Below are 72089 nucleotides of genomic sequence, written 5' to 3'. Positions count from 1 at the left end.
CAAGTTAATAAAATGTTGTTTCTATTTCAGGGCTGATGACCTGTCCAGTGATTTATCTCTGAAGATGATCAACTGTCAGTGTATTCATGGAGACAGGTAAGGAAGGTTTTACACTTCATAAAGATGTGCAGCTGTATTTATAGATTAGAAAAGCCAAATTGATGTCCCAAGGCATCAGCAGATCATAGCCAGGTGTTCCATTGGATCTCAATATAAAACAATTTTACATCAGTATAAAACAACTGTTGCCGCCTACAGAAGTGGTGATGTACACAGTATTTACTGAGGCTCATCTCCTAAACTGTGACATGACATGGGTGTGTAATTCCAAGAATCAAAAGCCACTAAATGAATGTTCTTTGATACTATATACCTTATAGCGGGTTATTTTAGCGGGGTGCTAATTTTAGCTTGTTTTGGCATTTTGATCGGAGGCCGCTAAAACTTTAATCGCTAAAATAGTCTGTACTCTTCTTAATGTTCATCTGCAAAGAGCTGAAACTTTGTGTTCGCTAAAATAAATTACGCCAAAATTATTGGCATACCTTTGAGCAGGCAAAACGCTAAATTTTACACCCGCCAAAAAAACCCGCTATACGGTATTATCTAAGGAAATTATAGCGACACAACTGTATCCTTTGCTATGAGCTGCGTTTCACAATCATCTTGTAACATTGTATCATATTTCTGTTACATACACTTACAATACTTCATAGTTAAGACAAAAATTTTAAATATTGAATTTGCAAAAGATATGAAACTACAAGTTCTTTATATAATTGTCTTTCTGTTGAACTAAGTTAAGAAAAATAATATCATTTGTGATTTACCTGATGAATAGAGAACAGTGTGACAGAGAGCAGGCTTTAGAGGATTTTAAGCTGGGACACACTAGGATTCTTGTAGCTACTGATGTCGCTTCCAGGGGGCTGGACGTTAAAGACATTACGTAAGTCAAAATTTATACTTACCTTCACTGTACCAATTTTTACCATTTTGTCACAAAAACATAGGCCTCTTTAGTACAATTAACTTTATTAATCTAAATAATATAATCAAATATTACAGAGATACCCACCAACCTAAATGTTCAACTGTTGTAATGTATATTTGTGTTTATGTTTTGACAGACATGTTTTTAATTACGATTTTCCTCGGAACATGGAGGAGTACGTTCATAGAGTCGGTAGGACTGGCAGGGCAGGGTAAGTGATGTCACTTAACATACATATGTACAATGTAAGTGCTAATTGATCACTGTAAATTCAATACAAATTACATGAAGATGCTTCCAAATAAATGATAATTTTGCAGTAAAATAGATAAATGAAGGGATCTAATATGGAAGCAAATGTATAAAATTTATGATTTTGGAGATGGAGAGGGATACATAAATACATGTATATAACGAATTTCCTGACCATTTCATTTTTTTACATACAATTTTTACATGTAGCTTGTTTAAGATTATATAACGGGGGTACTTTAAGTGTGAATTGTGATAGAAGAAAAACACCGCTTTTTCCTCATGTTTGTGATATTTAGGAGAAATTCAGAGAAATACACTGTGATAAGGAGTTTTTATTTATACACTTAATAGAGTACAGACAATCCTTATAATGTAGGATTGATCTATCATTCACCGTCATTTTTAGTATCTCTTTCAAAGAATTACCTCCTACTTACATGTATATAGTATTTTAGCGTAAATTTCCTCTGCTTCTATTTATATATAAGTAGTTTTAATAAGTGTCAAGAACTACAACAACTAGAATAGCTTTAAAAAAATTCAATTTTTGCCTTAAAAATTGGATACATATAAAGCTTAAAGTTAATTATTTCTTACTAATCTTACCATATATTATACGCCTGTCTTAAGACGGGACGTATTATGTTATAGGCTTCGTGTCCGTCCGTCTGTCTGTTAGCTTTTTCGTTTCCGGCTCATAACTTTAATACTATTAGGTCTAGGATTATCAAACTTTGTCATCTGATGCATCTTGGGTAGAAGGTGTGTCGCGCACAAAAAGTAGGTCGCTCTGACCTTTAATTAAGAAGATATAGCCAAATATGGAAAAATCCTTTCCGGCCCATAACTAGAAAACTGTAAGACTTACAATCATCAAACTTGGCTAGTTTATGCATCTTACGTAGAAGGTGTGTCGCGACCTATTTCAAGGTCACTGTGACCTTTAATTTAAGTGAAATTTTTTATGCGCCCGGATCGATAAATCCCGGGCGTATATTGTTTTTGTCCTGTCTGTTTGTCTGTCTGTCTGTTGTCAACTTTAACCTTCACCATAACTTTTGAACAATAAGAGATAGGGACTTCATATTTGGTATGCATACTCCACTAATAAAGTCCTTTCAAATGACATCAAGGTCAATGACCTTGTGACCTTGACTGACCTATATGCTAAAAATAGCTTTTTTCACTGTTTGTCATAACTTTTTAACCATAGGAGATAGGGACTTCATATTTGGTATGCATACTTCACTAATAAAGTCCTTTCAAACGACGACAAGGTCAATGATCTTGTGACCTTGACTGTGACCTATATGCTAAAAATAGCTTTTTACACTTTTTGCCATAACTTTTGAACCATAGGAGATAGGGACTTTATATTTGGGATGCATACTCCACCGATTAAGTTCTTTCAAACGACACCATGGTCAATGACCTTGTGACCTTGACTGTGACCAATATGCTAAAAATAGATTTTTTGAACTTTGTTGCCGCCGGGCGCATAGTGTTTCACAAACACATCTTGTTTTAAAAATGTGTCTTATTACTTTTCATTTTCACATCCCAAATAATGTAAGAGTATTGCACTGTCCTTATTAAAAAAGTGTTAAATCAAGAAAATACTTATTTTTTTAAGCATATACTTGACAGCAATCTATAACAAATATAATGTATGTTAGAGAAATCCTACCTCTCCCATGAGTGTAATTATCAAGCACTGGTCAAGAAGAATTTTGATAAAAGAAAATTGCATGTCAAATTAGAGAGAGATTAATGAGTTTAGTGTGAGGAGTTAACTGACAGCTAGAGCATCGGTGCTATCTATATCCCTTGAGTATTGGGCAAATGGTTAAGCCTGTTGGATAAAAAAAAACTCTTGCTGGCTAACCTAAGTTTTAAAATGAATTTGATGAAAAGTAATTAAAACTAATTTGATATTGCATAATAGATTAATCTGATATTATATAATATCATTAATTTAAAAACTAATTTTATGGGGTGTGGTGGAATCAGTATGTCCATATGAATTACATAAAAAAAACCTGTCGGACATTAAATCTCAACCAAAAAAAAAATCTTTGAATATTTTATATGTTTAAAAAAAAATTTTATGGTAGATAGTGCAGACCCATTCATCTCTTGGTAGTAATGAGTAGACAAGATTAATGAGTTCAGTGTAGAAAGGCTATCTGATCAAGCAGTCTTATCTGTATCCTTTGGGGATTAGACAGAAGAAATGCTGTTCAGTTTATAGCATATGTCATTTGATGGCCAGCCTTTTCTTTTCAAAATTAATTTGGTTTAGATTAAGGTGTTAAGACTAATTTGATATTGTTTAATATTATGGGCATTTGACAAGGTCTAACACAACCAGCATAGAAATCTATCAATGATGTAATATTTATAATACCCCCCCCCCCGCAAACGAAGTTTGGGGGGGTATATAGGAATCACCTTGTCCGTCTGTCCGTCTAGCTGTCTGTCCGTCCGTCCGTCTGTCTGTGCAATCATGTCTGGTCCATATCTTTCTTACAGAGGGACATTAGAATCTACTACTCCACACTAAGATTGCTCATGACCTAAGGGTGTGTCATGACCTTGACACAAGGTCATTCGGGAAGTTCAAGGTCACGAAGAAAAATTTCATAATTCGTGTCCGGTCCATATCTTTCTTATGGATAAACTTGGTAGGTTCTCATTTCACACAAAGATTGCCCATGACCCAAGGGTGTGTCATGACCTTGACCCAAGGTCATTTGGGAAAGTTCAAGGTCACTGGAAGAAAATTTTCATAAATCATGTTTGATACATATCTTTTATAGATAAACTTGGTAGGTTCTTATTTCACACAAAGATTGCCCATGACCCAAGGGTGTGTCATGACCTTGACCCAAGGTCATTTGGGGAAGTTCAAGGTCACTGGTAGAAAAATTTCATAATTTGTGTCCGGTCCATATCTTTCTTATGGATAACTTTGGTAGGTTTTTATTTCACACAAAGATTGCCCATGACCCAAGGGTGTGTCATGACCTTGACCCAAGGTCATTTGGGGAAGTTCAAGGTCACTGGAAGAAAAATTTCATAATTCGTGTCCGGTCCATATCTTTCTTATGGATAAACTTGGTAGGTTTTTATTTCACACAAAGATTGCCCATGACCCAAGGGTGTGTCATGACCTTGACCCAAGGTCAATTGGGGAAGTTCAAGGTCACTGGAAGAAAAATTTCATAATTCGTGTCCGGTCCATATCTTTCTTATGGATAAACTTGGTAGGTTCTCATTTCACTGAAAGATTGCCCATACCCAAGGGTGTGTCATGACCTTGACCCAAGGTTATTTGGGGAAGTTTAAGGTCACTGGAAGAAAAATTTCATAATTTGTTTTTGATACATATCTTTATTATGGAAAAACTTACTTCTGAAAAACCCAGCGGGGGGTATTTTGTCCCGTTTGGACAGTTCTAGTTATAATTAATGCCTACACAGGGGATGGATAAATATTTTCAGGAATGGAAAAATCATGGAAATCTTAGAATCAAGGTTGACCTGATTTTCTTGCACGCTAAACTGTTCAAGAAAATTGTAATTTTTTGACGGGCGTATCATGCTGTGGCGTGGCAATTTTTTAGCTCACCTGAGCCGAAGGCTCAAGTGAGCTTTTCTGATCACATTTTGTCCGTCGTCCGTCCGTCTGTCTGTCTGTCCGTCCGTCCGTCTGTAAACTTTTCACATTTTCGACTTCTTCTCAAGAACCACTGGGCCAATTTTGACCAAACTTGGTACAAAGCATCCTTGGGTAAAGGGAAATTTAAATTGTTAAAATGAAGGGACATATCCCCTCGCAAGGGGAGATAATCAAGAAAAGACAAAAATAGGGTGGGGTCATTAAAAAATCTTCTTCTCAAGAACCACTGGGCCAGTAAAGCTGAAACTTATGTGGAAGCATCCTGGGGTAGTGTAGATTCTAATTTGTTCAAATCATGACCCCCGGGGGAAGGGCGGGGCCACAATGGGGAATCAAAGTTTTACATAGAAATATATAGGAAAAATCTTTGAAAATCTTCTTCTCAAGAACCACTGGGCCAGAAAAGCTGAAACTTATATGGAAGCATCCTGGTATAGTGTAGATTCTAAATTGTTCAAATCATGACCCCCGGGGGAAGGGCAGGGCCACAATGGGGAATCAAAGTTTTACATAGAAATATATAGGAAAAATCTTTGAAAATCTTCTTCTCAAGAACCACTGGGCCAGAAAAGCTGAAACTTATGTGGAAGCATCCTGGTATAGTGTAGATTCTAAATTGTTCAAATCATGACCCCCAGGGGAAGGGCGGGGCCACAATGAGGGAATCCAAATTTTACATAGAAATATATAGGAAAAATCTTTGAAAATCTTCTTCTCAAGAACCACTGGGCCAGAAAAGCTGAAACTTATGTGAAAGCATCATGGTATAATGTAGATTCTAAATTTGTTCAAATAATGACACTCGGGGGAAGGGCGGGGCCACAATGGGGAATCAAAGTTTTATATAGAAATTAGTGTTGTCACGATGATCGATTTATAATCGATGATCGGTCGGAATGACTGTCGATTTTAGACAATCGATTGGAGATTTTAACAATCGATTAATCAGTATATTTCAGCACATATCTTTTTTACAGTTTTCTCACTTTTATTTCAAGAACAGGCTCTTGTTATCAAAGTATATATCTTTCAACAGTTGTCCTTTACTATTTTAGAATACATGTACTTAAAATCTGTTTAAAATAAATCAAAAGATAATGATTGCGCGATATTTGTATTTCTAAACTGAAGAATCTGATCTACTTGTTCAAATAAAATATATTAATTTTCAGTATTTGGGGGAATTCACCTGTCATTTCATACGGAATCACAAGGAATTTGCAATATTAAATGTCTTCTAACAATTTAAAAAAATTAATTCCATATCCATTTTAGATGATCATGTAAATTAAAACCTGATCTGTCAATGCTTACTTTTCCCAGGCCAAGTAATTCCTAATCATGCAAAAATCTGTATTACTGAAATCGTTAATCAAACTGCATATATACTGTTTTTAGCTCACCTGAGCCAAAGGCTCAAGTGAGCTTTTCTGATCAAAATCTGTCCGTTATCTGTTGTTGTCGTTGTCGTCGTCGTCGTTGTTGTCGTTGTTGTAAACTTTTCACATTTTCATCTTCTTCTCAAAAACCGCTGGGCCAATTTCAACCAAACTTGCTACAAAGTATCCTTGGGTAAAGGGGATTCAAGTTTGTTCAAATGAAGGGCCAAGCCCTTTTCCAAGGGGAGATAATTATGAATTAGAGAAAAATTAATGGCATTTTTAAAAAATCTTCTTCTCAAGAACCACTGGGCCAGGAAAGATGAGACTCGTGTGGAATCATCCTCAGGTAGTGTAGATTCAATTTTGTTCAAATCATGACCCCCAGGGTTAGGGTGGGGCCAAAATGGCCGATCAAAGTTTTACATAGGAATATATGGGGGAAAATCTTTAAAAATCTTCTTCTCAAGAACCACTGGGCCACGAAAGATGAAACTCATGTGGCATCATCCTCAGGTAGTGTAGATTCAAGTTTGTTCAAATCATGACCCCCAGGGGTAGGGTGGGGCCAAAATGGCCGTTCAAAGTTTTACATAGGAATATATAGGAAAAATCTTTAAAAATCTTCTTCTCCAGAACCACTGGGCCAGGAAAAAGTGAAACTCATGTGGCATCATCCTCAGGTAGTGTAGATTCAAATTTGTTCAAATCATGACCCCCGGGGGTAGGGTGGGGCCAAAATGGCCGATCAAAGTTTTACATAGGAATATATAGGAAAAATCTTTAAAAATCTTCTCCTCAAGAAAAACAAAGCCATAAATGATCATATTTATATGGAAGCATCCTCAGGTAGTGTAGATTCAAGTTTGTTCAAATCATGACCCCCAGGAGTAGGGTGGGGCCAAAATGGCCGATCAACATTTTACATGGGAATATATAGGAAAAATCTTTAAAAATCTTTTTCTCAAGAACCACTGGGCCAGGAAAGATGAAACTCATGTGGAATCATCCTCAGGTTGTGTAGATTCAAGTTTGTTCAAATCATGACCCCCAGGGGTAGGGTGGGGCCAAAATGGCTGATCGAAGTTTTACATAGGAATATATAGGAAAAATCTTCTCAAGAACCATTGAGACAGGAAAGATGAAACTCCTGTGGAATCATCCCCAGGTAGTGTAGATTCAAGTTTGTTCAAATCATGACCCCCGGGGGTAGGGTGGGGCCAAATGGCCAATAAAAGTTTTACATAGGAATATAAAGGGAAACCTTTTAAAATCTTCTTTTCAAGTACTTCAAAGCCATGCTTAGTGATATTTATAGGGAATCATCCTCAGGTGGTGTAGATCCTATTTTGTTCAAATCATGACCCCCTGGGGGTTAAAATTCAAGCCCCTCCCCCTCAGTAAACTTTCGTTCTTATCTGATTTGTGCTTTTTCCTAGCCAATTGCTCAGGTGAGCGATGTGGCCCCTGGGCCTCTTGTTAGAATTCCGATCTGTACAATGCACCTTTACTTACATTATTTAACAATAAAATTCTAATTTTTAGCTCTACTGGTCAGAGACCAGAAGAGCTTATGCGATAGTCATGCGTCCGTCGTCCGTCCGTCTGTCTGTCTGTCTGTAAACAATTTTTCAAAATGCTACTCCTCCTACAGTTTTGGTCCAATTTCAATATAACTTGACATACAAGTAGACTATACCAAGATACATAATTCTCTGCATCGGTTTTTAATTTCAATGAACGGTGTTGCCGTGGTAACTAAAAATAGAAATTTCTGTGAAATTCTTTCAAAATGCTACTCCTTCTACAGCTTTGTTCCGATTTAAATATAACTTGACACAAAGGTAAACTACACTTAGATACATAATTCTGTGCATCGGTTTTTGCTTTCGATGAACGGTGTTGCCGTGGTTACTAAAAATAGAAATTTCTTTGAAATCCTTTCAAAATGCTACTCCTCCTACAGTTTTGTTCTGATTTCAGTATAACTTGGCACACAAGTAGACTATACCAAGATACATAAATCTGTGCATTGGTTTTTGATTTCGATGATCGGTGTTGCCGTGGTTACTAAAAATAGAAATTTCTGTGAAATTCTTTCAAAATGCTACTCCTCCTACAGTTTTGTTTAGATTTCAATATAACTTGGCACACAGATAGATTACACCTAGATACATAATTCTGTGCATTGGTTTTTGATTTCGATGAACGGTGTTACCACGGTTACCAAAAATAGAATTTTTTGTGAAATTCCTTTAAAACGCTACTCCTTCTACAGTTTTGGTCTGATTTCAATATAACTTGGCACACAAGTAGACTACACTAAGATACATAGAATAGTGCACTTGTTTTTGATTTCGATGAACTGTGTTGCCGTGGTTACTAAAAATAGAAATTTCTGTGAAATTCTTTCAAAATGCTACTCCTCCTACAGTTTTGGTCCAATTTCAATATAACTTGGCACACAAATAGATAACACCTAGATACATAATTCTATGCATCAGTTTTTGATTTCGATGAACGGTGTTGCCGTTGTTACTAAAAATAGAAATTTCTTTGAAATTCTTTCAAAATGCTACTCCTCCTACAGTTTTGTTTAGATTTCAGTATAACTTGGCACACAAGTAAACTATACTAAGATACATAATTCTGTGCATCGCTTTTTGATTTCTATGAACGGTGTTGCCATGGTTACTAAAAATAGAAATTTCTATGAAATTCTTTCAAAACGGTACTCATCCTTCTGTCATGGTTTGATTTCAATATATCTTGGCACACAAGTAGACTACACAAAGAAACATAATACTGTGCATCGGTTTTTGATTTCGATGAACGGTGTTGCCGTGGTTACTAAAAATAGAAATTTCTGTGAAATTCTTTCAAAATGCTACTCCTCCTACAGTTTTGGTCTGATTTCAATATAACTTGGCACACAAATAGATAACACCTAGATACATAATTCTGTGCATCAGTTTTTGATTTCGATGAACGGTGTTGCTGTTGTTACTAAAAATAGAAATTTCTGTGAAATTCTTTTAAAATGCTACAGTTTTGTTCCGATTTCAATATAACTTGGCACACAAGTAGAGTACACTAAGATACATTATTCTGTGCATCGGTTTTTGATTTTGATGAATGGTGTTGCCATGGTTACTAAAAGTAGAAATTTCTGTGAAATTCTTTCAAAATGCTACTTCTCCTACAGTTTTGGTCCAATTTCAATATAACTTGGCACACAAGTAGACTATACTAAGATACATAAAATAGTGCATCGGTTTTTGATTTTGATGATTGGCAAGGATCATTTTTCTTTTTATTGCTGTTTTAAATTTTCAAGTCCCAACTGCTACATTTCTAATCCTTTGTTTTAAGTATAAACCAGTAGAGCTACAGTCTCGACAGAGACTTCTGGTTATAAATTCTAATGCCTATTTTATGCAAAGGGTTACCGATTCGATTATTGGCCGATGATCAGTCGGTTAGGGTCAACCGATGTTACCGATTAATCGATTCTGAGTTTCAACCGATTTGACAACACTGATAGAAATATATAGGAAAAATCTTTGAAAATTTTCTTCTCAAGAACCACTGGGCCAGAAAAAGTGAAGCTTATGTGGAAGCATTCTGGGGTAGTGTAAATTCTAAATTGTAGGAATCATGACCCCCGGGGGAAGGACGGGGCCATTATAGGGAATCAAAGTTTTACATAGAAATATATAGGAAAAATCTTTGAAAATCTTCTTCTCAGGAACCACTGGGCCAAAAAAGCTGAAACATATGTGCCCATGGAAGGATCATGGGGTAGTGTAGATTTCAAAATGTCTAAATTATGATCAGTGGGGTAGGGTGGGGATGCATTATGTATAATAAGGGTGAAATCTGGTAAAGAACAGAATGGTCAAAGCTTCTCAGGTGAGCGATGTGGCCCATGGGCCTCTTGTTATTTTAATAATGTGTGTAAAATAGTATATTGTAACTTTATTTACACAACATAATCTTCTAATAGCAAATGATCTTTGGTTTAATATTTATAGTGAAGGACCCTATTGATTGTGATTGTGTTACTGACTGGATAAACTTTATATTTTCAGTAAGACGGGTAAATCCATCTCTCTGTTGACGCGCTCAGACTGGAGGTCCGCCACTCACCTGATTGAGATACTGGAGGAGGCAAATCAGGTACAATAGATCACCAATTAATCCTGTCACCTTAGACATTTACTCTTAATTAGCGAGACAAAATTTTAAGAATTGTTGTTACTGGTTTATATAATCTTTAGGAATACTGATACATGAGTGATTTTGTGAGCACACTGTCTCATTTTATTACATGAAATTTAAGTTCTCACAAATAAAACTCATTCACAGTAAACAAGCCCGTACAGTATCGTGATAAGTTATCATGAAGGAAATGTAAGTGATAAACGTGCAAGTGTAGCTTTAACTTGATGATGCTCACGTTTGTTTAAGTCACAGATATTATCATTTAACATTGACAGATTGTGCCAGATGAGCTGGCTAGTATGGCAGAAAGATATGAAGCACACAAACAGAAACTGAATGAGGAGCGTGCCAATGGTATATTTCGTCCACGGGGCGGGGGAAGGGGGCGACGGAGGGAAGAGGGGGTATACCTCTGTATGGATGGTGTACCATGAAGTCACCAACAAACATCTAAGGAACCAGTGTGCAGAAAAGTATAAAAGTAACTGAGTCCATTGGTGCCAAATGATGTCTGTAAAGCCCGGCATCCATTACTTATGCCTAACAAATCTAAGTGCAATATTGTGTACTAATCTGAAATTGAAGTCATCACAAATGGACCATATTTTGTTATTTTTTTTAGTTTTGCTTAAGAAAATTGAGTACATGTGTCTCTTTTTTTATTTTCAGTGAAACATTCAGATAAATGTTTTTTTACCAATTATTAGTAAAAAATTTATACTTTGTTCACAGTTCATCCAGGGTATAAACATTAAATAAACTTAATCAAGAATTTATGACAGCTAGCTTTTTAGGTCACCTGAGTAACTCAGGTGACCTATTAGACCTATTGCTATCCGTTTTTGTCCGTCGTCGTCCGTCGTGTGTTAACATTTGAACATTTTCAGCTTCTTCTCTTAAACCATTGAACCAATTTCAACCAAATTTGGTATACAGCATCTATGGGTGAAGGGGAAAAAAGTTGTGAATTTCATGGTCCCTGCCCCCCTGGGGCCTGAGGGGTGGGGCCAAAACCACTAAAATTATTGCAGTCTTTAAAAATCTTCTTCTTTACTCCTGGACATCAAGCAGGCAAACTGTTGGCATGAATGTAATGAGCATTGAGTCCTCTACCAAAATTGTGAAATTCATAGCCCCAGGGTCAGGGGTTCTAGTGCTAGGGTGGGGCTATATAGATTATATAGTGAAAATGCATTATTTCTCAGAAAATCTTCTTCTCTACTCCTGGGTATTAAATAAACTAACTAAGCAAATAGTTATGATGAGCAAGAGTGCCTCTTCCAGATTTGTGAATTTTATGGCCCCAGGGTCAGGGGTTCTGGTGTTAAGGCGGGGCTCTATTGAATATAATGTAGTGAAAATGCATTTATTCTTTGAAAATCTTCTTCTCTGCTTCTGGGTATTAAACTAACTAAGCACATCGTTATGATGAGCAAGAGTGCTTCTTCTAAAATTGTGAATTTTATGGCCCCAGGGTCAGGAGTTCTGGTATTAGGGTAGGGCTCTGTTGATTATATAGTGAAAATGCATTATTCTTTGAAAATATTTTCATTTGCTTCTGGGTTTTATGCCAATGATCCAAGTATATATATTTATGATGAAGAGAGGTGCATCTAGCAAAGTGGTTTTTTATGCCCCCTGGCTCAATTTTAAATGGGGGGGGGGGGAAATAGTCCTGAATTAATGCTTTGAAATCAGCTCTTTGGTATTAATCAACCATTTTATGATAAAATTTGCAAAATTTTGAAATATGTGGCCCCTGGGTCAGTGGTTCCTTTGGGATGAGGTGCACAACTGGGTATAAAGCGGAAGTGCATTTTCTCTTTGTTACTCTGATCTACCTCTGGGTATTAAGTAAATAGAGTAAGCATGCTAAGTTAATAATTATGATAAGCAATGGTGTCTCTTTCAAAATTGTGAATTGTGAAATTCATGGCCTCTGGCTTAAAACACGAATCAAATTTAATTGTTTGAAAGTTGTTACACAATACTCAGGTGACCTCTAAGGCCCTTGGGCCTCTTGTATTTTATATTCTGTACCATAAAATGCATTTTTTTACTGCATGTGTAAGTAATAATCTTAAAACTGCTCAAGTTTCTTTATTATTCATATCATAAAATGGGGAATGTAAAATTACATTTAGGCAGTAGTTTAATAATGAATTTTAAAGTGAAATGGTTGTGAATTAATTCATAAAGTCATACAAAGCTTCTCTTCCGTTCTTGTGTTTACAATGCTCTTTTACAAAGAAATTATGCATATTTTAGTCCTATCTTCCTGTAGTCTAGCTTTCAGAATCTCTACTGAATCCAAGAGTTGCAGTTTAATCTTTTTTTTTATTTTAACATATCTTGTTTTTTGTATGGGACAAAATATTTGTATACAAGATTTATTGTAGGAAATTGTCATGATAGTTAAGTATAGTATGAAATCATGTCATACACAAGTGACTTTATGACTTTATACCTGTAACTCTAAAAGACAGCATGATCAACATTGTTGTATGTGTTTTGAATAAAGTTAATTTGGAGGAGTTCACTGAAGTTTTATCTTTCCTCTTACAGTAAAACATGGTTATAGTGAACGCATGTATATTGAATTCACAATTATAACAAAGTGTTTTCATTGCCTGTGGTTTTTAAAGCAGATTATATCTTTATGGAAATAACAAATTTTTTAATATTAAATCAGTATTTTTTATACCTGTGACATTGCTATAAATGTGTTTTAAATACTGTATTTCAGTTCCTCAGTAAAGAAAGAGGGGAAAAGAACAGGGAAAGTTTACAAGTCCAAATGGACTTCAAATTGAACACACTAGACTAAACCAGAAGTTTTTTGTTTTTTGTAATGTTATTTTCATTTGTTTATATCGTTTAAACACAATAAAATGTAAACAGGAAAAACAGATAGTATCTCCACCTTTTAAAAATATTCCCCCTTTATTGAAACTATTTAGCAAGATAATTATCCCTCAATGGATGGATTGTTTTTCAAGTACAGTGTATCTTCTTATCAAGTGCTAAATGATTTACGAGTTCAATTTTACTTACACCATTGATACTTGGCTAACCTCAGTGAAGTTAAGGGAGCTTATGTATGTAATCATGGTTCTTTTTGGTTCCTGGTGGAACAAAGGGCCTCAGCTTATGTAATACCCTCAACCATATTTAAGTTTTTGGAGCAGATTTCTTTTCAAGGATTTCTAATTCCTATATTGATCAGAAATGTATGGACAATAGTTATATACCATTACAGGTTTCAGATGCTGTATTTTAAAAAATCACCAAGTTAATGCTTTTGGAGCAAGTTTCATCTCAGAGTTAATCTATACAAACACAAACAGTTTTTAATGCTACATATTCTCCAGATTTGAGGCCGTATTCACCGCAGGTTCATTGCACGTGCAGTGGCATTGTGACGTCACAATCAACACCTCAAACAACATAAACAATGGTTGCAATGGCGGCAGCACAGCTATGTATCTGAGCAGGAAAAAATGTTGGACAAACCCATCACAGGATTATTTTTAAACGACATCTTACACATAGCAAAACTCTGAAAGGAAAGCAAGGAGGTTACAAACTGTAATCTGGACATTTTTTTTATTTTTCAATGACGGTAGTTCGTAAATGAAACTAGTGTCGTTATGTGGCCTTCAATGTCTCATCTATTCAAATCTGAACTAGATAAAACAATTATGTGCGTTTCTTGGATATTTGGTTTGAACATATTTTATTGTATGTTCAAACCAACCATATCCAACGCCAAAAGAGTCCATTATATAATATTGAGCATACTTGCATGGATGATTTTTATAATGTTGCACACAAAACGGCTTCCTTCAGATGACAGATTTGACCGATTTGGGCCCAAAAAACTGATCTACATAAATACACTGTCCAACTTTTCAAAAATAGTATATCTTTTTCAACACAACCTTCATCTATTAAAAATTTTACTCTATTTTCCATATCTATTGTAGGCCATACCCCTGGAAACATAAATATATACCTAAAACACTATTTTATCCCTGACAACAACACTTGTATACTTGACAAAACTATTGTATCCTCAACAACTGTATTGTATCCATGACACACTATCCTATCCTGAACAGTACTACTGTATCCTCAACAATACTACTGTATCCATGACAACACTAACAGATCCTCGACACTATTGAACCCTTGACAACACTACAGTATCCTTGACAACACTTTTGTATCCTTGATAACAACACTTGTATACTTGACAATACTATTGTATACCTGACAACTTGAAAACAATACTACTGTATCCTTCATAAAACTATTGTATCATTGACAATGATTTTTATCCTTGATAACAACACTTGTATAATTGACAATACTACTGTATTCCTGACAACACTATTGTACCATATCCTTGACAATCATATTTTTTCATTGACAACACATACCATTGTATCCTTGACAACATTATTGTATCCTTGATAACAACACTTGTACACTTGACAAAACTTTTGTATCATCGACACCATTGTATCCATGACAATACTTTTTTTTTTATCTCTGATAACATTATTATCCATGACAACATCACTGTACCCCTGACAACATTATGGTTTCCCTGACAACACTACTGTATCCCTTAAACATTATTGTATCCCTGACAATGCCATTTTATTCCTTACAACAGTACTGTATCCATGACAACACTGTTTCCCTGACAACACTGCTGTATCCCTGACAACAGTATTGTATCCTTGACTACACTATTGCATCCCTGATAACTGTATTGTGTCTCCCTGAGAACACAACTGTATCCGTGAGAGTAGTTCTAAATCCAAATTTAAGAACCAAGACACAAATAACATACGCAAGATTTATCATAGAAAAGTATAGTTAACATAAACAAATGGGCATTGGCACAATAAAAGACAAAATAAGCATTACTTAGTTATACATAAAATGTAAAATAACAGAACCAATAACATCACATAAAATAATTTGTAAATGCCAATATATATAATTGTGGTAAAGGATTTCTTATTTTTATACAATCATAATTACTAAGCATATTAATTATGATCTATATATAAATGAACTGTACCTGTTATCTAAATATTGCACTCAAAAAGTATTGCATATTTATAAAATGTACATGCATGTATTACATTTGAGACAGGTTTTGAAAAGTAAATTGTCTTAAAGCCATCAATGAAAATACATTATTGCACACAATCATTGCTAAATCTTTGGTCTGTTGACTTTTACTTTTGCTGCAGTTATTATTATATGAACAAACACATACAGAAATCGCACTTAAAAACAAAATATAAAGAGAGCTCTGCACCTATTCTTAAAAATTCCCTAGTCATTAATTCCTTGTCGAAATGGAGTCATTTAAATAAAAGGCATTAAAAGGTTACATCATAATTAGTTATATTATCTATAATAAAATACGTGACTCTGGTGGGAATGTAATAAATAGTCAAATATAAATGAATTCAGAAATTCTAATTCCAATGAGGAATGATCATGCCCACTTCTGAAGTATCAATTTGGCATGTACATATAGAAAGGTAGTCTGGTGTTGAATATCAACATGTTTCCTGTTTCTGCCAAACCCTCTATCATTATCTTTGCACAGAGGAAAAGAGCAGTCATTTATTGAACATTTTTCTGTTGTGGAAACTCTTCTATCCTCCTGGAGTAGTATGAAGCTCTTCAGAAGAGGGAGGTTTAAATGGTGGTCTGTGGCTCGTCATCAAAAGGATCACCTGATGATTTACTCACAGCTCCTACATTGGAATATATTTCACTAGGTCCCTGGTTACTACTTTGACCTGTTTAAAATTAGAAATATTGGTCACACAAGTAATTACACTTTAATTCATGATTCCCTATCAAATTGCTAATCATAGCCTTGCTGATCTATAGAAGATTTTAAAATTTATTTTTCTATATGCCCCTGATATTCCTATTCAAGACTTTACAGAGTGTATTTCTGCCCTATTGTACTTTTAGGGGCCACATTTTTAATAAACTTGAATCTGCACTACTACCTAAGGATGTTCTCAATTTAACATTAATTACTAAACATAGACCAACTGTTTTTTGAGCAGAAAGTTTTTCAAGTTTTTTTTTTTCCAAATATATTCCCATACTTGATTCATACAACGTGAATCATTACCTGTGGATGCTTACATATATGATTATCCCCTAATATGTTGCCAGTGCAACCATTACATCTAGAGCAGATACTTTTATCAGTGTACTATTTTTATAAAATTTATCTAGACTAGTCTCTTCAAGCCAGGTTATATTTAGTAAAGTATTTAATAATAGCAAAAAATGAGTGAAAATATTTGTAGAGATTTTCATGTATTACATTGGTATTTTTAATTTTTACAAGCCCAAAGGACTACCCCAATGCAAACAAGAGGCCCAGGGGCCACAGCGCTCACCTGAGCACATCGGGCTTGACCAAAAATGTATCCCCCCATATCCAGGCATGCATCATTTGAAGAAATTGAATCTACAAAATGATTCCATATAAATATCACTAATCATAGCTTTGAAGTACTTGAAAAGAAGATTTTAAAAGGTTTCCCTATATATCCCTATGTAAAACTTGGGTCGTCCATTTTGGCCCCACCCTAGCCCCGGGGGTCATGATTTGAACAAACTTGAATCTACACTACCTGAGGATGATTCCACATGAGTTTCATCTTTCCTGGCCCGGTGGTTCTGGAGAAGAAGATTTTTAAAATTTTTCATATATTCCTTGTAAAACTTCAATTTTGGCCCCACCCTTGCCCCGGGGGTCATGAGAAAACTGTGACAAAAATTTGTTACCTTTCCTGGCAATGGTTCTGGAGAAGAAGATTTTTAAAGATTTTTCCTATATATTCAGAAAGTTGACATCAGATTTTGAACAAACTTGAATCTACACTACCTAGGCATGCTTCCACAGAAGTTTCATTGTGTTAAAATTTTTAACCTTTTTCCTATATATTCCTATGTAAAACTTGGGTCGGCCATTTTGTTACAGACAGACACAGACAAACTTGAATCTACACTACCTGAGGGTGATTCCAAATGAGTATATCTCTCTCTCCCAGTGGTTCTCGAGGAAGATTTTTAAAGATTTTTCCTATATATTCCTATAAAACTGTTGATGGTGCAACCATTAGCCAAAGTGCATGATATATACTTTTTCACACTACTTTTTTGAGTTTCATCTTTCCTGGCCCAGTGATGTTCTAGAAGAAGATTTTTTAAAAATGCCATTAATTTTTAACAAAATATTTCATAGCAAAAAAAGGGCATGGCCCTTCAGTGAAAATACCCCTTCAGTAGTGACTTTGCCAAGTTTGTAAATTGGCAGTGGTTTTTGAGGATATTTAAAATGTGAAAAGTTTACAACGTTGACAACAACAACGACGACGACAACGACAGACGACGGACAAATTTTGATCAGAAAAGCTCACTTGAGCCTTCGGCTCAGGTGAGCTAAAAACATTAGCCCAACCCTATAAATTGGTAGCCCCTGGTGTCGGGCGATGCTAATTGTACACCCCTATAGCTCAGTTGAACTAAAAATCACACTTTGGCTTATTTGTGGTAATTTTCTTTGAATATACATGTGAATAATTTCAACATTACTTCAAAAGTGACCCTGTAGAGTAAATAAGCAATATCTTGGTTTCAAAGTATTTAGACTATTGTTGATTTGTTAAAAGATGGAAGTATTCTTTTACATCCATTGAATTTCATACAAGTTTTCTTGTTCTGTACAATGACAGTAATAACAGAGATTTTTATAAAACTGTGGAGAGACATCATTTTAAACCATAATTAGAAATATCACCGGGATTCAGGTAGTTAAGCGCCACCTGGTAACAATACTGGTACTGAGTCTGTAGAGGGAGAAAATAAGGATTATCTATCCATACTGTTCTCACTTAGTAAAAAAAAAGTTTTACAGATTTCTATAAAATTGTGAAAAGACATCATTTTAAACCATATCTAGAGACCCATGGGCCATAAAGGTCACTTGAATAAAAAAGACCACTATTAGCACATAATTATTTCATAAGAACTTTATTGTACCAACCTTTGACCTTATGATTTCTGGCTTTCGTATCTGAAGCTGTCGTACACTGTGATAAATGTTTACTTCATTGTACCAATCTATTCCATCCAGAATGTTACACACAGCACAGTAAAGACCACTCTGTGTAGCTCCATTCCTAGAATCAAAGTTTAAAAAGATAATTAACTTTTCCATGAGGTATAAACATTATAGAGCTTTCAATAATTTTTTAAAGTTTTATTTCCTACAGCCCAGTACATTTAATATACATTCACAGAAGTTTAAAGAATTCAGATAGCAGCTAATACACTGATATTTTAAAATTTCCACACTGTTTACAAAATTTTTGTTTTTTTGTTTCAAAATCCTAAGAAATCTGAGACCTGCATATGACGACCACAGGTTTCTGTTCACCTAGCTGGGTCTGGCGCTTCTGAACTTCGTAATGTAAGCAGTGCAGCAGTTTCTGAGCTTCAGGAAGTTCACTGGTCGCCTTCCAACCGCTGCCCACGAATATTTTAACCTCCAACTCCATCTCGTTCTCTATATCCTGTGTACAAGACAAACTCTACATAAACATTTACAAGCCATCAATTAACAATTAAGGAAGCAAATTAATTGATGAATTTAAATTTTGGATATTATAATTTAAAATGCAAAGTCAACAAAATTTCACATTTTTCAAGATCAATTAGGAAACTAATGATGTGTTCATATTTTAAAAAATTCACATATCAGCTATTAATTGATTGTGCTTTTTCATGATCCCCACATAAGCATATAAATCAAAGCAAATGTGTCTTTATTAGCATTAAACTTAATTATCAATATATCATGATTGAACCAAAATTAATACAGTGAAACACACTTATAGCAAATATGTTTATAATGAATTAACGCTTATATTGAAGTGATTTCTTTACAAATGACTTTAAAATGTGTTGTAAAGTTATGGATATAACAAATTACACTTATAACAAAGCAAAATCCCCTGTCCCCGAAACTTTGTTATACCGTATAAGTGGAAATTTTAGCGAGTTGCAAATTTAGCGATTTGTCCTGAAAAACTGGTTACCGTATAAGTAGAATTTTTAGCGAGGATTTAACTTTGGCATTATTAGCGAGGGTGCTGACATCGCTAAAATTGAATATCGCTAAAAATTAATTGCGTATTATTTGTAATAGCTTCTTTAGTTAGCACTTTAAAATCGCCAAAATTACTTTCTCGCTAAAAATAAAATACCAGATTTCAGGTAGAAATCGCTAAATTTGCGTCTCGCTAAAATTTCCACTTATACGGTATTTATTTTTAGCGAAGTGTTATTTTGGCGATTTTGAAATGAATGTTAAAGAAGTCATAACAAATAAATATCAATTAATTTTTAGCGATATTCAATTTTAGCATTACGCTAATAATGCCAAAATTAAATCACAAAAATTCTACTTATACGGTAAGTGTTTTACTTCTGTACTTGTTACACATTGGACTCTTCTTTTACTATGTAATATATTCACAATACTACATGTTATTAGAACTAAGCTATGCAATACAGTGTAAACAAAATACAAAATATTTGAGTATGCTGTGCAAATAATAAGCAAAGAAATGCCCCACTAATTAGGTGCATGGTAAATTCCTTGTCCCACAAAAAGAAAACTATGGCAGCTAGTGAAAGAATATATTTCAGAGAATATGATTGCTTAATGGTTCAAGATTTAACCTGGCATGTATACATATGCTGCCTCCTTACCTCGTCATTGTCAATGGCATTTTGCTATAAATGTAGATGTTCACTCTCAATATTATAACAACTCAAACTCAGTCTACCATGAGTGTAAATACAGAATTGGAAATTTCACTTTTTCAGAGAAATAACCTGTGCCAAGACATATTTTCATTTTCAATAAAGATTTGTCTAACATTTTTCTTGCATTAAAGCTCACTTAAAAAAATCTTCAGTAAAAATGTGTTCAGTATTGAAATGTTTCAGATATTCAGTAGTCTGTGTTCATGAGTCTTTAATTATATGTATCATACCTATATTACGATGATGTAGCTATACATACCGTGTTTGTGAGGTTCACTGTGAGCTCAGTCACACAGTCCTGAGGTTCGGACACCTCCGTCGTCTGTAGCACCAGACGACCCCATTCTGACGTCTGCTCCAGAGCTGGGAAGAAACACTCCTCATAGTCCTGCAATAAATACACAGTCCATACATGCCAACTTTTGAAAATTCCCATGGGGGATTTTGCGCGTGACGACATTTTTCATAAGCTTTAAATTCGCGACATTTTGTCGTGAAATTAAATGATTATGACATGATCCTTTTTTTAAATTTATAATATAATTAATATCACTTATTAATACTACTAAAGGATAAAAATAACACAAGAATAAGGTTTTTCTTTCCAAAATGGAAATATTTTTGCTCAGATAGGTGCCTCTCTCACTAAAGAAGGGATTATAAATTAGTTACATATGTAAACTTTTTTTTTACCAGCTAGGACACATAATTTGGTGAAAAATTGACAATTGTACAACTTTTGATACTGTAAAGTACTGTTTCTGGGAACATTTATGAGATTTTTATATTTCAATTATTTAGAAATTCTAATCAGATATTAAATTTAAAGAAATTTTGAGAAATTGCAATGCACTTATCTTTTATTCAAAGAAATAAATCATCGGTTTTGAAGAATTAAATCATCAATTTTCTAACATAAAGATACCACCTATCTCAAAGAAATTTATTTTTTTTACATTCTTGAACTTTGGCAGGCTTGATGGTGCTATGTGGGTATTTCTTAGTCACATATGCATAAAATATTATAATTACTTTTGGGAGAAAGTGTCCAGAAATTCTAATTGACATAGACTTTATTGTTTCATCAGAATTTTTTCATATTATTTTAACTGGCAAACTTTAAAATATTTTTGCATTAAAGGTAGATAAAGTCAGCAGCTATGCTTTGTAGTTTTCTACTTTCGTTTTTGTGATCTCCTTGGTTCCGATTTTATGGTTTGGTTATTATTTAGTTGTCTTTAATTTATGTTTTCACAAACAATTATCCCCTTAATCTATGTGTTTCACCTTGCGTACCCCTTAAAACTGAAAAGATAATCCCCTAATTAGGACCTAATTGCCCCATGCTATAAGCCACCTGCACCTGGACGACTCCGTGCGTTCAAGCGTGAAGTGATTTCCTGTGGCTAATTAACCATGTTAACACCTAAATAAACAATGAAACTTATCTGTGTGCATTGAATAAACAAGTCTGATATTGTTATCCCAATTGACAAAATTCAGCGGTATAGGGAAACTTATAAAATCGGAAATTTTGGGTGATTTTTTACAAATCGGGAAATTAGGTCAATTTTTCTCTCCCGATCGGGAAGGCGGGATGAAAGGGTAAAATCGGGAGAATCCCGCCTAAATCGGGAAAGTTGGCATGTATGACAGTCTCATAAAACCTGAGGCCAACAGGTCATAATGCTCGTCCAAGCCATAATACGACCTTCCTGTTCATCATAATACAGTTGAACTTCTGTATCTCAAACACTGATATCTCGAACCAGTGGATATGTCAAAGTTATTATTATTATTACTTATGCTTTAAGTATTTTACACTGGATATCTCAAATCCTCTGATATCTCGAAGTTTTTTTCTTGGTCCCATCCAGATCGAGATAATGAGGTTTGACTGTATTTGTTTATTATAAATTTCCCAATATATACCCAATGATACAACATACCTCTTCATCCAGTAGAACAATAGAAGAACACTCATAATTATAGACCATTGTCCAGAAGTCTGCTATGGTAGAGGGCAGGGGATACTGAGTGATCAGGAATCCTTCCCGGTTCCAACTCGTCTGAAATATACAAGTCAGCAAGTCTCTCAATAAAACATCTTACAGATATTGTTCATCAAAAATGTTTGGTTTTAGATTACAAAGTTTAATCATAAATTGTTTTAGATAATGAAATTTCATAATAAATTAAACATTAAAGCACTTGCCCTATTTTCAGAGAAATCTTAATATAAAAGCATATAAAGGCCACAAAGTTCAAAGTTAGGCCTATACCCAGTATGATCAACATAAGTCAGAACTTTTTATGGGGGGTTTCTCATGCGAGACCTTCAGTGATGCCCAAAGGTTATAACCCATAAACATGAACATATATATACTTTATATCTGATTGAATATTAGGGTAAACTCACGGGCAATATCACAGCATTGATATAATCATCCTCTCCATAAGTAGATTCTAAACGAACTCGGTAATTATCAACTGAAAAATAAAACATTCATAATTAAAAAAAAAAAAATTGTTTTTCAAATACTAATCCATGCACACATATTTACATTCATTTGTCAATGAACAGTTTCTTGTATGTGTAAATTAGCAAAGAAGATAAGGAAACTGTTTTTCTTGAAAATAAATGGCAAATTAGTAATAGTCTCCTCAACTCTTGGAAATAACTTAACATTTCTTTACTCTAACAATGTATTGTAGAATTTACCACTTCTACAATGTACAAGCTAACTTACCTGGGAGATTATCCTGAGACCTATTTTTAGACTGATTTTTGGGATGAAGGGCATCTTGGTAGTCTGTCATCTGGTATTCAGGTCGCAGCGTGTTCAATTTCTAAACAAAGCATATCAATAGTATAACTGTATGACTTAATATTTCTTATCACTACATTTCTGTAATTAACATATAATCAGAATTATGTTTTTCTCTTAGTACCTCAAATTCTGTATTAATTCTTTGGACTACTTTAGGATCTTTAATTCCTTTGAATTTGGCAACCATTTCTCCTGATATTGCTGCATCAGGATTAGCAAAAGCCTCCATTAAAATGAAATGTAGGAAAGTGAACTGATCCTAAAACAGAAGAAGAGGTATAATTAGCTTGACAAAGCTGGCACATTGACATCTGATACAATCTTTTTGTGGTATTTCATTACAAAAAAACAAAGATTTCTTATTCTACAAGTTTTAGCACCTTCAGCTGCAGAATCATGTTTAAAAATAATAACTAGTCTTCTCATCATTAAATTGCAATAAAACTTGATCCAAGTTTATCATTATAGAAACTCATAGCAGTCTCGACTTTATTTGAAAACGTCGACTCCAACTGACAACCTACCAGAGTCTGGATCATCTTTGTCCTGTTTTTCCTCATCGTTTTGGCGAAGCGGAGGATATCAATAGAGCCAGTTTTACGTCCCTGTTTCCACAAGGCGTCAAGTCCTATATACGTACCCGTTCTTCCTACCCCCGCACTGTAACAAACATCAGTGATTTAAACAGAAACTAAATGTCACATGTTCCTCCATTTACATCTCAAAGTTTGAGATGATTTTTTGAGATGAGATTTGCAAAATACTGTAAATCACTTTTCATTCGTGAGAACTTTATTTAAGCGCAATTATGTGAGACAATGAGCTTGCGAAAAATTTCATTCTTGCGTATACGATTAAATGAAGAAATAACAACAATTTGTCTCGCTAACAAAGAGTCAATGTCTGTCTCTCTAAAATAAGGTGTTGTGAAAATTTAGTGATCTACAGTACCAAAAAAGCTTAACCTCAATGTCTATCATTGGAATACATTGTCCAATACTTTGTCCAGTATTCAACACTATATCATTTGATGGAATATAATTCTTTGTTACTACAATAGTCAACCTGAATTTACATATTTATCAAAGTTGTTCTTCTAGCATTACACAATTCCATTAATTTTTAGCTGACCTGCAGTGAACCACAGTGGGTCGAGGTTCATACTCCGTGCTGTTTCCCGTGACCTTACGGAAAAACTGTAGAAGCTGGAAGGCATCGGGAACGCCGTGATCCGGCCACGCGGTAAAGTGGAACTGAGTCACTACCCTACTCTCATCAGTCTGAAAAAATAGAATAAAATATAAAAATAGTCCGGCCACGCCGTAAAGTGGTACTGAGTCACTACCCTACTCTCATCAGTCTGAAAAAATCAAAAGGTGAATATTAGTGTGTAAAGTCAAGGCCATCAGATATTAAAAGGTCAAGGCTATCAGGTATTGTGGTTAATTTAAATTACAAATATATACACCAAATGTTTATATCATTTTTTAAATTTGGTTTATAGAAGAAAAATCAGTATATCTATACAATTCAACTAAAAGGTACTAGTATTGTATTTTTAGAGTACATGTAACCAACTCATAAATATTCAAATTATATAGAGTAACTAAGTCTTTAATGTCTTAAGGAAATAATATTTTTCTGTTCTATTTCACTAATTTTAATTCAGAAAAGTTACTGAATTTTTTTCAATAAATTATGTTCATGACAGAGGTTTTGTAGTTCCAAAACATAAAAACAGTATGTAAACTTATCAATGAGAAAATAAAAATAGTCTTCCTTGTAATACAAATAGCTTATAGCAGGAAACTCTGCTGAGAAACAATAACACAGATCAAGCATCTGTTGATATAACCAGAAGGAAGTGTTGTGAATGTAAACAGTCCACGTGTTACTAAATCAACAGACTTCTTTTACATTTCAATATATAAATTACAAGAGGTCCATAAGCCCTTATGGTTAGCAATCACAATGTCTTAGACAACTAAAGGGAAGTTTAAGGTTATATTTAATATAAATACATAATAGTATGTACATAAAAACATCCAAACTCTACACATTTAAACCATATCTTTTCTTCAATACTACTTTATTCATATCAGCTGCAGATTCTAACCTTTTTATCTATAAATTTTCCTTGTATAGGGCCTTACCTTTATATCAGTGAGCTTGATTTTCCTGACTACAAATACAGGGAACACATTTTCAGAATCTGTGACGACCCTCAACTTGTCGTAGCAGTTCATGGCTTTCTTTTCTTGTGGCCAGTACTGGTGACATTTAAGCTATAAACAAAACAGACAGGGAGGATCAGTTAGACAAAACATTAAGACATGTCAAAATATATGCTCTTAATGAAGTCATTTTATTTCAATAAAAACTTATGAATTATCGAAAGGATATGAATGAGTTCATATCTTTTATAATACTGAAAATTGCTTTCTATCTGAATATATTTAATTACATTCCAATTTCATGTACATAAATGAGTTTTATGTAAATTGTTAGGTTTTATACCGGTACTTACCCTATTCTTTTCTTTGAGGTTTGTTACCATGACAATTTTTTTGACATCTTCTTGCCAGACCATACTCCAAAAAGAGAGAGAGAGAGAGAGAGAGAGAGAGAGAGAGAGAGAGAGAGAGAAATCTGCTGTAGTAGTCTTCAAAGGACCTGATAATTTAATATTCACTAAATTACACGCAGAAGGAAACAAAACTCCTCTGATGAATATAGCATTTAGGTTGTACATTGTTATCTGCACCAGGTCTACTTTTGTACCAAATCTTATCAAAATTGCCAAAAAAAAATGTAGGAGGAATAATTTTTTTGAAAAATTGTTAAAAGACAAATTGATGCCAGACACCTTACAGCTAAACAAAATTGTTTCTCATTGTAACAGCATTACATGGAACATACATACCTTGTGTTGCAATATATGCCTTCTTTTTCTTAAAACCCTGTAGTTAGAAATAGACATATATTAAATCTGAGGTCTTTGATGAGATTGTTAACTCTACTGGGTTTGAACTTGTAGAAAAAAGTTGCATATTTACTTAAAAAATCGTTCATTAAGAACAGAATTATGCATTTTATTCAAACCAAAACAGTAAGAATAGTTTTTTTTTATTCACAGACAGATGACAGAAACCTAAACACTTTAAATATGATTGATAGGCATTCATCACATTTTCACTCTAGTTAATAATGTACTTACATCTATATAATTAGCGTTGATATAATCGGTGTGTCCTGCAGGTAAACCTCGTAATTTAACCCGCGAGTGATCGTCTACAAAGGAAAAGTTGTCGATCAGATGACTTAGATTCATGATGTGGAAGAACAATTTTTGAAACATTATAAACTAGGCAGTAAGTATTTTCTTATTTTGTACTTGCAGCCATTAATTCTGATTTAATGGTTGCAAATTGAGTTTTACCAAGCGCACATGGAGCCGGTAAAATATATGTTTTCTTCACAAATACCAAATTAGAAGACAGATTAACAAGCAATGAAAGACTACTCACATGCCAGCATGTTTGTGTATCTATTTTTGGGCATGTTTTCCTCCAGTTTGCTATCTTTTGTGGGTAGAAACATTCCATCTGGCAAGTCCTAAATAAAACAAAACTTATCATCACTTTTTGTATTTAATTATGGGAGTATTCCATAAAACTTTGTCAAAATATAAGCTATAGACAAACAGACAGACTTCTATTTTACAACTTATCAGTTCTTAAATATTATTTTACGTACAGGTACACTGTAATTTGAAAGTAACTCTACTCTCTATCTTTTATGTTCATTTAAAAATCAAAGAAAACATGAAATATAACAAAAGTTACAAATGTGTATTATAACCCAGCTATAAAATTTTATGAGTACAGACCTGGTAGTCATTAGCAAACTGATTCTCTTCCTGGAGCTTGATGACATGACCTTGAATGTCCTTGACCGGAATAGAGTAACCTTGAGGTGGCCCATCATAAACCAAGTCCCCGTCCTCATCATACTTATAGGGAAGAGACTCATCAAAATCTAGGCGCAGAAAAAAAGATTATTCAATGAAACCTAGCAGCCTTTGGAGAACCTGTCGATATTAAACTAGCTTTAATACTTACATAAACATGTTGCTGATTCATTTTTACACAGAAACCCCAGATTTGATATTGTGCTTCAATTTATACAACAGGTATCATTAACTATTGTTACCTTTTTTTACGACACCATTGGTTCCGTTAGGTATAGGTGTCAATGGCATCATATCAGTAATGATGACATCATTGCCTGCTATCTCTTCATCTGAAATTTTCTGCCGATTTCGTTTCCTAAAATCAGAATCATCTCCTGATTTGATCAATGGCTTCTTCTTACATTAAATATATGTAGTTACACTCTTTTTAGATATTATTATAATTAAAAAGAAACCTCATACCGCCTCTCAAAGAGAAAGTGGATCCGAAGGTATTTATCAACATACAAGATGAAAATAACATTAAAATATGGGCAGAACATTCAGTATCAATGTCAAAGCATGTCATACATTAATTAAGCAAGTTTCTCTTAATTGTCAATATAGTAAGCCTCATCTGTAATCCTTTGAGGTCTAATGATAATAAGAAATATTGTACTTGATTTGTTGTAAACCTAGTTTGATGTGTTGTAAACTTACTTGAGGATGAAAAATCCTGATAAGAGAACAGCCAGAATTATAAAAAACAAGAGGAGGGAGGGGACTACAATAGCCACCAGAGAACTCACAGGCACTGAAAATAAAACATTACAATTTACTGCTCACAGAGAAAGAAAAACAATTTTCAAAATCTCAAAAAGAAAATGTATGTGTTAAAAAGTGTTCTGACAAAAACTACAAAATCTCTGTCTCCAAAGTTAAAATATATAAAACGATATAACAGTAATCACTTACATGTGTCTGACGATAAAATGACTGTTGTTGAGGAGCTGACAAAGGAAGTCTGTGTTGGGACAAAAGTTGACGTAACTGTCGTTGATTCCACGGTTGTAACCTCTGGAGTTGACACTGATACAGTCTGTGTTGGAGTTGGAGACTCTGTGGTTTCTGTAACACCAGAGGTTACCTCTGTGGTCGATTCTGTAGAAGTTGATAATACTGTCGTTGATTCTACAGGAGTTGTAGTGTTTATTTGTGGTGTCGTTGGTTCTGTAGAGACGGTAGGGTTGGCTGTTAGTCCTGGAAAGATTTCTGTTGTTGTAGTCCCAGTAGTTGTTGTAGTCCCAGTAGCCTCTTCCGAAGTAAAAGTTAAAACAGTGGTCTCTGTTGCAGTTGATGGTAGAGTTGATTCAGAAGTCCCTACAGCTTGAGTAGTTGTTGTAAATGGCTGTGTTGTTGATTCAGAAACTGGAGTTGTTGATTGTGATGTTGAGACAGTGGAGATCTCTGTTTCAGTTGATGGCCCTGTTGATTCAGAAGTCGGAGCAATCTGGGTTGTTGACTCAGACATTGGTGTTGTTGTTTCAGTTGTCTGTATTGTTGAGCCAGAGGGCTCTGTTGTTGATTCAAATGACTCTGATGTTGATCCAGATAATGTAGTAGATTGAGTTGCCTCAGTGGTTGTGGAGGATTCTCCTACAGTTGTAATAACAGTTGATGTTGATCCAGTAAATTCATCCACTGATGTTGATACTGATGAGCTGGTTGAGCTTTCAGTTGAAGTTAAAGCTGTTGATTCTGAAGAAACTTCAGATGGCAGTCCTGAACTTGTAACTGGAGTCATTGTAGTTGTTGATACTACAGTAGTCTCAAGTTCTGTTGTTTCAGTGGTTGTTGTTTGTGAAGTTGGGTTAAATGTTGATTCACTAGTTGATTCACTAGATGTCTCTGTTTGAACAGTAGAAGAAGAAGTTGATAATTCCATAGTAGTTGAGTCTGATCCAGTTGTAGAAGCTGTGGTTTGACCTTCACTTGAGGTCATTGATAATTCAGTTGAGAATGTGGATGGGAGAGTAGAACTTCCTTCTGTCTGAGATTCATCAGATGTGAGTAGTTCTGTACTTGATTGGGTTGTGAACGTGGAAGTTGTTAGCGTGGAATCATTTCCTTCTGTTAATGTCGTGCTTTCAAAGCCAGCTGTTGTCACAGATTCAGTGGATGTGCTAACACTCTCTGTGCTCACATTGTCACTTGTGCTGGTTTGAGTCCCTGTTGTTTCTGTTGTTATTTGACTTTCAGATGTAGTCTGAATTTCACTTGTGGTACTATCTAAAGATTCAGTAGTAGACTGAACCTCAGAAAGTGTCGACTGTGTTTCAGTTGTGCCCTGACTTACTGATGTTGTTCCAGATTCAGCAGTTGTACTTACACTTTGTGTAGAAGTTGTCTGATCACCAGTTGTGGTAGGCGTACTACCAGAAGTTGTCACTGGATTTTCAGTGGTGGTTTGGACAGTGGTTGTAGTTTCATCAACTGTGGAGGCCATACTAGAGGAACTACTAGCTGTGGATGTACTTTGGATTTCAGACGTAGTCACACTTTCAGCAGTTGTTATTGTACTAGTAACATTTAAGGTAATGTCTTCAGTAACTGTAGATTGAACAGAAGAAGTTGTGTCTTCCATTGTGGACATGCCAATATTTAGGCTTGTTGTAGTTGTTTCACTGGTGGGAGTACTTGTTGTTTCTGCAGTTGTACTGCTTTCAGTGGTTGCTGATGAGGTTGACATACTTGTACTTACCGACTCAGTTGTCATTTCACTATCAGTTGTTGTTTCACTTTCAGTACTTGTTGTGTCAGGAGATGTAGTAGCTGTTGTGATTTCATTAGCAGTGGTTGTTTCTCCAGTTGTGATTTCAGTTGTAGTTGTTGCTTCATTAACAGTTGTTAATTCACTATTAGTAGTTAATTCATTCACAGTTGTTGTTAATATCTCAGCTCCAGTTGTGACACTAGTTGAAACCTCTGTGGTTGTTGCTTCATTAGCAATTGTTGTTTCATCACTACTAGTTGATGTTTGTGCAGATGTAATTTCACTCACAGAAGTTGTTTCTTCCTCAGATGTTACACTAATGACACTAGTTGTTGTTGATGCTTCCTCAGTTGTGATACTATAGGCACTAGTTGTTGCACTACTGACACTAGTTGTTGAGTCTTGCTCATTTGTTGTACTACTAGCACTAGTTGTTGAGTCTTGCTCAGTTGTTACACTACTGACACTAGTTGTTCCTTCCTCAGTTGTTGAACCACTGAAGCTAGTTGTTGTTATTTCTTCCTCAGTTGTTGTACTACTGGTAGTTGTTGTTGTTGATTCTTCCTCAGTTGTTATACTACTGGGACTTGTTGTTGTTGCTGTTTCTTCTTCAGTTGTTGTACTACTGACACTAGTTGTTGTTGTTTCTTCCTCAGTTGTTACACTGTCACTAGTTGTTGTTGTTTCTTCTTCAGTTGTTGTACTACTGACACTAATTGTTGTTGTTTCTTCTTCAGTTGTTGTACTACTGACACTTATTGTTGTTGTTTCTTCTTCAGTTGTTGTACTACTGGTAGTTGTTGTTGATTCTTGCTCAGTTACACTACTGGCACTAGTTGTTGTTGTTTCTTCTTCAGTTGTACTACTGACACTAGCTGTTGTTGTTTCTTCCTCAGTTGTTACACTACTGGCACTAGTTGTTGTTGTTTCTTCTTCAGTTGTTGTACTACTGACACTAGTTGTTGTTGTTTCTTCTTCAATTGTTGTACTACTGACACTAGTTGTTGATGTTTCTTCTTCAGTTGTTGTACTACTGACACTAGTTGTTGTTGTTTCTTCTTCAGTTGTTGTACTACTGACACTAGTTGTTGTTTCTTCTTCAGTTGTTGTACTACTGACACTAGTTGTTGTTGATTCTTCTTCAGTTGTTGTACTACTGACACTAGTTGTTGTTGTTTCTTCTTCAGTTGTTGTACTACTGGCACTAGTTGTTGTTTCCTCTTCCTCATTGTTGTGCTGGAATAAACAAGAGAGGTTGTTGATTCTTATTCAGTTGTTGTACTACTGGCACTATTTTTTGTTTCTTCTTCAGTTGTTGTAAAAGCTGACACTAGTTGTTGTTTCTTAGCACTAAATTTTACATTAGAGAAATAGTTGTTTTTTTCAGTTTTTCCTTTTCAGTTGTAACACCACTGGCAAAAGTGGCATTTTAACAAAAACTGATTCTTCCTCAGTTGTTACACTGTCACTAGTTGTTGCTGATTCTTCAGTTGAATTTGAGGATGAGGAATAAGCTGGGTCTGCAGCGAGAGGTAAAGGTTCCGCAGCAAGAAGTACAGGGTCCTCAGCAGTTGTCACCTCATAGAGGTCCTCATCATATTGTGCTGGAATAAACAAGACAGGAATTGAAGATTTTATAGCTAGAAATTTCTGACGAGACATTTTTACTGGTCAGCACTTAAACTTAGGTAGAGAAAAGCTGCACCTGAGATTCCATAGCACTAAATTTTACATTAGAGAAATCAATTATGTTTTTTTCAGTTTTTCCTAAATTTCAAAAGACAGGAACCAATCAGAAAAGTTTCAGTCACTGACTTAATGCATGTCGCTTTGTCCTTGCCATTTTAAGGTGGGTGCCTTAGAAGCTAAAAATATAACAAAGGAAATGCTCATAAGATTGATGGCAAGATTAATACTTCAAATCAAATTTGCACTTCCAGTGTATAAAATAAAACTACACCAGCTTAAGAAGCATGGGAAAATTGAATCAGATTTATGAATAGTTTAATATTGCCCAGACGCCAGTATATTTCCTGTTGATGACCTTCAAGTATTTTGGATCTTTGAATGTACAGCCCAATGTTTGAATTACAATAGTGGTAACCTTATCAGAGAGTTTTGTACAGAATGGTCTTAATGACCACCTTCTTTAGATGAATGGTCTGCCAAAAAAGGTATAGAAAAAGTCTGTTCACAAAGAATAATAAAAGATAGGTAGAACTTAAACTGAACACTGTACATATTAGTACGTGCAGTAATATGCAAACTCAGCTTTTTTCATATAATTACGTACTGGACCTATAGCTAACTACCTGATTATTAAACATTTCCAGAAACTCAGACTAAATGCAAATAATTTCAGTTTTATGAAGCCATCACCACAATCTGATAAGAATTAATAGATATAGATTTAATTTTTGGACCTAAAAATAATTTCATAATGACATAAGGTATTTCCATCCTCCTATAATGTCATAGGATTTTGCAAAAACTATTATTAAATTCATGCGCAACACAACAATGCCTTTTGAAAAATAGCTTTCAACAGGTGTAATGATAAATATTGTTAAGTAAAAGAATTTTTAAAATGTGCATTTTCTTTAATTATTCAATCTTTAAAAAATATTGACAAGGGCAACAACTCCTTCTCAGGTTACATCTTCATGCAGAATTTTTTTTTTTCTTTATTGAAGTTCTAACATAAAATAATTTCCCTGATATTCACAATTCAAAAGTATCTGATAAGTAGCAAGTATTTTGGAACTTTCAGCATCAAAACTATGCATTTAGACCAGTTTTTAAATAATTTTTATAATACTGATTACAAAAAATGTACAATCTCTTTATGCTGACATAATTGATATTATACTTCTGTTTATTTATGTTTTGTGCATGGAATTTCAATATAGTAAAATCACATATTTTCGTGGGGTCAGTTTTAGGTTTGAGGAAAAAATAAAGGTTTGTGGGGAATTGATTTCGAGGTTGGAAAGTGTTTAAAAGTAATGCATATAAAATTTTACATTTTGTGGTGGTCATGAATTCCCAGGTCTCTCCATACCCTGAAAACAATGAAAATTACCCCCCCCCCCACTATTTGTGATCTCACAGTAATTCAGAAACACTTAAAGGATGAATTTTAATTTCTTACATCACTTCTAAACTTTAGAAAAATACACGACAATATTTGTATTGGAACCATATACCTCGTTCTTTGTACAATAAACATAGAACAAAATACATTTTTGTAAAAAGAATAATTCTTATTTTTCTTATCAGGCGAGATATACTTTTTGTTTTGCCTTTCTCTGTCATTTTCAATCCCTGACCTATCATAAAGAAGAAGGTATGGTTTCCATACAAATTTTGCCCTGTGATTTTCTAAAAAATGAAACTGGTGTAAAAGTTGATACTTTTTAAATAATTGAAATTCAATGCAGAAAAAGCAAACAAGTCATTTTTCTCACATGTGCTTTTAAATGCTAATTATGACGTCATAAACATGTGCATTTTCCCGTATTTTCTTAAAAAGTTGCAGAAGACACCAATTTTCAATGGAATTTTCTTTCATAAATTCTTGAGATATTTTTGCTATTGAATTTTGCACAAAATATCAAAAAATTAACGTGGGCGACGGCTGTGGACATGTTTTTTATGGAAAATCACCCTAAATGTGCCATTTTGAGGCTTTTTCTGTTTGCAGAATGGTAAACCTTCATGCCATATTCTTTCCTGATTTATCAAAGTCATTTATTTAACTAAATATTTAAGCCAGTTTCAAAACTTTTTGATGTCATTACATTTTTAGGGCACAATAAAGCTAAAACTATACCTTCTTCTTTGAAATTTTTAACCACCTACATGGATACAGTTTCTGTTCACACCTTAATCAGTCCTTTCATGAGGTGAAGTAAACAAGTCAGGATACAGTAAAATATTTTTTGTTTTTCAATTTCAAGTTAATAAAGCAAAGGAAATGTAATTTATAGTGACACACTAATGCATTCTGAAGAGTCTCCTCAAACTCTTGTCTCTGCTGATCCTAACAATAACACAGCACTTCATTGTTTAGTGAGAATGTGAAGAAATATAACTTATAGTATTTATAGACCTCTATCTACTGTTACACATTGCCTCACACTATTTCCACTATCTACTGCAACTGAAGAGGACAATTAGAATAAAAAAATTAAAGCATATTCTATGAACAAATCTCAAATAGAGACAAACCTTATACATGTATATATTTTCAATATCCAACAAACAAAAACAATTTAGGTATAACACTAATGTGGTATTTAATTCTATGTATACAAACATGCATCTATCATATGACTTTCCTAAAATAACACCTTGTATACCACTTCATTACTGTATCTGTCAGTGGTGATGGACTACATGTATAAAATAACCACACTCTCCCCATTCCCATGTACATCTGCTTTACTATTAGGACAAATATCCACAGATCCTACATGTTGGACAATCTTAAACTTAAGAAAAAAACTAAAGTACAAAAATAAACCCTTTTACGAACCAATCCCTCTTCATAAAGATTATCAAGAACTATATACTGAATCCCCAAAATATTTTTACACTTTAAGTAAACTGCATGACCATTTCAAGATGTTAATCATGTATGCATCAATTCAACTTTTACAGCTGCAAATAAGCAGGCATATGTGAGCTGTGCATAAACAATCATACAAGGCATATATACAAGCCACAAGACTAAACTGGGGGTTGGGGACAGGGAGGGGGGTGTCTATCAATGAAAAAGAGTATTGGCCACGGGACAATGATCTTACCCTCTACTGACGATGAACATCAAATATATATCTATATTAAACTTGTACATTTCTAAAAAACAAACCAGGAAGTCGGGAGAAGTTTTAAGTTTTTCTTTGTTACAGTTTAAAGTGAGATTTGACATCAGAGAAAGATGTTAGAAGATGCATGATCCTAAGATGTGATATAATCCATAAATCAAGAGGCCCATGGGCCAAAATGCTCACCTGAGTATCATCATTTCCCCCAGTCTATTCACAAGGAAGACTTTAATCATATAGTGTTGACCCATCCAACCCAAAGTACAATAATTTGAACAAACTTGAATCTATAAACAACCTGAGGATGCTTACAAATACCAGTAAATACAGTATAACTTGGTTATAACAAAGTAGCTTGGACCTGTGGAATCACTTCGTTATATCCATAATTCGTTATATCTGTATATGGAATGAGCTAAATATATAAAGCTAGTCATCCAAGATAACATCACTATATCCGTGAATTGGCAATACCCGTGATCTTACTAAAAGAGTTTTACTGTATGACTTATAATAATCTAGCTGTTGTGAGAAGAATATTTGTAAAGATTTTTTATGAATTACTGTTATTGTATCAGTTTCATCACCCACTATAGTCCATCATCTCCATGGAGATCCTGATGTGAACAAATTTTAATCTATGCTGCATGAGGAAACTTCCATAAAAAATGACTGATTCATGGATTTTCTGCTATGAAAATTTTTAAAAGATATTTCTAAAAAACTTTTTTGGCAATCTAAAACTTTGATCACCCATTGCTGTCCTACCCCCACCCCTTAGGATTCATAATGTGACCAAACTTGAATTTAAACTACCTGAGGATTTTACTTTCATATCAAAATGACAAATGAGGATGTGGCCCTTCATTTGACATACTTGAAACTCCTTCATTCAAGGATACTCTGTGCCAAATTAAGTTGAAATATGAAGTTATGATATAAAAATAAACATAACTTTGGTGTTCTTGAGAAGATGATTTTGAAGTTTTTTCCTCTTCATTCCTTTGAATTACTTTAGACACCCAATGTGGCCCCACACTACCCCAAATGAACAAATCTGAATCTACACTAGCTGCAGATCTGTAGCGTTATGGTTTTATATATTTGTCTTTGACCATAACGCATGTTTAAAAAAAGGTGCAATGTCATATAAAACTTTGATTCCTAGCTTTTGTCAATCAATTACCTTTCACGCTCTAATTCTAGACACATTCTGTAGCCAATATGTATAGTTTATCCACCTCCCAACAATTTATCGTTGTCTCTAAAGGCAATAAACTCGCTGGATATGAATTTTCAGTAATCTAACAAATAATTTTAATCAAGCGAGTTTATCACTTGTAGAGACGACTATAAAGGGTTGGGAGATACATCAAGATTAATTAAATAATGTGTTCTGGGGTTGAAAGGTAGTTGATTGAACGATCTGGAAAGTCCAATTTTCACTTTTCCTACGGGATCTGTAGTGTTATGGTCAAAGACAAATATATAAAACCATAACGCTACAGATCTGCAGCTAAATCTACACTACCAGAGTGATGTTTTACAAGAATATATTTGATTAGTAAAATGTTTGCAGTTATTGAGAAAAACAAATCAGAGATTTTTTCTGCACCCCTATTTAAAACTTAACCCATAATGACCCCACCCTACCTGCAAAGCTTAGAATTTGAAGGAACCTGAATCTACACAATCAGAAGATGCTTCCAAATCAAAATGACTAATCAGGGCTTTGCTATTCTAGATTTCTAATTAAAGTATGTTTAAGTGTTCTAATGTAAAACTTTGATAAGCAAATTGTTACCATATCTTTCCCCTAGGGGTCATATGTTTATAAAAACTTGAATCTATACCTTGTCAGGAAGCTTTTATAGGTCAAATTTAATCTTTTCTGGACAGGTAGTGGTTCTTGAGAAAAGATTTTTAAATGACCTCATCCAATTTTCGCTATCCCTAAATTGTCTCTCCTTAAAAGAGGGTGAGGACCCTTATTTGAACAAACTTGAATCTCCTCTTCTCCAGGATACTTTGTGCCATTTAAGTTACATTGAAATTGGTCCAGTGGTTCTGAAGTTTAAGAAAATATGGAAAGTTTACAACAACAATGATGCAATAATAAACAATGGGCATACTTTGATCAGATGATGCCAACAATAAACAATGGGCATACTTTGATCACAAAAGCTCACATGAGCCTTTGGGTCAGGTGAGCTAAATAATAGATATAAAGGTTATCCATGCAAGTACTGAAAAGTAGCCAGCCAAATTTCCTTATTATTAAAAAAAAAATTAAAAATTTATCATTTAATATTTATAGAAATAAGGAATGTGTATTTCTGTCAAAATCAACAAGTTGTAGAAGTCCAATTAAAAAAAGATGACAGTGATACATTACGACCACTGACCAATTAATTTACCACTTCCCCCTTAAGGCCTGAACAGTTACCGTATAACTTGTGGTACATAAAATTAACTTACTAGTGTATGTAATCTGCTCTGTTCACTAATCCTCAATTATATTTCACAATTTATCTCACAGGAGGAAATCCTCAGAAGTGTGTGGTCGAAATCAAGTGATCAGGGAAGTATAGAGAGAAAAACAAAGGTTAAGCTGTATGTGTTATTGGGGAATTAAAAGGTGGAAGGCGTGTCTTACAGGGGTAGTACAACTGTATACAGGGAACAAGATCATTTTACAACCAGATATAAAATGGAAAAAATGTGTTTTAGGGCAGACTAGGTACAAAGCAATGTTCAAATGTTCATATATAAATCTGTATTTTCTGGACAGCCGGGAGAATTACAAATGCAATATACATAATATAGATGTCTTAAAACGGGGGGGGGGGGGGGGGGGGGGGGGGGGGGGGGGGGGGATTTGGTCGCATAACACTATCTATATAAGGAAAATATATTACACAAGAGATAATATAAAATATTGCAATTATATTGTCTTTCTAGGGAAAAAAGGGTATGGAGAAGAAACACTCGGTAACAAATATGTACTATGAGAGACAATAGTTAATGGGGGGGGGGGGGGATATACATATTCCTTTGGAAGAAATACCAATACCAACCCGCCTGTATCTAAAATGGTGGTTTGGGAATGGGGATATAGAAAGAAACCATGTATGTCGTAATATCCAACTTCATGCATACCTGACTTTGGGGTTGGGACTCAGAGTATATATCACATGAGATAGGTTCGAAAGCAATACATCTTAACTGAAGGGGGTAGGCATGCATAGGTAATAAATTATATTGATCTCAATCTGTGATATTGTCTTTTAGAGTGGTAAACTTTATATTTTTTGTAAATATTTCTATTCACTGTGTAAGAGAGGGATAAATAAATCTCATTGTATCAATTTCTTTTTAATTAAAACAAAAAGAGAAAGTATACTTTATAATTCATCCTTTGTTTAGATTATTCAAATTAAACTTATAAAAACTATAACGTATCATACTTTACCAAATAAGTTTATAACACTGTCCCCTAGAAAGCAAAGCACACCTTTCTACTTTAAATTTAAGGGTCTGTGGTCAACATTGGGATATTTCCCTCTTTCATGTCTGACATGTAGACGATATAATGAAGGAAGTTTGGGGTAATTCTGTTAATTGTCGGTAAGTGTCCTTTGTGTGGGTAGAGGTGATGGTTTACATCTAATAAATCACTAATCTCACTAGGAAAATGGGTTCCACCATCAAAAATACCTATATACAATACATACTAAGGAGAACCAATGGTTTTCTGTAGTAGATAGCTCCTAAAATTTTAAAGTTTTCAGCATCTTTTCTAGAAAATATTAACTTTAAATTGAAAAAAAAAATCATAATTTCAGTTGCTACTCTTTGATGGTGGTTGACAATTTAAATAACTTTGTGCATAATTATTTCCTCAATTCATTAAAACATATTTTATTATTCACAATAGATGACTTCTTGAACCAATATTTATCTTAACTACAGATTTAGATAGAATGAAATTACACTCTACAATATAGTAACAAACCTGGCACAAACTTTAAAGATGACTTAAAATGAGGAAGTTATTTTCCAGTGACCAGACACACAAATCTTATAAACAAACCTGCATCTATTTGTTCACACAATTAACGACAGAAATCAGCTGATTTGTCTATCCTTCCCCCATCCCTGTGCTGTAGATGCGAGGTTTATTTATGTATATATACACACTGAGAGCTAGAAGCTGGAAATGTTTAACTTAATCTTTATTAGTTTATAACAACTGGCTGTTATAACATAGAGTTATATACATCTTGCATTCCTTTAACATAAGGGTAATGAATTGAAGTTGTATATTCTGGGTCAAGTGAAAATTGCCTCGGATTGGGGTATTGTAAATGTTACAAGTGGTACTGGGATTTTTGTGTGTGCCCAATGCTGTTTGCCAAGTCCCCAAAAACTCTTAATAATTCATATCCATTTCAATTATTCATAACATAAAGTATCTTTTTCCTAAAATTACTCTCATCTAACATTTACAAAATACTTTAAATAATTCATTTTTCAAAATTGTTTATTAGTACACTCTCTCTGAGGTAAATAAGAGTTTAATAAGAGGTAAATATTGGGAAAATACTTTAAATATGAGTTAAAAGTTTTAATCAAGAATTAGCTAATTGATCCTATCTGATTTTAATTAAAAGAATCAATTACATAATGCTTTTGTTTGCGGTGAATTACAGATGGATCTCAGAATACTATATACTACAAAAAAATATGCCATTTATAAATTTCTTTTTTAAAAGATGTTTTTTTTTAAAATTCATTTATTTTAAAAATATCCTTCTTTTAATATGATTTGCCTCATAATGGCATCATATTTTCCTTTCTAGTTTCTTTGATTCTTAAATGAACCCCTTTCTGAATACACTTACTAAAATTTCTTTTTTATTGATGAAACGTCATTGAAAATGGTTTATTGGTACTTTTCAGTCAGGGAAACTGACCACTTGCCAAAGCTAACAAGTTTTACAGTATAACTTGCAATAACAGTAAAACATGATTGTTATAAATGCAACCCAAATAGAATGAAAATGACTTTGCTATAAGCATATTCATTATAAGCGTTTTTTACTGTACATTGAAAGGGGAAGGGGTGATGAAAGCTTAGTTTGATTTGGATGTTTAATCGAACCCAGCAGACTCATACTCTGACACTGACAGTTAAAAAAACACAGCAAATTTATTTACATATTTGCCTTTAATGTTTCAAAAATATTATTTAATCTTTCATACCACAATTAAAGTATCATGATGAATATTGTCTTATTTCATATTTCTGAGTTCTGACTCACCTTGATCACATGAAAATTTCTCCTAATTCATTAACACATTGTGAAGAAATGAAAAACCATGAAAACAGCTAAACTGAGTTTCCTCTCAGGAAATATTGAGGTAATTACAAAAAATTAAAGCATACTACCTTGCTTTCACTGGGCATTAATCTGAAAACAGAGGCAAAACTTACTGCAGGAAGAAATCTCTCACACGCGGCTCACAAATTGCTTAACATGTAAACACAGGAAGTATTGGGTGGATTTCAACTTTCAACATTATTTTTGATGAGATGATAAAAGTTATAGAAAAATAAATCCTTAGACCATAAGTCCTCAGTCAAAACAATTAAGGAGCATATGCCACTGGTTCTGAAGATCACAGGGTCATCCAGTACAGCAATCACATCTTCTTAATCCCAAAAATACTGCTGTTAATTCTCTGACTTTTGCTTCAATCAAACAAAGAACATGACTTATAATAAACTTTTACAGAGAGAGCATACACCTTTGACCTTGTATTTATTATCCGGCTTTCTAGAATTTTACATTATATGATAAATGATTGCAAATTTTCCATTGCAATATGTGAGGGAAGATTAGTCATTTTGTAGGAAGAGGGCATGATAAGTTTTCAGAACTTATAATTGCTATTGTAAATTACAATTAAATTATTCAAATCAACAATTTTGAGAACTTCTTTATAACATGCGACTTAAGACAGTATGTTTTAAGAAATCCAGTCCCAGTAATGGAGGACATATAATTCAATAGTCAATAAATGTGTCCTTATTATCATCTTCTGATGTAAAAAAAAAAATAAGCTTATATCAATGTTGTACAAAATTCACAGAACAATGGAGTGAAATAAAGGGAGGAAAGCCAGAGCTCTAAAATACAACCTTAACATAGGGTGTGACCTTGAACTTTGTCAGTTGGTGGTACTCTGTGAAATGTTGATATATTAGATATTTCCTAGCTAGGAATCTAGCTTAGTATATAACTAACCCTGAATGTTCAATGAATTTATTGTTTGTACATTTTGAAAACCATATTAAACACAGACATAAAATTTATTTCTTGGAAGTTTGAAAGTAATTTTTTTTTCAAGTGTTGGTTGACAAAAATAAGGAAATCAATAAGTGGCAACATTTCTGACAAGGAAATACCATAAATGTGTTGATATGTATGTAACATGTAAAACAATAAATTATTACTAAAACACAGGTATCCTAACCTTGACATATGCAACACAGATTCCAGACTTTAAAGTTTTGGCCTGAACCAATTTCAGTTTCACTGCCAATTCAGCTTGGCCTAGCTTACAGATATGACTTTGAATGAAAATCATTTTCTACAACATCTAGAGAAACATTCTTAAGTTTATATCCAATCCAGTCCAGAGTTTGAGAGTTATATCTCAAATACTATTTAACCACCTTGTGGCCTAGTGACCTTGACCTTGAAGATTTGACCTTAAATCAGAATCATGATACCCTTTTGAAATATGAGCAATAACAAAATGTTAAGTTTACACCCCTTCAAGTCTAGAAGTTTTTGAATGAAAGCCTGGACCTGATTTTGTAGGAGACAGATACACAGACAGCTACACTGACAAACATACAACCACACCAAAAACATGGGAGGGAGGGGGACTCATTGCAAAATAACATGATAGGGGATTTTTTTTATTAAATTTCCATGATAGTATTACAAAGTATCAAAAATATGATATCAAAAGTATCAAATATATGATAGAAAAAAAACACCAGGAAAATTTTATTACAAATCAGGTGACCACAAACTCCCATCTAACTGTATGTATTTTGACGTTTATAAACAAGAGGCCCAGGGGCCACAGTGCTCTACCTGAGGATGATTCCACACAAGTTTCATCTTTCCTGGCCCAGTGCTTCTTGAGAAGAAAATTTTTAAGATTTTTCCTATTATAATATATTCCTATGTAAATCTATGATCAGCCATTTTGGCCCCACCCTAGCCAGGGGGGTCATGATTTGAACAAAATTGAATCTACACTACCTGAGGATGATTCCACATGAGTTTCATCTTTCCTGGCCCAGTGGTTCTTGAGAAGAAGATTTTTAAAGATTTTTCTTATATATTCCTATGTAAAACTTTGGTCGGCCATTTTGGCCCCACCCTAGCCCCGGGGGTCATGATTTGAACAAACTTGAATCTACACTACCTGAGGATGATTCCACATGAGTTTCATCTTTCCTGGCCCAGTGGTTCTTGAGAAGAAGATTTTTAAAGATATTTCCTATATACTCCTATATAAAACTTTGGTCGTTCATTTTGGCCCCACCCTAGCCCCGGGGTCATGATTTGAACAAACTTGAATCTACACTACCTGAGGATGATTCCACACAAGTTTCATCTTTCCTGGCCCAGTGCTTCTTGAGAAGAAGATGTTTAAAGATTTTTCCCATATACTTCTATGTAAAAATTTGGTCGGCCATTTTGGCCCCACCCTAGCCCCGGGGGTCATGATTTGATCAAACTCAAATCTAAACTACCTGAGGATGATTCCACATGAGTTTCATCTTTCCTGGTCCAGTGGTTCTTGAGAAGATGTTTAAAGATTTTTCCTATATACTTCTATGTAAAACTTTGGTCGGACATTTTGGCCCCACACTAGACCCGGGGGTCATGATTTGAATAAACTTGAATCTACACTACCTGAGGATGATTCCACATGAGTTTCATCTTTACTGGCCCAGTGGTTCTTGAGAAGAAGATTTTTTAAAAATGCCATTAATTTTTCTCCAATTCATAATTATCTCCCCTTGGAAAAGGGCGTGGCCCTTCAATTAAACAAACTTGGAATCCCGTTTACCCAAGGATACTTTGTAGCAAGTTTGGTTGAAATTGGCCCAGTGGTTCTTGAGAAGAAGATGAAAATGTGAAAAGTTTACGACGACAACGGACAAATTTTGATCAGAAAAGCTCACTTGAGCCTTCGGCTCAGGTGAGCTAATATTATAATATTGCAAAGAACGACATCATTCATCAGAAATGTGATCTCTACTTAATTAATTCAAAGTCAGATCTGAACCAGAAGTCTCTGTCGAGACTGTAGCTCTACTGGTATGTACTTATCAAAAACCATTGCACTATTTTATGTATCTTTGTGTAGTCTACTTGTGTGCCAACTTATTTTGAAATCAAACTAGAACTGTAGAAGGAGTAGCATTTTAAAGGAATTTGACAGAAAATTCTATTTTTAGTAACCACGGCAACACCGTTCATCGAAATTAGAAACCGATGCACTATTCTATGTATCTTAGGGTAGTCTACTTGTGTGCCAAGTTATACTGAAATCAGACCAAAACTGTAGAAGGAATAGCGTTTTTAAAGAATTTCACAGAAAATTCTATTTTTAGTAACCATGGCAACATCCTTCATCGAAATTAGAAACCGATGCACTATTCTATGTATCTTAGTATAGTCTACTTGTGTGCCAAGTTATATTGAAATCAGACCAAAACTGTAGAAGAAGTAGCGTTTTTAAGGAATTTCACAGAAAATTCTATTTTTAGTAACCATGGCAACATCCTTCATCGAAATTAAAAACCGATGCACTATTCTATGTATCTTAGTGTAGTCTACTTGTGTGCCAAGTTATATTGAAATCAAACTAGAACTGTAGAAGGAGTAGCGTTTTTAAAGAATTTCACAGAAAATTCTATTTATAGTAACCATGGCAACACCGTTCATCGAAATTAAAAACCGATGCACTATTCTATGTATCTTAGTGTAGCCTACTTGTGTGCCAAGTAATATTGAAATCAGACCAAAACTAGAAGGAGTGCGTTTTAAAGGAATTTCACAGAAAATTCTATTTTTAGTAACCATGGCAACACCGTTCATCGAAATCAAAAACCGATGCACTATTTTATGTATCTTAGTGTAGTCTACTTGTGTGCCAAGTTATATTGAAATCAGACCAAAACTGTGGAAGAAGTAGCGTTTTAAAGGAATTTCACAGAAAATTCTATTTTTAGTAACCATGGCAACACCGTTCATCGAAATCAAAAACAGATGCACTATTCTATGTATCTTAGTGTAGTCTACTTGTGTGCCAAGTTATATTGAAATCAGACCAAAACTGTGGAAGGAGTAGCGTTTTAAAGGAATTTCACAAAAAATTCTATTTTTAGTAACCATGGCAACACCGTTCATCAAAATTAAAAACCCATGCACTATTCTATGTATCTTAGTGTAGTCTACTTGTGTGCCAAGTTATATTGAAATCAGACTAAAATTGTAGGAGGAGTAGCGTTTTGAAAAATTGTTTACAGACAGACGGACAGACAGACGGACAGACAGACAGACAGACAGACAGACGGACGGACGCCGGACGCATTACTATCGCATAAGCTCTTCTGGTCTCTGACCAGTAGAGCTAAAAACTGCATCCCTGTTCCCTTCATTAAATGACACAAATTGTCTGTTACTGTAACTCTTCACACTACTGCTCTAAATCAATTATGATCAGTCATTATTGCTCTTTTTAAAAAATATGATGACTTTGCATAAAATAAGTATTCCATTATGTACTTCAGATTTTTTTTTATTTTAAGATTTTAAAAAGACTTGTTGGCAACCAAAAGTCCTCCCACTAAGAACATTTTTGAGAGGAAGTCACCATTGCCAGAATCTTTGAGTCACAAGTGCTGACATCACTGATAACTTTCCTGTAGCACAACACCTCTCCAATATTCACACTATGCAAAACTGCTCCATATAACACATATAACCTAATTAGCTCAAAATTATAAAAAGAAGTTCCAATAAACCATGAAATATCCTCTTTCTATTTGAATATACAGTCAAACCTGTTTTAAGAGGCCACTCGTGGGAGAATGACAAATTGGCCACATAAGACAGGTGGCCACTTATTCCAGGTTTCAAACCAATGAATAAAAAAAAAAATGAGACCACGGTTATGTATTTATTTTCACACGTATCCATATCCAATTTAACACATTTAAAAACTTGGGAAATTTTTAAAAGTCAAATGAAATCCCCTTTACATTTCATTTTACATGAATTTCTGAAAGAAATCTGTTATTGTTTTTTTTTTGTGTGTATTGGTAAATTAATTTTACAGCGATAGAATTTGTATACATCACAGGAAATCAAAAAATGTTCTAACTTAGCATTTCCCTGATGCTGTGTTAAGCTTTTTTTTTTTTTTTTAGTTTTTCTAGATATATATTTATTTATATAACATAAAAGGTTAAATGTGAGACTGACCGCTTGACTTGATAACCTCAGGCGAAATTGTAATTAATGTAGCCTATATATTGAGTTAAATATATTATGAAAATATTCAACAACTTACTTTGTATATTAAGAACACCAATAAAAATCTTTTAACAATAAATCCTTTAATCATATTAATTAAATCCTTAAATCCTGATAGAATTCAAATTACACCTGCAATTATTGGTCATTAACTCATTATCAGCTGTTCATGTTTGGCTTCGTATGAGGATACGAGGTCACGTGTCAGACGGAAGTCATGTGACAAAACAGACAAAATGGCCGGTGAAAACAGGCATGTTGAGCGAACGGGACCTAAAAACACTGGCCACTGGCCGCGTTAGACAGGTGGCCGCTTAAATGAGTTAAAATATAGTGAAAAAATGAACGGGCGGGATTGAAACTGGCCGCTCATGAGGAGTGGCCGCTGATTAAGGGTGGCCGTAACAGCAGGTGCGACTGTATATTTCCATGCTCATCATCAATAACTCTTTCACAAATGCCACAAATAGTAAAGAGTAAATGGATATGAGAATGATGTCGAAAGGGCAGTAACTCTGACAAAGAAAATTTTACCCTCTCATAGCTCATCTACAATATTCTGATTAATGATAGTGTGTGGTTATTCAAAATATTGACATAATGTTTGAAAAAGCTATTCAATCAAAAAAACTTGGACATGCTTTATGTATATTGGTAAAAGTTTGACTATTTCTCCACTCCTTAAAGGCATGTAGCTGAGGCCTCTAATGAGTAGAGGCCCATTACTTTAAAGGAATGAAATAGTGACAGATGATATTGATCTGCTTTAAATCCTCTTCAAACACTCAAATCATTTTTAATCAATATAGTTAAGTTAAAGAATTCTTTAAATATTAGAAAGAAATATACATTTAACTTATTAGTATTTTGCCTTTCATTTCACTGTATATTGTAGTAATGTTACGGAGTTAATTATTTCTACATTCCACACATGGATTTACTGTCGACCAGGGAAGGTTGACAGTTGACACTTCCCTTGTGTTCTAGTGTTGACCGGGGACAGGTTGACGGTTGACAGTTGACACTTCCCATGTATTCTTGTGTCGACCGGTGACAGGTTGACGGTTGACAGTTGATACTTCCCTTTTGTTCTAGTGTCGACCGGGGACAGGTCTACAGTTGACAAAATACTTCCCTTGTGTTCTAGTGTCGACCGGGGACAGGTTGAATTAAAGTTGACACTTCCCTTTTGTTCTAGTGTCGACCGGGGACAGGTCTACAGTTGACAGTTGATACTTCCCTTGTGTTCTAGTGTCGACCGGGGACAGGTTGACGGTTGACAGTTGACACTTCCCTTTTGTTCTAGTGTCGACCGGGGACAGGTCGACGGTTGACAGTTGACACTTCCCATGTATTCTTGTGTCGACTGGGGACAGGTTGACGGTTGACAGTTGATACTTCCCTTGTGTTCTAGTGTCGACCGGTGACAGGTCTACAGTTGACAGTTGATACTTCCCATGTGTTCTAGTGTCGACCGGGGACAGGTTGACGGTTGACAGTTGACACTTCCCATGCGCTCTTGTGTCGACCGGGGACAGGTCGACAGTTGACACTTCCCATGTGTTCTAGTGTCGACCGGGGACAGGTCTACAGTTGACAGTTGATACTTCCCTTGTGTTCTAGTGTCGACCGGTGACAGGTCGACGGTTGACAGTTGACACTTCCCATGCGCTCTTGTGTCGACCGGGGACAGGTCGACGGTTGACACTTCCCTTGTGTTCTAGCGTCGACCGGGGACAGGTCGACAGTTGACACTTCCCATGTGTTCTAATGTCGACCGGGGACAGGTCGACGGTTGACAGTTGACACTTTCCATATGTTCGGGGACATTAACCCTAATCACAGTTATAAATGCAAAACTAACCCTAAACACAGCTATTAATGCGAAACTAAACCTAATCACAGCTATTTATGCGAAACTAACCCTAATCAGAGATATTAATGCGAAACTAACCCTATTCATAGTTATTAATGTGAGACTTACCCTAATCACAGCTATTTATGCAACTAAACCTAATCACAGCTATTAATACGAGCCTTACCCTAATCACAGTTATTTATTCGAGACTAACCCTTATCACAGTTATGTATGTGAGACTAACCCTAATCACAGTTATGTATGTGAGACTAAACCTAATCACAGTTATGCATGTGAGACTAACCAACTGTCAACTGTCCCCGATCAACAGTAAATGGTTAAATGTCAACTGTCCCCGGTCAACAGTAGAAATGATTAAATGTAAACTGTCAACTGCCCCCGGTCGACAGTAGAAATGGTTAAATGTCAACTGTCAACTGTCCCCAGTCAGTAGAAATGATTAAATGTCAACTGTCAACTGTCCCCGGTCGACAATAGAAATGATTAAATGTCAACTGTCAACTGCCCCCGGTCGACAGTAGAAATAATTAAATGTCAACTGTCAACTGTCCCCGGTCGACAGTAGAAATGAATAAATGTCAACTGTCAAATGCCCCCGGTCGACAGTAAAAATGGTTAAATGTCAACTGTCAACTGTCCCCGGTCGACAGTAGAGTTGTTTAAATGTCAACTGTCCCCGGTCGACAGTAGAAATGATTAAATGTCAGCTGTCCCCGGTCGACAGTAGAAATGATTAAATGTCAACTGTCAACTGTCCCCAGTTGACAGTAGAACCGAATCACTACTTTCATATATACACAAGCTTCCGCATAGGGACTACATACCCTTATATTGGAGTTGAACCGTTTCTTACTCAAATAAATTAACAGGTGTGACTCACCAATGAGTGGGGATTCACCGACGAGAGGGGAATTACAGGTGGTTCCTAGGTGACAGCCCCTGGGACACACTCCTGTGTACGGGTTACACTCCTCATCATTGGCACAGTTACACGGCCTCTCACACTGTGTCCCCCAAAACCCTATCTGGCACACTGAAGAACAAAGAATCGTTATGCAAATTATGTGTTGTCTATTATGCAGATTATCCTGTTTCCACCTATCGTTGATGCCTTGGCATACTCTACTAACTAGACAGCAATTCCTTAAAGACCCAATTTTTTTACCTTACGGTTACCTGAGGAGGGGGAGTGGTCATAGTAACAGTGGTGCTATTTACCTGGAGACCCCCAATACCCAAGATGTCAAAAATCTGTGTATACGTAGCATTACACAGGAAGTCTGTGTTTGGTAATCAGGGTCAACATTTAGCTGCAGAACTGTAGCTCTCTGCTTGAGAAAATTTGGACAGACAAAGCAGAGAGCTACAGATCCAAGCCTTGTAAAAACCTTCGATTTACGCTGATGATTTTTTGTCGCTAATTAAGGTATTTATTCCGTGTAGTTTAAGCTTTCTCTGGCTTTTAGAATGGTGTCCTAAAATCATTCATATATTTAACTCTTATTTTTGATACTTTATTTACCTTTTAACAGACCGAAACAGTCCTGTATATAACTTTGTAATGTCGGTTTAAAAGAGTTCCCTTTCGACGTCCGTAACCACAAACAGCCATATGTTGGCGTTGAGAGGTAAGTAAATTATCAGGAATTGAAGTTGAATGTATGATTCAATTATTAAATACCATTTAAATTTATTTCAAAGCCAGGGAAAGTATAAAATACAAGAAAAAATACCCGTAGTGAGCGACAAAAAATTGTTGGCGTAAATCAAAGGTTTTTACAACGCTTGGGTCTGTAGCTCTCTGCTTTGTCTGTCCAAATTTTCTCAAGCAGAGAGCTACAGTTCTGCAGGTAGGTCAACATTACGTGTTTTTTTGTCTGGTTTTGAGTGAAACTACGTAAAATAATAATTTTGATATGAAATTTATTTCTAAACTAAACGCATTCATCATCAAGATAATGTTTTGAAGGAAAAAAAATAATAAGATACATGTATATCGTTTTAGAAAATGTTTTCCTTACATAAAAGAAAAAATCACGAGTAAAAACTATAAATCAATAATATTTATCTTTTTTAATCTTCAATAAAAGAAATCACTCGATTAAAAAAAAGTCTGAATACTGAAATAAAAAAAATCATTAATCCACCTATATGTCGTGCATGTGCATTTACCGAGATCGGAATGTTTTTCTTTTCTGGCCAAAAATGTTGTCCAAAATATTCCTATTTTTTTTCTTCGGGTGTTAACAAAATTTTATTGTTAGAAAGATTTCTTTTCAGAAGCGATCACTATTAATTATCTTCACATTTTCATTACGTATATATACAGAGCTAGAGGAAATTCGAGCAATAATTCTAACATCAATTTCTGTACATCGTTCAAATTGTATCCAGAGTACGAAATAAAACAACTTTTAAAATCTATGCTATGCCGTTCATTAGTACTGAATATTTTTCTTATATCCCATTTCTAAAACAATAATTTAAATCGTCGGACCAATTACGGCAAATAGAGCCGGTTTCTGTGGACGCGGTCTTTTTTCTACAGATAACGTGGACGATATACATGTAACACTTACAAGTAACAAACAGCAGTGAAAAGAAAAGAAATATTTTATTATGTCAATGTTTTAATAATTTGCTTTCAATTATTTTTTGAAATAAAATTCAAACATATTGGGAGTTTTCTAACCCGCGTGTATACTATGCGGGTACATGAAAGCGTTTGACGCGTGAACAGGTAATTGTTTTCAAAACATGCAAACTCAGATTATCAGGAAGCACAGGTAGCTGACCTGTCAATCAAATCAAAAGCTATTGTTTTTTTAATGATTGACAGGCGGTATATTATTGATCGTGAATCAGGCAGATTTTGGGGGCGTTAACATAAAATTGGGTGTTTAAATAGCCTGATCATTGTGAATATAAAGTTATTAGAACATAACTATCACACAACTTTTTCCCCTTAAGAGCAGCAATCTTGGAGAATTTTACAGATTATTTTCTGTTTAATTTTAGATTTATCACAACATTCATCCAAACTAGAACCTTTCTTTGCATGAAAATGCAGCATCTGAAACCTAGAATGGTACAATGAAACGAACTTCAATCATCTTTTATGCAGCTAGGATAAATATAGGACATAAAAGTCATTGAAATGAAATCTGCTTCAAAAACTTTAACCTGGGATGCCAACACAGATGGTATTTCTTAAGCTCACCATACTTCATTAAGGTGAGCTATAAGCTGCACATTGAAATTAGACAAATACTGTTAGGGAATGGGTATCTTGAAAAATTTTCCTATTATTCTATTTTCAACAACCACAGCAACTTCATCCAAAACATGGCATCATAATTGATACATCTTATGATGTATTTTAATGTAAACTAACACTGGACTGTATCAAGTTTAATGAAAAAACTCCAACATTAAACATGTAGCTGGAATATCAGTTTGATAATCATTTACAGATAAACAGACCAATGACTAGAGAGGCAGAAGACAGATACCTAACCAATATATGTGTCATATACGCTTACATATACCTAAGCAATATATAAGTGTCATAGTCGCTTACAAGTACCTAACCAATATATAAGTGTCATAGTCGCTAAAACTGTTATCTGCATAAAAACCATGTACATGTACCTGTAAACATTTTATCCATAAAGCAAACATAGGTAATCAGAGATTACAGAGCTCATCTCAAAGAATGTTGTCTTTAAGTAAGGCAAAGTCACACAATTACCCAACAAAAAAGTGTACATCCAAAAATGCAAAATTTCTGCAATTTTGATCTGATACTTTGGAATAGGCCTATATAAAAACTTCAAATTAATTCTTCATCACGAAAATGTGATTAAAACCAGCATCTGAAACAAGTTTGAGAGTTTTCATCCCCTGATCCATCATTTGGGCAAGTTTGGTTTATATAATCCTTAGAGAATCTTGGTAATAGACCTGCACCCATAACTTTTACCTGGTCCATTATCTGGAAAATGTAGCTCAGATTCAGCATCCGAAGCAAGTCTGGTAGTATGCATACTAAGATGTACCATCCATGCAAGTTTGGTCATTATAGGGCTCATAGTATCTTGGAAATGAAACCTACTACAAAAACATTAACCTGTTGACTTATGCGGAAAATGTAAGTCAGATTCAGCATCCGAAGCAAGCCTGGTAGTGTGCATCCTTAGATGTATCATCCATGCAAGTTTGGTCAACATAGGGCTTATAGTTACTTGGAAATGAGACCTGCACCAAAAACATTACCCTGTTCACCCATGCAGAAAATGTAGGTCAGATTCAGCATCCGAAGCAAGCCTGGTAGTTTGCATCCTTAGATGTATCATCCATGCAAGTTTGGTCAACACAGGGCTTATAGTTCTTTGTAAATGAGACCTACACCAAAAACTGCACCAAAAATGTTAACCTGCTCCAAAAACATTAACCTGGTCATTCCTTTGCTGAAATTGCAGCATCTGAAACTTTGAGTGGTACAATGAAACACATTAGAAGCATCTTCCATGCATGTCTAATCAATATAGGACATAGAAGTACTTAAAAAGAAAACTGGTCCAAAAAACTTAACCTTAACCTGGGTTGCCGATCCCGAGGGTATTATATAAGCTCTCCCAACTTCGTTGAGGTGAGCTAAACGGATTCTTACATTCATTATTGCAGGTATATATAAAAAAATTAAATCACATGCATGTATACAGGCTTAAGTTCTATCCCTTTTGACATAATTTTTTACCAAAATATTTCATGCACTTAAATTTTAGAACTTTACCGTAAATTTCAACCTCACAGATGAAGAGAAAGTAAGGGGGATATTTCTTGCGGATAAAAACAGTTGTAGCCCTTCCCCGACAAGAGGTGTCAATCCGGCCAGTTTCAGCGATTTCCTGCGACTGTGTATAACACACTGTGCCTGCACCAACATGCTCAGTTTCTGATAGAACTATATCAAACCCATCCATTTTACTGCGGCTCTTTACTGAACCTGAATAAAAAATACAAATAATAGTAAATCAAAAAATATTTCAATCCCAACCAAATATTTGAGTTTAAACACACAATTAAGGGCAATTCAGATTACTGTCAAAACAGAAAAAACATAAATTTGCTTAAATATCAGAATATCTATTTTACATTAGAAGTATATAGAAATTGCCTAAATGAAGAGTTATTGCCCTTTACAACATTTTTAAGATTGAATAAGCTATTTTAAAAATGAAGAAAATATATGTAAGACTCCAAAGTGCAATGGTCTGTGCCAAAACCTGATGGCTCGACATCTCTTCGGAGCCAAAGTCCAATGGCTTTCAGAAAAATTAACTTGGTAACAACACGTCCGCTACAAATGAAACAGCTAGGTTGCCACATAAATTTTGTTCTGCACATGCGTTTTTCTTTGGCTTGGGGTGCATAGTTTCCACTTAAAGGCAATGCACTAAAGTCTGATATGCCAAGGTCCGATGGTGCAGAGGAACAATCTCAACGTTTATGATGTCACAATAATCTTACATCAATCCTCGACACCATTGTCCTGTATTCAAACTCCATCATTTTGGCATTCATCATCAGATACATTTTTACTGATTTTGCTTATTGCTTTCACCTAACAGAGATACTAAGCTTTGTCCTTGACTGGTTAGGGTAAGTCTAGGGCTGTCACAGTTCCAAAATTTTTCGGGTCGGGTCGGTTCTGATTTTTTTAGGTTCGGTTTCGGGTTTCTCAGGTTGGGTAGGTAATGGAAGAAAAGCTCATGATTTGTATTATTTTCAACAATAAAAAGAATATTTTCATTTAATCTTAGAAATTGCAACATTATAACCAGTTTAAAGTAGCCTCCTGACTAGACAACAATTGTACCAAATTATTTAAATCACCTTATAATGACAATGTACTAACCAATCTCTCGTTTTTGACGCCATTTTTATAGTAAAATCTACTCTTTCATACAAATCGGAACCGACCCGAATTCCGGAAAAACAGAACCGTACCCGACCCGAATTAATTGTTCCGCGGTTCCGGGTCATTTCGGGTACCCGTGACAGCCCTAGGTAAGTCCTGGAACATTTGTGTTACTTCAAACCAATCTGAGAAATTTAGCATTAGTTCTCTCACACTGTTTGACTGATTTGGGTTATTCCAGCACTCACCATAGATATTAAGGGTAATGTTAATATACCGATAAGAGTAAGTCTAACACCTATCCGAAAGATGAGGGTTAGTCTTTGCAATTAATGATTTAAAACAATCAGGCCTTGGCATGGTGCAGCATTGCATTTTTGTGCATAGTACAATGATGTCATAAATGTTAATTGTTTTCATCATCAAACTTTGGTGTTTCAAACCATCTGGATTTTTTGCAGACCATTGGACTTTGGAGTCCTACATATATATTTTATAAATTCTTTTAATTAACAATGTTTTTCATTACACCTTTTCAAAACCTTTCTCCCAAAAGAAATTTTTCTATTGGATATGACTTTAAACTAATAACAATTTTTCACAAAAAAGGGATGAAAATACTTAAAATTAAATTTATAGAATTAAAAGGTAAAGTATGTACTTTCAACAAAAATCACAGGACTTACTGTTAGTAAACACAGTGATGCCATTAATGTTGTAGTTCTTCTCCAGGATTATTCTAAGTCTCATCACTTCGTCAGAATTAGTCAACAGCGTGCAGTCATCTCTTCTTCCATTAACTGTTTCTTCTCCATAGTTTCTCCCATATATTCTTGCTTTTGTTTTCTGTTTTAAGCCCACATTTTCTGTATGAATAAAAAGGCTATCAAGGCAGGAAACTTTTAAGATTGAAGGCTGTTGAAATAATCCAGGGCATTTTGATGCTGTTATTCTTATCAATTTCACAGCGTCAAAATGAGGTAATTGTATCTGGTATGACAAAACTTTGACTGGTCCGACATAACATTTGACTCTGTCAGACCAAATGTCTGACAGTGATTTACAAATTTTGACAAGCCTAGTATCCAAGCATGTTTCCTAATTTGCATCCTTTAATACTTAGGAATGACTTTCTCTAAAGACTTTAACCTACAGATGTATACTCTAAAAACTTTAACCTGGTCATTCTTACTGTAATGAATGAATGCGGCATTTGAAATCTTATTGATACAGTGAAACATACTGGGTGCATTCTAATATCCATGCATCCATCATTAAAATATACAGTATATAATTACCCAGAAAGAGAGTTTCTTTTACATGATAAAATCACTGATAGTTTGCAGTTTCTTCCCTCAAAATTGTGTAAAATGAAAGGACAAAATGTATGGTTGGCATGGGAGTCAAACCTGGGACCCCTGCATCAGTCAGGTGTTCTACTGAATGAGCTACTCAGGCCAATATCCACAACCCAAACCATCACAACTGGAAGTGAATGTTTGTGTGAAATTCTTTTTGAATTTTAAACTTTCGCACTTACTGAAACTTCATTGGGTGAGACTAGGCATAAGGTTATACAAGCCTTATTCAACAATATTTGATTACTTACTCATTTGACAGTTTGGTCCGTGCCACCCTTCCATACATCGTGTGCAGGACCCGGTCTCTCTATCACAGGCTGTTTTACAATGGCACTCATGACACTGTACTCCAAATGTATTGACTGGACATTCTACAAAACAAAGTTATATAATGTATTCACTGGACATTCTACAAAAGTATCCAAATGTATTCAATGGAAATTCTATAAAACAAAGTTATATACAATGTATTCACTGGACATTCTACAAACAAAGTTATCCAAATGTATTCACTGGACATTCTATAAATCAAAGTAAATGGATAAACTACAAAACAAAATTCTCCAACACTATCAACTGGACATTCTACGCAACAACTTTTGACTTTTGTACAGGTATATAGTTACTTAGGAATAAATCTACTCCCAAAACTTTTATAGTGTTTACTCCAGGTTCACTTTAGATTTTGATGGAGAACTTTGAGGGATCAGATTTCGAGCCATAGAGAGTCACCTATATATGCATTATTTTCAGAAGAGTTTAAGTTTGAATACTATCACTACCGTCACTGCTCCAAGGTGCTACTTTTTGTGCATGCTCAGCTGATAAATAATACAATAAAGAAAGAAGTTTGATAAATAGTTAAATCAAGCTGATCTAAACAGTGCTAAATAGCTTAATAAAGCAATATATAGAAACAATAGTCAAGCTATATCAGTATATCAGCTAGATTGTAATTTTGAGGGAACTGCACATTATTGTCATTTGTGCTGCGATCGGGTGCCGAATATGATACAATAATACACTTCTTTAAATCGCTTTCTTAGAGCTTTTTCGATGACTTGATAAAATTTTACCAGATGATATTGCAGCAAGATCTGGAGCTGGGTCGGACTTGTTTGTACCGGTATGTTCTCACATTGATGAAGAAATCAGGATTTTTCTCATCGCTGCTTTCAATTAACAGATTCATATGTACCACAAATTAATCTGGTAAAGTACGGAAATCAAAATACTACATAAACAAGTCAGAACAACTAACGAATGAAATACCCTTTTGAAATTCAACCCAAAAATGACGTTTTCCCGCGGAGCTACGACTTCCGGCTTTACACTCAAAGCAGGTCGGTCATGAAATGATTCGTTTCACAATCACACCAAATGATGTGCCAGTAATACCAAAGATTTGTATTTTAGCTAACGTATCCAGTTATTTATTTTTACAAACAGCAGCCCTATTTGTTTTATCTTTATAGAAAAAATTCATTTATTGGAAATATTATATGTTCGTAATGTAACTAGGCCGGCCTATTATATTGTGGAAAAGGGTTGGAGAATAATGCCTCTTAGAAGCTGTGTACACCAGCAAACCCAAACCAACCCCTTCCCTGGGATACATGACGCAGTCGTATCGTTTCCTCCTTAATATCAGAGACATATAATAGAGGGATGTCTCTGTTAATATGTATATCTATGCACATTGGTACACACGATGCTAAATTAATGTAAATTTAAAATAAATAGTTCCCTTAGTACTAGTAAATATATTTATTTAGCCTAAAGTATATTTTGTAAAGTTGATTTTATATATACATGCATAGTTCAGTTCTTTCTTTATCTACTACTAGTATTTCGTTATAATTATTAGGTATGTAAGACTGTATAAGCGCCTGTGAGTAAATATGCTTTTAAAGATTTTTTTCTTTAAAAAAATGGCTCGTTCATTTTCTTATTTTTAAGCATGTTATGATACTGCGCAACAATGTAAATTCATATTAAAAAGAAAAACCCATGCAGAAACGACTTTTAATTTTTATTAATAATACATATAATTACTCAAGTACTTTTACCTCTGTCAATAGTAAAATAAAAATAATGATTGTTCCCTTATTAATTTTGTGACTCTGTATAGACAGGTATACGATCTGGAATTAAGAATTTGATCGAAAATATAAATAAGCTTACCGTTTTGGGAATGATCCACATCTGTAAGACACAGCACATACTGTACACAAGACAACCAGAATCACTAATTGTAAAGAATTCATACTCTCCACCCTCAAGTAATCCACTCAAACAGCATCCGGGAAATCAAAAATAAATTAATTATCCAAATTAAAAGTATAAATCACATCGTTCCTGGGTGCCGGTATGATCCTATAGTCTTTTTTATATGGCTATCTTTTCTGGCTTTTGATGAAGGATCAGGAAATCTTAAACGGAAGACGAGTTATCTTAAACACGAATAACCAGGATGTTAAAATGGACATAAGAATGGGTAACTCTTCTCTCTCTCTCTCTCTCTCTCTCTCTCTCTCTAGTGATAAACGGGGATTATCAGAGGTGCATTAGTTTCAATAATTATTTGCAAAGTCCTTACACATCACTGAATGACTACTTTTCGAAATGTCTTTTCAGGCAACATAAAAAAGAATAAGATGGAGCGAGTTTTTTTTGGAGTAAGTGAAGTTTACACATCCCCCTATAATCTCTTTGAGTACTTTTGTCTGTCGGGTGTGTCCTTTACCAGGAAGAAATTTACAACAATATAGTACAAAGATGCTCTTAAGTGGGCACGAGTTCGTCAAGAGTTCACTTAAAACAGCACAGATGCGTAAGCTAGAGGGTATCTGCTAAACATGAACTAAAGAAGTATAGAATTTACTTCTTCGTACAAGTAATTATCCTTGTATAATATAAATCAGACCATTCATTTTACTCATACATGTATTTGAATTACCTTTGTTAGAGTCATGATGATACCAAAACGGTTCAGTTGCTTAAAACAGTAAAAGACAAAATGAATATTCAACTTGCAGTTGTATGTATAGGTCAAGAGAATAGGAACATACGTATATGCAGAGTGGAAAATATAAATGATATTACTTGCTTTAGTATTTATAATTGATAAGAATTGCAACGAAATTTATACAAAAATCACACAACCCTGGAAAAATTTTTACAATAAATAAATAAATAGATAAAAACAGATGGATGTAGGTGGTCAACTCGTCACTGAAGATAATCCATAACGTAAACATATATCTGTGTTATATACCGGAGACTATATGACCAGTCCACAAGGGGAACCTGTCTCTGACTAATTATTTAATTACATTACACTGACATGCGTTTAAGGACGTGGCGTAGTCCCGGTCATTGTTTTATGTAACAACACTTAGACTAGATTAATACATGTACTGATCGACTAAATCAAAGAAGGAGATGGGTGAACAAGGCATGCAGAATGCCCTTAGCTTGAAGGAGATGGGTGAACAAAGTGTGCAGAATGCCCATGGCTTCAGATATATAAAAAAAATCACATTCAATTTTTGAATTGAGTATAAATTTTCTTTACAATTATCACTTTTTATGCGCAATAAATATACAGATTTTACAATGGGTGGCACTGTAGCTATCTGGTCTGTCAATTCATTTTTTCGGAGAGCTACAGTTCTGCAGCTATACAGTTATACGATATTTATTACAATGAAGTACATTGCAATTTATCCATTTTCACGACAATACTCTTTTTCCCACAGTGAAAGAAAGTTGTACCAAAACTTCCTTCCCTTCGCTTGGATAGAGAGAGTGAATACTCAGTAAACCATATATTATATTTCCCACTCTGTTACTATAGTGTGAAGGCTGTTTATATACATGTATCTACTAAATGATCATATGTGCTTCTCACTTGTAAAAAAAAATCATATCCCGCTACAAATCATTGAATATCCTATTATTCTAAGGATCTTTTTATAATCTATACGGAGCCCTGTCAAATCTCCTTTATCTTCCTAATTCAGTAATTGTAACAAGTTCCTGTATTGTTTCCTGTATTTGGACACAATCCTTAATTCTATAACCAGCTGAAAAAAATGCGACGGAAAACAGCAGGAACCGATACCGGAGCCTGGATTCTAGACAGGTGCTCAATCAACTGAACCCTATAGACAGGTGATAAATAGCTGAACTCAAGATAGGTGTCCCAGTAACTGAACTCGACAGGTGCTCAATCAGCTGAAGTGTAGACATGCATGTGCTCAATCGGCTGAAATCTAGACAGGTGCTCCACTAACTGAACTCGGTAGGTGCTCAATCAGCTGGATTCTAGACAGGTGTTCAATCAACTGAACTCTAGGCAGGTGCTTCACTAACTGAACTTTAGACATGTGCTCAACAAGCTGAACTCTAGACAGGTGCTTCGTTAACTGAACTGTAGACAGGTGCTTCATTAACTAAACTCTAGACAGGTGCTCCACTATGATTGAACTCTATAGACTGGTGCTCCACTATAACTAAACTCTAGACAGGTGCTCCACTTTAAAAAATAACTGATCTCTAGACAAGTGCTCCACTATAACTGAATTCTAGACAGGTGCTCAAAAAGCTGAACTATGTACAGGTGCTCCACTATAACTGAACTATAGACAAGTGCTCCACTATAACTGAACTATAGACAGGTGCTCAAAAAGCTGAACTATGTACAGGTGCTCCACTATAACTGAACTATAGACAAGTGCTCCAATATAACTGAACTCTAGACAGGTGCTCAAAAAGCTGAACTATGTACAGGTGCTCCACTATAACTGAACTATAGACAGGTGCTCCACTATAACTGAACTGTAGACGGGTGCTTCACTATAACTGAACTCTAGACAGGTGCTCAATAAGCTCAACTCTAGTCAGGTCCTCCACTAACACTAAACTCTAGACAGGTGCTCAAACAGCTGAACTCTAGACAGGTGCTTCAGTGTAACTGAACTCAACCAACTACATGAACTCTAGATCTTTGTTCTGTTCTAATTGAACTCTTTCCATAAGCTTCTCTAACTGAACTGTAGACAGGAGTACCACTAACTGAACTCTAGACAGGCGCTACACTAACCAAACTCCAGTTAGATACTCTGTGACTATGAACAGAAGTTCATTTTCTTCTCGTTTTACTAAAATCCAGACATGCAGGTGCCCTAGTAGCTGAATCAAATCAACTGCTCTACTAATAATCTCAGAGATACGAAAGCCGGATAGGCTCATTTCTGAGAAGATAAAAAAAAATTAACTCGTTATAACGAGTTAATTATCTCGTTATAACGAGTTAGTATCTCGTTATAACGAGTTAATTATCTCGTTATAACGACTTAGTTATCTCGTTATAACGAGTTAGTTATCTCGTTATAACGAGTTAATTATCTCGTTATAACGACTTAGTTATCTCGTTATAACGAGTTAGTTATCTCGTAATAACGAGTTAATTATCTCGTTATAACGAGAAAATTAACTCGTTATAACGAGAAAATTTTCTCGTTATAACGAGTTAATTTTTCTCGTTATAACGAGTTCATTTTCTCGTTATAACGAGTTAAAAACTCTAAAGTTGATATATGTAAGTGATAGGAAGTATTGCACATAAAATCGAGTCGATCAAGTTTGTTTAAAGTGTGTATGATAAATATTTCATTGAAAAACAGCAAACAGGTTTTTTTTCCAGGGTTTGTGTCTGTGATTGTAGTTCGTTTAATTATAAACGATGCAGTTGATTTGTATTGTTTTACTAAAAAAAACCAAAGACAAATACGTGTACGTGTATACGGAACCTTATGACTGCCTCGTGATGTTGTGTTATGAGTGGACAGTAGCCCCCGAATTTTACGCGGGCCCAATACCTAATTGCTGATGTCTCCATACCCCCCTTCTTCAAAACATTTCTGACTCTAAAAATAATATATATCACACTGTAAGTGTATATAAGATATGTTGCGTAACTAACGCCTGCCTTAGCTTGCCATTATAATGCATTAATTAAGAAATTAGACATTGATTATGGAAGCTATAAGGTCATCCAAAAGTTAAACATATATATATATATATATATATATATATATATATATATATATATATATATATATATATATATATATATATATATATATATATATATAATATATAGTGTGTTTTATCGGAGAAAGTTGTTATACTTAAATTGCAAAACTTTGAAGCAAGTACATTTGGCCATATATTTTTGATAGTGTGTACTTAGAGATGTTCACGTATAAATGTGTAAATGTGTTCGATTAAAAGATTGCTATGTTTATCAAATTGTGATTATTGACAGCAAGATACTTGTAGTTCGAACAGGATTAATATTATTAAAACCATATTGCAAATTATATTTGCATCTCTTCATCAATTTTAAAGTTAAGTACGACTGATAATTATCAACTAAACTTCAATGGCATTAAAACTACAGCTATTTTTAATTCCTATATTGCTATTAATTTGGAAATAAAAGGGCAACTTAATATTTCGTTATAACGAGATAATTAACTCGTTATAACGAGAAAACTAATTCGTTATAACGACATAACTAACTCGTTATAACGAGATAACTAAGTCGTTATAACGAGATCATTAACTCGTTATAACGAGATAATTAATTCGTTATGACGAGATAACTAACTCGTTATAACGAGATAACTATCTTGTTATAACGAGATAATTAACTCGTTGTAACGAGAAAACTAAGTCGTTATAACGAGATAACTAAGTCGTTATAACGAGATCATTAATTCGTTATAACGAGATCATTAATTCGTTATAACGAGATAACTAACTCGTTATAACGAGATCATTAACTCGTTATAACGAGATAACTAACTCGTTATAACGAGGTCATTAACTCGTTATAACGAGATAATTAATTCGTTATAACGAGATACTAACTCGTTATAACGAGATAAGTAAGTCGTTATAACGAGATAAAACTAAGTCGTTATAACGACATAATTAACTCGTTATAACGAGATAATTAACTCGTTATAACGAGATACTAAGTCGTTATAACGAGATAACTAAGTCGTTATAACGAGATAATTAACTCGAGTTAAATATTTTTTTTATCTTTTCAGAAATGAGCATATCCGGCTTTCAGAGACATGTCGTAGAGACACCAAAATTTTTTTTAGTCCTTACGACATATCGCTTAGATTACTCTACTAACTGAACTCTAGACAAATGTTCAACCAACTGAACTCTGGATTTTTATTGTAAATATGTAATTTCACGTTGGTGGAATTTCAGAGACATATAAAGACTCAATTATCTCAATTATTAGGGGATGTTAGTTTTGTTTGTATGTTTTGTTGTTTCTTTTTTTAAAAACGAAAAACAATTATAATCTTACACCCCTCCTTTTTTAGACGATGCTTTTATGAAACAATTTATGAACGAGTTACTTAGAAAATTCATGGCTGCTCCTCCAAAACCATGGGAAAGAGCAGGGATAAACTATCAGAATTCTGGGAGTTTGCCTGTAAATGAAATGTCAGGGTATGTACATCTTGACATAACATACGAGTCTGAAATGTTTATTAGTAGAAGAGATTTATAAGAATAGATATTTTACTAGAAACATTACGCAAGATATCGTACAAACGTGCGTCACCAACTGGCGACTCAGTCACTGATCAAAGTGTATAGGGCCTATCGATACTTTATCAATGCAATCAAGAAAAAAATCTTATACATTTGTTTAAACATCATATATTCATTTTCATATTGTAATTTATAGACTTCTCTTTTACTCAGCGGTAAGAAGAGGAAATTCGATCTGAAGCGTTCTAGAATTAGACCCCATGTTGATAACGTTACAGTTATCCACTTTCACTTTTAAGACATCAACAAGGCTTCTAGCTATTGTAGAATTTTTATTTCAAGAACTGTAAAGAAGTTTTAACTGTAATAAGGATTAAATATTCTGGTTCGTTCAAGCACCAAGCCATCATGGGCATTGCTAGTAAGAATAATCTGTGTCTCGGGACAAGCCCTCACCACAGTTAGAATACCACCCATATACTCGCAATGTAGCAAGAAATTGAAGAATGGCTCCAAAACGAATTTGACGAATACAAAAGGATTTACACAAGAAATAACTTCAAAATCAATTATAACAAACCTTTCGGGATTGCATATGCCTTTAAACCTAAAATATAATCCAAATAAAGATGAAAATCTAACTAATTTCTCAACATTTTCTTCTCGCTTTAATTTTACACGCCATGTTTGCATTCGTAACTCACTGGATTGTTTCGTAGTTAATGCACTGAGTACAAGTTATCACCCATTTTATCTTGCTAGTACATTGTAAATACAGAAAACGAATTCTATCGTTAAACCGGATCAGTAGGACATTTATCATTTTAACGATAGAACATTCTATCTAGGGCACTGCAAGCCATCCTTCCTTTTCAGTAAATTTGACATTCTGACAAATGTTCTTGATGCATTTCCTATGTACAAAATGTTAATATAGATTTATTAACATAAGTTTTACCATATTTAAAGAAATATTTATGTATTACAAACATCATTATAATACCTAATTTCCTTTGACATGTTGTTATTTGGGCTTAAAGAGGCTGGGTGGTCGTGGCCATTTTTAGACTATTTTGATCTCCTTTAGAAGAAGAGCTCCATATAAAGATATAATAAGATGATCAAATTTTAAAATTAAAATTTATTAAATTTTTCTTTGTGAAATTATAGTTGACAGCTTAAGATATCATATCCCAAGATTTAAGTTATATCTGGTAGTTAATAAAAAAAATAATTTTTGACAACCTAGCCTCCTTAAATTGCAAACAGAATTGCAGTAAGTAAGTGGGAATGTATGAAAGCATTTGTTTTGGGCTTACTTTACTACAACGATACTTTTTCTTGCATTACAAAATATGCATTTGTTATGTAGTTTTCCAGCAGACATAAAAGGAAGTGGTATACTAGATCTGCTGTGGAATTATCTGGTGTTATTACCTCACAATGCTAAGGGTCCTGAGTCAAAAGGTTCCTTTTGGACCACTGGCAATATTCATCGGATATCTTAGGGCTTGCTTCTCTCATTGAGAAACTCCAATCAAAGTAAAGCTGTCATAAATAGATAGATACAGTAAAACTCATTTAGTACGAACTCAGATGTAGCAAATTTATGGATATAGCTAAGTTTTTCTTGGTCCCCTACAAAATTCTTAACAAATCTTTGTAAAATTTTACAGTTATAACAAAGTATGATATAACGAATTTACGTATATAGCAAACTGATTTTGAGTCCCGTTGAGGTTAAATATAATGAATTTTACATCTTTTATAACGAACGTTCAAAGAACTCAAAATTTGATAGATTGAACTGACTTTATTTTATTTTAGCATTTGTATAAAAAATTCAATTCATAATAAAACTTTGGTTATCGAAGGTATGTTTTATAATATTTGCTTCCCTAAACATATTTGGTAGTAATACTTGAAGGAAAAACATGCATATAGTGAATTCACTATATATGGTTCGCTATAACCGAGTTTTACTGTAATGTTAACAGAAAGGATTCAGTTGATACCTCAAGTGCATGTGATATAAGTTGTTGATGATTTTTAATGGCAAGAAAGAAAAAAATGCAATTTATAATTTTTCCTAAAGATGTCACTACAGTCAGCCCATGAACAATAGAATAAAATTTCCTAGGGGTCCAATGGCAACATGTTGACTCGGATAACTGGCATTTCAAGGATGTCAGTGTCTCAAACACTTGGATAACCATGTCCTTTCATACATGTATAAATTCACACAGATGTTGGTGTAATTTTTTCTCTTTAACAGACCACCTATAGGAACTACAGATGGTGTGCCCCCATGTTGTGCCCCAAATGCTGGAGGAGGGGGAAGAGCCCCACCCCCTTTACCCTCACGTCCAGCACAGAGCACTATGGGAAGCCGGTTTTCTTCACCTTACGGTGGCTATAGTGGCATGTCTCCCTACAGTAGCTTTGGTATGAGTGGATACGGGGGATACAGTCCCTACAGTAGCTATGGATCGTCCTATGGGTATGGATACGGGGGTCTAGGAGGATACAATAGAATGGGGTATGGGGATGACTATGGACAAAATAACCTAGCCAGACTGGCAGAGGAGAGTTCCAGGCCTGCGTTCCAGTCTATTGAGAGCATTGTCAATGCCTTCACCTCGGTCAGCATGATGCTGGATTCCACCTTCCAGGCCATGTACAACTCATTCCGAGCTGTCGTCGGAGTGGCCGACAATTTCACTCGCCTGAAATCCCAGATTGGCCAAGTGCTGTCAGCTTTTGCCGTATTTCGGTTCTTGAAGTATTTATATCGCAAGTTATTGGTGCTGCTAAGATTGCGACCTCAAGGATATGCAGAAGAGGCCTGGGCTAAAGCGTCTGATGTGTTGAGTCAGCTTCCTGATGAGGGAGGGGCCCCCAAAAAGAGCACCTGGCCCATCATGCTGTTCTTCGGAGTCATTATGGGGGGACCGTGGCTCATCTGGAGGATGATTTCCAGCTTAAGTGGGTCCTCTGGTAAGTGTACATGATCTCCATTTAATATGTTTAAAAAAGCTCTGTGATATTCTAGATTTAATGGTGTGTAATGTACAATATTCTTTATTTATCCTTGTGTAATGTATGGAAAAAAGAAGCTGTACGGTCCATTACAAAAACCTGTAAATTGATATTATTACATAGACAATGTTCCATTATACATATATCAGCGATGTAATGTACAGTGCAATATTCCATTATATGGCTGTGGAAAAATGTTTTACATTAAGTCTAGATAATGAAAAAGTATTATTTTGTTGTAAGGACATCAGGTTGCACTCTTTTTTCCCTCTATGAGTTATAAAACTTGTAAGAATGAGTTATATGTTTGCTTTGAGATAGCCACAGGTTTTGAACAGGTCCCAAGACCATAAACTGAGAATAGACTTAAGTCAAAATTTCAAATCAGTGTAACTTTTAAAATAAATTTCAAAATGAAACAAAATTTTCAAGATATATTTGTATTCAAATATCTAACAAACTTGAAAGAATTTGGCATGTTTGTTTAAAGCTAATTGAGGCATTAAAAATCTAAATTTTGACTTAAGTCTGTTCTCGGTTTATGGTCTTGGAGCCAGGTCTCAGATTTTTAGGTCACCTGAGTAACTCAGGTGACCTATTGTTATCCGTTTTCGTCTGTCGTCGTCCGTCGTGCGTTGTGTGTCGTGTGTTAACATTTGAACATTTTCAGCTTCTTCTCTAAAACCACTGAACCAATTTCAACCAAATTTGGTATACAGCATCTATGGGTGAAGGGGAACAGAAATTGTGAATTTCATGGTCCCTGCCCCCCTGGGGCCTGAGGGGTGGAGCCAAAACCACTAAAATTAATGAAATCTTTAAAAATCTTCTTCTTTACTCCTGGACATCAAGCAGGCAAACTGTTGGCATGAATGTAATGAGCATTGAGTCCTCTACCAAAATTGTGAAATTCATGGCCCCAGGGTCAGGGGTTCTAGTGCTAGGGCGGGGCTCTATAGATCATATAGTGAAAATGCATTATTTCTTTGAAAGTCTTCTTCTCTGCTCCTGGGTATTAAATAAACTAACTAAGCACATAGTTATGATGAGCAAGAGTGCCTCTTCCAGATTTGTGAATTTTATGGCCCCAGGGTCAGGGGTTCTAGTGTTAGGGCGGGGCTCTATTGATTATATAGTGAAAATGCATTATTTCTTTGAAAATCTTCTTCTCTGCTCCTGGATATCAAATAAACTAACTAAGCACATAGTTATGATGAGCAAGAGTGCCTCTTCCAGATTTTTGAAATTCATGGCCCCAGGGTCAAGGGTTCTAGTGCTAGGGCGGGGCTCTATAGATTATATAATGAAAATGCATTATTTCTTTGAAAATCTTCTTTTCTGCTTCTGGGTATTAATAAACTAACTAAGCACATAGTTATGATGAGCAAGAGTGCTTCTTCCAGATTTGTGAATTTTATGGCCCCAGGGTCAGGGGTTCTAGTGCTAGGGCGGGGCTCTATAGATTATATATTGAAAATGCATTATTTCTTTGAAAATCTTCTTCTCTTTCTTAAATAAACTAACTAAGCACATAGTTATGATGAGCAAGAGTGCCTCTTCCAGATTTGTGAATTTTATGGCCCCAGGGTCAGGGGTTCTGGTGTTAGGGCGGGGCTCTATTGATTATATAGTGAAAATGCATTATTTCTTTGAAAATCTTCTTCTCTGCTCCTGGGTATTAAATAAACTAACTAAGCACATAGTTATGATGAGCAAGAGTGCCTCTTCCAGATTTTTGAAATTCATGGCCCCAGGGTCAGGGGTTCTAGTGCTAGGGCGGGGCTCTATAGATTATATAATGAAAATGCATTATTTCTTTGAAAATCTTCTTTTCTGCTTCTGGGTATTAATAAACTAACTAAGCACATAGTTATGATGAGCAAGAGTGCTTCTTCCAGATTTGTGAATTTTATGGCCCCAGGGTCAGGGGTTCTAGTGCTAGGGCGGGGCTCTATAGATTATATATTGAAAATGCATTATTTCTTTGAAAATCTTCTTCTCTTTCTTAAATAAACTAACTAAGCACATAGTTATGATGAGCAAGAGTGCCTCTTCCAGATTTGTGAATTTTATGGCCCCAGGGTCAGGGTTCTGGTAGTAGGGCAGGGCTCTTTTGATTATATAGTGAAAATGCATTTATTCTTTGAAAATCTTCTACTCTGCTTCTGGGTATTAAATCAACTAACTAAAGCACATAGTTATGATAAGCAAGAGTGCCTCTTCCAAAAATTGTGAATTTTATGGTCCCAGGGTCAGGGGTTCTGGTGTTAGGGCGGGGCTCTATTGATTATATAGTAAAAATACATTAATTCTTTGAAAATATTTTCTTTTGCTTCTGGGTTTTATGCCAATGATCCAAGTATATATATATTTATGATGAAGAAAGTTGCATCTAGCAAAGTGGTTTTTTTATGCCCCCAGGGTCAAGGGGGGGGGGGGGGGGTTACATAGTCTGAAAATAAATTAATGCTTTGAAATCTGCCCTTTGCTATTAATCAACCATTTTATGATTACATTTGCAAAATTTTGAAATATGTGGCCCATGGGTCAGTGGGTGAGGTGCACAACTGGTTATAAAGTGGAAGTGCATTTTCTCTTTGTTACTCTGATCTACCTCTGGGTATTAAGTAAATAGAGTAAGCATGCTAAGTTAATAATTATGATAAGCAATGGTGCCTCTTTCAAAATTGTAAATTGTGAATTTCATGGCCTCCGGTTTAAAACACGAACCAAATATAATTGTTTGAAAGTTGTTACACAATACTCAGGTGACCTATAAGGCCCATGGGCCTCTTGTTCAGAGTACCATTCACAATATATTTTATAGAAATAAAATACATCAAATGAGATGTAATTTATTATTTTTTGGTTCTTGGAATACACTTTCAGATGGATATTAGATTAATTTCTTTCACTTTAACTGATCCACTGGTACTTCTATGATATTTATAGTAAAATCCTGGGCTTCTGGTGAAGATGACCACTTTGTAGCCAGAGCAGAGTTTGATTTTAATGGAAGTGGTGAGGAGGAACTTTCCTTTAGAGCAGGACAACTCATCAAAGTAGCCCCAAAAGGTAAGGATCAAAGTAGGCTTAAAATGAAACAAAAGGTAAACGTGAAAGTAGCCTCAAAATGTAACAAAAGGTAAACATGAAAGTAGCCTCAAAATGTAACTAAAGGAAAACAAAATACATGATTTAGCTTCTAAAGGTTCAGCAAAATTGGATTTCTGGATTACTTCTAGGTAGTTCTGGGTAACATCTGGATCTTAATGTTTGTCCATTTTGTAAAAGTATTGTGTTTAAATAGTGGTAACTATGAGTTAATTTGCCATGTTCATACAGGTTAATAAAGTGTTAAAGAAGAAATAATGAAGAAAGTTAGTATATACAGTATGTTTTTTTTCTTGATGAGGAAGTGTATAAACATGTATCTTAATTTTCAGAAATTCAGCCAAGAATGAGGGGCTGGCTGTTGGCATCAGTAGATGGACAGAAAGTGGGCATCATTCCCGCAAATTATGTCAAAGTGCTGGGGAAGAAGAGGGGTACAAAACATCAAACACAGTCCGTCCCCTCAAACACAGGTGTCCCTCCAGCCACAGCAGTGACCAGTGCCTCCACCCCCGATCTGTTGTCAGGGACAAGTACCTGTTGTAAAAAGACAGGTGCTCAGTCATCCAATTCAGAAAATGTACCGATAAAACCAGCCGCAAGTGCTCCATGCCTGGACAGTGTTAATTCTTTAGAAGTGGAAAACAATTCTTCATTTTCTAATTTAGAGGATGCTTTCTCAAATGATTCAAATTCAGGAAGCAAATCCAATAGTGAACCAGAAAATATGAATGCCAAGGATATTTTGGAAGCCACGGACAATAACTTGATAAATTGAAATGTTACATTTTCATTTTAATTTTAGATTAATGATAAGTGATGGTGATAATTTTATATTGTTTGAATTTAAATTATGCTACAGATAATTTTGTTCAATGTACTATTTATATATGAGCAAAGTATATTTTGATTGTACTTGTGTCATAAAATCTACAATGTTTACAAATATATGATGTATACAAATAAAACAAATAGATTTAAACCCAGTGGAAAGGAGAAAAAGACTGATTAAGATACCCAAGGGAAAACACTGAGAGATTAAGGGGTTGTGACTTCCAAAATCACCTCAACTTACCTTCATTGTTCTGGCCTAATTGATTTGATTTTTCATTGCTCCAGATACAAAACTTTACCTGTATAAGTGTTTGTATTTAGTCATAAAGTTTATAGTGTTATAACTCCAGAAAATTGATGTCCATAATTCTGATCTCTTGTTAGTAGACTGTAGGAATCGCCAAATACATGTACATGTACAATAAACCAGTTGTGTATAACTGTACAAAAGTTTGTTTATATGAGCAACAAGAAAAACCATAATGTTGGAATCCAACATGAATTTTATGTAAATCTGTTTAGATGCAGTGATTTCCACTTAATATGACATTGCTTGTTAAAATTATATATATTAAATTAAATATTTCGGTATGTAAGTCTTTATCATAATACTTATAAAAGTAGGAGAGGCTGAGGACTAAAGTAAAGGGTTTCAGTGCACTCTGACATTGATACTCATAATAATGTGATCCTTTCATGTGCCTGTCTTATTTGCCCGTCTTAAGATCAGATGTACTATGGCATGGCATTCTTGTCTGTCTATCTGTCTGTTCAAGCTATCCAAGTTAAACTCTAAGGTTAAAGGATCAAAACTGTTGGTACCCAAAGGAAGGTCTTATCATAAGGAATACACACGTGAAATATGAATGGAATTGTTTTTTTAGTGGGTCAAACTCAAAGGTCAAGGTCAAAATTGTTGGTATGCCAAGAAAGGTCTTGTCACAAGGAATGCACCTGTGAAACACGAAAGTCCTAGCTCTAAACGGTCCAAAGCTTATGGTTAAGGTTATTTTTTTTTTAAATCAAGCCAAACTCTGAGATCAAAGTCAAATATTTTAATACTCAATGAAAGGTCTTGTCACAATGAATACACATATCATACTAATAAGTATTGTTATCTAAAGCTGGATTCAAGGAAATCTTATTTCTCTAAAGCTGTATTATTTTTTTTCCTTTTATAGGGTGCAAATGTCAACTGTTATAAGACCTTTTCTAAGACTTCTGAAAACCTTGAACCTTATACAGATGAATAAAATGAAAATTGTTGCATGAAAAAATTTAAAATAGGTAACAATGCTTATTAGTATGATATGAAATAAGAAGTGAAGGATAGCACCAACTATTCAAAATTTTATGTCTATGGTTAATGTTCGGAAATATTTGGTAAAATTTGGTCAAACTCAAAGGTCAAGGTCACGAGGTCAAATTTGGTGGTACCAAAAGAAAGGTCTTGTCACAAGGAATTGTGACAAGGCGAAGCCCGTTTTGCATAAATTATCCCATGTTTCCCACTTTCGTTGACGTCCCAAGCATACTATACTAACTACACAGTAATTTCTTATATTTCCAATTCATTGTGAAATAAAATATTGTAGATTTATATTTTAAAAATGTAGACATAGATTAAATAGGCCAAACCTGAGTGACTCAGGTGACCTAAAATCTGTATGTTCTTAAAATTCTTGACTGTAATACTTTTACATCTGTTAGAATTTTGTAACTTTAAAACAATTTTTATGCCCCAGTATTAATCGAAGATTAGAGGGTATATAGTTTTTGCGACCCCTTCAGTCTGTTTGTCAGAAAAAAGTTTAACCTTGCCCATAACTTTGAGAGGTGGGACTATGGATTTCATATTTTACAGGTGAATTCCTTGTGACAAGACCTTTCTTTTGGTACACCAAGTTTGACCTCGTGACCTTGACCTTTGAGTTTGACCAAATTTTACCAAATATTTCCGAACATTAACCATAGACATTATTTTTGAATAGTTGGTGCTATCCTTCACTTCTTATCACTTCTTATTTCATATCATACTAATAAGCATTGTTATCTATTTTAAATTTTTTCATGCAACAATTTTCATTTTATTCATCTTTATAAGATTCAAGGTTTTTGGAAGTCTTAGAAAAGGTCTTATAAAGTTGACATTTGTACCCTATAAAAGGAAAAAAAAAATAATACAGCTTTAGAGAAATAAGATTTCCTTGAATCCAGCCTTAGATAACAATGCTTATTAGTATGATATGAAATAAGAAGTGATTTGTGGTGTCTTGCAATAATAGCGAAAGCCTTTTACACGATGTAATATAGAATACATGACGGAAATACAAGACAAAAAATACATGTACCTGATACGTATACAAATCATTACAATTTCTGTGAATGCCAGGATACCTATCGTTCTTTAACCTAAAATATATTTGTAGTTAGAAAATGGATTGCTGATATTTCAATTCTCTTTTTGACTTTTTCTGCAAAAATATTGGAGATTTTACAATTTTCCCCATATATTATGATTAACTTTAGTCTTTAAATTTAACGAAATACTGTGGATAAATTTACATAACTTTGTGGATTCAGAGATACTTTTATGAGTAGTTTTGATTACTTAACTGCTAATTTTATAATACCTGAGGATCATCTTAAATAGCCGTGTTTGTATACATTTTTACATGTATATACGGCAATTTTCTATCTAAGGAATTTGCCAGGACATTAAGCTATAGCCGTTTTGCTGTAGTCTGTATGGTGAAAGTGTTTTAAAAAAGGGGGGTACACTAGAACTTAATTTTTGAGTTACTACTGAATACGAGACTAATTGTTTCATTGATCCTGATCGTCCTATTTCTCTTGCTTTTGGACAACAAAGCTTCATCTATCAGTTTATTTAATTCTCATTG

At 34.6% G+C, this 72089-nt stretch overlaps 3 protein-coding genes across 3 annotated transcripts in view; 2 read left to right on the top strand and 1 right to left on the bottom strand.

Annotated features, from left to right (window-relative positions):
* The window catches only part of LOC134232875 (probable ATP-dependent RNA helicase DDX43), a 20702-nt gene extending 9395 nt beyond the window's left edge, over positions 1–11307 (top strand). Inside the window, exons 16-20 of the mRNA XM_062714849.1 lie at positions 31–96; positions 842–949; positions 1131–1205; positions 10401–10488; positions 10809–11307. Of these exons, the coding sequence (XP_062570833.1) occupies positions 31–96; positions 842–949; positions 1131–1205; positions 10401–10488; positions 10809–10967 (496 nt within the window). The 3' untranslated portion in view covers positions 10968–11307. The remainder of the gene's footprint in view (positions 1–30; positions 97–841; positions 950–1130; positions 1206–10400; positions 10489–10808) is intronic.
* A 7055-nt stretch (positions 11308–18362) lies between these two features.
* LOC134232896 (mucin-2-like) lies at positions 18363–57050 on the bottom strand. The gene is made up of 27 exons (XM_062714891.1): positions 56791–57050; positions 54855–54977; positions 53932–54111; positions 52118–52330; positions 48203–48355; positions 31421–31584; positions 28183–31216; positions 27928–28021; positions 27468–27583; positions 27145–27293; positions 26783–26870; positions 26473–26546; positions 26179–26215; positions 25904–25928; positions 25783–25855; positions 25409–25540; positions 24387–24535; positions 23780–23915; positions 23377–23514; positions 23175–23274; positions 22844–22914; positions 22374–22493; positions 20684–20812; positions 20368–20391; positions 19000–19166; positions 18638–18773; positions 18363–18440 (listed from the first exon to the last, which is right to left on the bottom strand). Exons 2-27 carry the CDS (start codon positions 54886–54888, stop codon positions 18363–18365), a joined length of 5814 nt encoding a protein of 1937 aa, XP_062570875.1. The 5' UTR covers positions 54889–54977; positions 56791–57050.
* A 4990-nt stretch (positions 57051–62040) lies between these two features.
* LOC134232874 (peroxisomal membrane protein PEX13-like) lies at positions 62041–69218 on the top strand. The gene is made up of 4 exons (XM_062714847.1): positions 62041–62154; positions 64475–65196; positions 68191–68313; positions 68685–69218. Exons 1-4 carry the CDS (start codon positions 62048–62050, stop codon positions 69128–69130), a joined length of 1398 nt encoding a protein of 465 aa, XP_062570831.1. The 5' UTR covers positions 62041–62047; the 3' UTR covers positions 69131–69218.
* The last annotated feature ends 2871 nt before the right edge of the window (positions 69219–72089 follow it).

The sequence above is a fragment of the Saccostrea cucullata genome, unplaced genomic scaffold (assembly GCF_032062105.1).
Source record: "Saccostrea cucullata isolate Sc308-1 unplaced genomic scaffold, CSIRO_AGI_Scuc_v1 ctg52, whole genome shotgun sequence".
Lineage (NCBI taxonomy): Eukaryota > Metazoa > Mollusca > Bivalvia > Ostreida > Ostreidae > Saccostrea > Saccostrea cuccullata.
Note: the sequence above shows the minus strand (reverse complement) of the source record. Positions and strands in the feature narration are given on the sequence as shown.

Excerpts from the sequence above, each read along its gene's own strand:
- LOC134232896 (XM_062714891.1), bottom strand. The coding sequence starts at position 54,888 with ATGGAAGGGTGGCACGGACCAAACTGTCAAATGA. Across the intron at positions 48,356-52,117 it reads CTGTGAGGTTGAAATTTACG|TGTGCCAGATAGGGTTTTGG; the intron begins GTAAAGTTCTAA and ends TTTGTTCTTCAG. Across the intron at positions 23,275-23,376 it reads GAATTAATACAGAATTTGAG|AAATTGAACACGCTGCGACC; the intron begins GTACTAAGAGAA and ends TGCTTTGTTTAG.
- LOC134232874 (XM_062714847.1), top strand. The coding sequence starts at position 62,048 with ATGAACGAGTTACTTAGAAAATTCATGGCTGCTCCTCCAAAACCATGG. Across the intron at positions 62,155-64,474 it reads CCTGTAAATGAAATGTCAGG|ACCACCTATAGGAACTACAG; the intron begins GTATGTACATCT and ends TCTCTTTAACAG. Across the intron at positions 65,197-68,190 it reads CAGCTTAAGTGGGTCCTCTG|TAAAATCCTGGGCTTCTGGT; the intron begins GTAAGTGTACAT and ends TGATATTTATAG.